General features: G+C 36.8%; 1 protein-coding gene, 1 long non-coding RNA gene and 1 other non-coding gene across 3 annotated transcripts; 1 reads left to right on the forward strand and 2 right to left on the reverse strand.

Moving 5' to 3' along the window:
• Positions 1-8,488: 8,488 nt before the first annotated feature.
• Positions 8,489-22,282, reverse strand: LOC125489020. Its single transcript, XR_007266672.1, has 2 exons — positions 22,083-22,282; positions 8,489-8,762 (listed from the first exon to the last, which is right to left on the reverse strand). It is a non-coding gene; the product is annotated as an uncharacterized LOC125489020 (long non-coding RNA).
• Positions 22,283-32,783: 10,501 nt separating this feature from the next.
• LOC105384912 (zinc finger protein Noc) lies at positions 32,784-34,912 on the reverse strand. Its single transcript, XM_011555205.3, has 2 exons — positions 34,473-34,912; positions 32,784-34,343 (listed from the first exon to the last, which is right to left on the reverse strand). Exons 1-2 carry the CDS (start codon positions 34,554-34,556, stop codon positions 33,087-33,089), a joined length of 1,341 nt encoding a protein of 446 aa, XP_011553507.2. The 5' UTR covers positions 34,557-34,912; the 3' UTR covers positions 32,784-33,086.
• Positions 34,913-43,046: 8,134 nt separating this feature from the next.
• Trnae-cuc lies at positions 43,047-43,118 on the forward strand. Its single transcript has one exon. It is a non-coding gene; the product is annotated as a tRNA-Glu (tRNA).
• Positions 43,119-72,089: the final 28,971 nt, after the last annotated feature.

Below are 72,089 nucleotides of genomic sequence, written 5' to 3' on the forward strand. Positions count from 1 at the left end.
AATTTGGCACTAATCCTCTACGGCTTCTCATATTTCAACAACACATTATTTTTGATTCATCAATCTTATGTTATATTTGCGGCCATATACTCTGTAAGTGTCAGTAGAAATTAATAATTATCTTAAGAAGAAATAAATACAGCTACATTGTAAAATAATATACAGCGCGTACATACTTAAGATTTTATGACATGATCTCTGTAAATTTAATAAGTAGACTTTTTTTATAAAACTTTACACATGCCTACGTCACTTTGAAAGTGTGTGTTTCCAAAAAGTTTTTCGGTCCATGTGCCATATGTGTGTATATCGCCATAACTTTTTTCTCACAGGGATTGCCATGGTCTTTCATCTTTATATGAAACCAAAAATTAGATGATATATTATAATTAATAATTGATTACGTCTCTGAATTAAGAAAAAAAATTAGCCTCCTTATTCACATCACTTTCTCGATCGTCTGATACCAAGTAAGTTGTCATGTCAATGATAATTCATACCTAATACGTTTCGCAAATTCACGACCATGTCTGATCATTATCTTATATTTACTCTTGCAGTATTTGATTGACACCGTCTGTTCAAATATTTAAGTTTACGTTGACAGCAAATTTATTAAAAAAATAGGAAGTTTTTTTCATAAAAAAATATTCCAAAGCATTAAGTTACATGTAAAATTATTTATGAATATTTGTTTCATTAATATAATATTATTTATTATGAATAATTATTAAAATATACCTACCTAAATTTTAGAGTGTATTGCATCTATAATCAATCTAATTAATCTTATTCTTACATCAAAGATGTCATTACAGTATATTTGTCGAGCACTTCGCTAATTTGAAATGCCACAGTCTTAATCGCCGTTGGCACTTTTATCCACATTGAGATAATGATCAATTTGTCCCGCGAGGTTGCGCAAGCGCTCGTCTATTGTTTTGTTGTAGCTCTTATACAGAGTGGAAATTTATCAGTGACGATATATCCCACTGCCCAGCTCCATGTAAAAGGCATATTGAGCAATTGAACTGTGGAGTCAACTCTACAATCGTGCACAAGAATGAGCTCTATACAGTAATTTTGGTTAAGCAGGTATTTTATTTTTCGTATAGAAATTTAAAAAGACTTTGGTCATACATTTAACATTCTTCAGTAGAAGGTACTTATATGTGTGTTGTATATAATATTATTTATATGTATACCAGGCAAAGGAAGTGTCACTGATAATTTTTCATAATGTAGAAAAGCAATCGTTACAGCCATGCCTTGTGTTGCAGAGGAGTATACGGAATTGATAGAAGACTTCGCTAATACAGGCCAGGAGTTGGCGGTATCATTTGTCTGGATAATTATGTCGATTCTGCAGGCGCAAATTCTAATTTTAATACTTTTCAAATCCATCAAATTCTTTGTTTACTATTTGACTCTGCAATGTTTTTCGTAAGAATATAATTACCGTCTAGCAAACTCAATAGTTTGACATCGCTTTTTCATTGCTCAGGAGTCTTACTTCTACTGGTAATGGCTAAAGCAATAAGAATTTTCGTAAATTTTCTTAATATTCAAGCTATTTTTTTATGGTTTGGATTAAAATATGTCTGCATACTTGGGCCTGTAGCTCTGTATGTCATCGTCCAAACGAAATAGGATGATAGAGAACGTTACTCTTATGTTTATTTTGCCATGTTGAGTGCTGACGACACCCTCGATTAATACATAGGTTAGATTTTCCCGGGTTTTTTCTACTAGTTAAAACATAATAAATATTTCTTCATGTAGTATAAAACGCATGCAGTTCCCTGCACTAGAACACAAGAGCAGATACATTAAATCAAACTCGAGAAGACGTCGCGTCCCGCCTCGGACATGTGCAAATGTGCACTTATAAATAAATGTAGCGGTTTGTTCCCGTATCAGCACTGATATTCGCTTACCACAAAAAAGTTTTTAACAGTTTTGTTGGTTGTTTGATCATGAATTTTGACAGACGCACAATGCAAGGCCGATACCCTATGACTTCTGATTTACCTACATGAGATCGTTATAATATATATTTTTTCCATTATCTTAAATTAATGATTTTCATCTCAATCTCAAGTAGGATCAATATAATAATTTTTCATTATTTGCTTCAGTAAGTCTCTTGTCTAGCTGTCATATCACTTTGGCCTTGTCACGGCCTGTACTTAATAAAACGTCCCATTTACTTTTATTAACTTAAATTTTCAACAGATACAGCTCTACATCTGTAACTTTAAAACCTAAACAAAAACTTTTCCAAAATTTCATGCTCTAACAGTTCCAAAAGCAATCCGGCAGATAAGAAAAGGTGGTCGCAACGGGAATCCACATCACGACTCCGCCGACAGCTACATGGCGGCACGTTTAGTTGCATGTCTCACTGTGTTAGATTTAAATGAATTTATCTGGCGTTTCGTTCGCTGGTAGCGCGCCGCGTAGAATTAATTGCGGCGACAGTAAATGATGGTGGGGTTTTCAAGCGAGCGGTTGTGAAATGATGATGGATTTCGAGGGTGCCGTTTGGGTTTGAGTGGAATGACGATCTAGGATTACTTAAACGTTGTGAAGGGATAGATATTTTTACAAAAAAAATAAAATAAACGAACGCACTTAATAAAGACACAACGTTTTTCACTATAATTATAACAATGATCAGAAAATTCAGACACAGAAAAGCTGCTGTCCAATGATGGAAGGCTGTCCATCTAAAAATGTTTCAACTTACACGGTAAAATAAGGGTAGGTAACGCAAACGCAGTGCATATTAAAATAGCGTATTTTTCAGGCCAGCTGTCTGTGAAATTCGGCAATGCTTCAGTGTTCGCCAGCAGTCAGTGTCGGCGGTAATCCATCGCAGCGCGGAGCGACGGCCGACGCATATTTCACAACGAGGGCTTTTAGTGCTGCGCCCGGTGGCTGGCAACAATGTCAGCTAAAGTTACTCTTTTATTAGAAGTGAATGCGGTAAAACGTAGGTGCTAAAGAGTAACTACAAATATTAAGACACTGACTTCGGGTAAGGCTTATGTAAATACGAGTTGAAAATAATTATTTTTTTGTGCGGATAAGGTGTACGCCCGAAACATTTTGAAACAACTGCCAGATTAGTTGCAGACTATTTTTATGACTACCACGGGAGTTACAGGAGTAGAGCAACATTTGATTCATTATTTCCTTTATAAGAAGGATGGTGAGTATCTGCGTTCCCCACAAGGGAAAATAATTTGTTGTGTGATAAAAACTATTCGTAAAAGCTCGTCCATCCCTAGTGCTCTACAATCCATACGCGTTAATGGACGGCGTCGAAAAGTTATGTCACTCTGTTCGGACGTGCCATGTCATGACGCACGCGTGTCATCCTGACAGCTGACAACTGACACAAGCTGACAGGCTCGACAGCGACTGACAAACCCGACGATTCACGCGAGCCAGTAATTAGCTGATTGCAAGCGCTGAGTCACGATTTGAGTTCCACTTTTATTGCGTCGGTGGTAAAGATGTGTTTTGAATGCGCTGTGTTGTGACGGATAAGTTGATTGGCAATTATTTTATTTGTATTTAAATGCTCTCTTTAAGCCAATGGTGGGAAGGATTAATATCGCGTAGAATGTGATGTTCAGTGCGGCTCGCAAAATGCAAGGTATTAATTTATGTGAACATTGAATTTCATTGGTAATGAGCCGGCATTTGTTTAACAAGGTTATTAATTCGGGTAATGTTTTCTGGTAAGGTAAGGCAGCATCAGTTTGAACAGTTTGTTAATCGATATGGTGTTTGCTAAAAAATATAAGTACCTGGTTATATTTGAATAGGACATATTTTTCCCTAGGAAAACATAGGTAATAATGTTTTGACTGAGGAAAAAAGGCCAGTTTCAAATTGGAATATATTATGTCCTTATATATGAAATTGGCGTTTTGTCATACTGGCCATTTTGATCTCAAGTGTTACCTTTATGGTTAGGAATTCCAAATTCAAATTCATACATCTATTTACTCATTCATTTGTGTTTCAAACCACCCAATTCATTTGTTTTTTCTTAGGTACTTTAAATTTCAACCCATTCCTAAGAAAGAGTTGACAGTCAGACGGACCACACAGTCATTCTATGAGGTTTCTGTTATTACCTTTTGAGTTACAAACCCATTAAATATTATTAAATCGTATATTTAGGAAGCTAGAACAGCTTTTCAAGTCACTATGAAATAGTAATTTATCTTCGTTGGCCGCCCTGTTACTAACACCTACAGTTCACAAATCTATCATCACATCTCCTTGACAATGGCCAAGAAACAAATGACATCGCAATTTAATACAAATGACTGGAATGCCATTTCATAATTTCAAACTAGAGCAGCGCATCCACTTTGTCACGCCATTCGACTATAAATCATAATCAATGGGTGATAAGGTACATATTACGTCTTTGTTCTTACGTCAATCAATGTAGACATTTACAGAGTATTGATGCCATGAATAAATTGTTTATGACAAATTGATCGTGACATAAATTATGTGCTTCGACGTCGTCATCAACAGTGTATTGAGTATGCAGATGGGACACTGATTTAAATATTTTGATGGTTTGGTAATTTGGTAAACTCCACCAACAAATATACTTTTTTGTGATAAGTTCATAGGTTCATACCAACACAGATTTATTTATGTGACTAACCTACACATATTTGTTATTCCCAAAAAAACACACACACTTATTCCAAAATTAGAGGGAGATAGAAACGATTAACCATTTCATCTTTACCAAAATGTATTTCCCCATTAGAATTTACATATGCAACTGAAAGGACCTAACAAGCTCATTGAAGTTGGCAACTAACCCTGAATCCTGATTCAATGACGTTGCAGCAGCATCTGGAGGGTCACTCTATATGACGAAAAACTAAGTTTCGGAGTGCGGCTGCGCGAGCCACGACTCTATCTCGTTTCATTAAACGTGCGGATTGCACGACAGCTCTGGTTCGTTTTCTGTCAGTATAGTATAGAGTAACCCTCCTGTCACGTCCAAGTCAACGTTGACATCCGCGGCTTGACAGCGCCACCATTATAGTGCGACAAACTTATCTGTTCCGGTGAGAGCGAACTAAATTGATCTATATCTCATTATTTACTAATAAATTATATTTTGATATAGAATAGATGGGTTTATTGAAACCACAAGAGTGAATTACCACTACTGGAAAAATTAAAATCTTATAAAATGAAGAAATATTACACATTTACGTGAGCTGTCACCGGATCAGATAAGTTTGTGGCACTGTACTTCCGTCTTCGACCGTGCTCCGCTGTCATCTTGACGCATAGATTGGGTTCAGTCGGGGATATGTCAAAACTAGTTGAGGGTTGAATTGACCGATCAGTTATTATAACTTGGAAATAGTTATTGTTATTTACTTTATTCTACTCGCGTTATATGAAATCTAATTTACCATATCTCATTACTTGTCAAAAGTACACATTTATATTTAGTACCTACATGGAATGAAATTGATGATAGTGCAGATAGTTTCATGGAGAAAGGTAGTTAATTGGGGTAAAAATGGTAAGATACACGTACGTAAAACTTTAAATATATTGTAATCATCAGTTATATTTTTTAACCCTGACCAATAAATCGATGAACCTGCTTGATTTTTTACTGAATGATGTAGCAAAAGCACTCTGGTCCCTCTACCTTACGAAAAACTAAGGGCCAAATTCACGGGTTGCACAGAAATCTAAGTTTTATTAAACTACGATTTCATTAATCACGATTGCCGATTTCGTCTAACTGCGTTTAGAGTAACCTGAAATTCATCGGTGCTATTTTAATCTCGTTTACGTCACCGGTGTTTCAGCTACAGACGAGCCAGCAACACTGAAATGCGTTTAGTTATTGCGTCGCGCCGTACATACTTTTTGCGTGTTTTGATTTCGAGCAATGGAGTAACAAAACGTTTTGACACATTATAAAACAAAAAAATAATATATGTCGTTGTCAAAGCGTTGTTATTTTCTCTGTGGTTTGTTTATGACGTTTGACAATGAAAGCTTTCTATAACTGCGTTTAGCAACGCTAACTGGCCAATTTATAGCAGTTACAGCTGTAACTGCGTTTTGGTCGGTGAAAATCGAAATGAGCGTATAAGCTCGTTTAGAGCATAAACTGCGTTTTCGATCCTTCTAACGACGTTTAATTACTTCGGTGAATTTGGCCCTTAGTCTCGGATGCAAACTGCGTTAAAATCGACTCTATCGTAATACAAACCGATTGCATGAAAGAATTTGGCCCTTAGTCTCGGATGCAAACTGCGTTAAAATCGACTCTATCGTAATACAAACCGATTGCATGAAAGCTCTCATTCGTTCACTTTTATGCCAAGCTAGAATAACCCTCTAGCAACAAGCATACGTCACAGACTTCCGGTGCAGACGTGACAATTAGTTCAGTTTCACAACGCGAGATGGCGCTGCCGTCGTGTGCTACTTGCACTTGTATCTACTGCTGCTGCTGGCTTGTTTGTTCTATGTTGTCCCGACGCGACGCTATTATATGAAGGCATGCTTGCTGGGATGAAATGTCTGTTATGTAAGATGTAAGGTTAGCATGGGATTTTGAGCCAATTGAAATAATATGTAGGTATAGCGCAGACTTTTTTATTAGAACGATGAGCTATGCTTTCCATTATTTCTTATTTGAGTATTGATTATACTTGTGACTCTCTCAAAGAGATGCTTTAGAAACGAACAAAATATATTTTCTTCTTTCAATTTACTACAACTTCAAATTTAATGATCATTATACATACGTTATAATAAGTGTACTTTTCTTAGAACCCAGAAAACTACCAACAATAAAACTCCATAACGCATTAACATTGCATTGCAGGTAATAACACAATTACCCGATGATATCTCTCTGACAAAGGAAATATAAATTTTATTAGTATTACTATTATTATAGCGATGAACATCTTTATAATTGCCCTTATCTTTACTTTTGCTATCTGAAAATTATCATTTTTATGCCTTTGCACATGCAATAACAATGTTTGGCCCACTTGCTTAGTAATGAAATGAAATTAAATGGTATTTCTTGTGTAATTCGCCCGTTTTATACATAGTACATTGTTTGGAGTTGAGATATAAATCATACAGAAAACATTAATAATTATTCAATGAACTAAGACATTTATCCACCCAAAAGATGTCTTAAACAGCCCTTTTAATAGAGGATAAGGAATTAGGAGTAAGGGATAAGGCTGCATATTTAGTATGTCATGCTATTTTTTTAAATTATGTTTATGTTGTGTGTTTTATCTATACCTACAGTTTTATTGTGTAAGGTGTGGCAAAAGTGGTATGCTAAGTCGAAAACTGGTGAATCAGAAGATCAACCAAAACCACGTTTGTTCTACGACGTTTGGAAATTAAAAAACAAAAGCTGCATAGAAACTTTGATGGCCATGTTAAAAATGTTAATTACCTATTTCGGTTCTGTTATATTTCTATCACCTCTCTTGAAGAACACAAAAAATATGTCAAGTACCTAAAGAAAAAAAAACTCGACGAAGTGTAGAGAGATGTAGGGTAACGTAACGTACCTTGGGACGCTTGTACCTCGGGACATTGATTGTATTTTAAAAACCGGCTAAATAAACACATTAAAATTCTACCCAAGGCATAGTATTTTACTCGCTTGGCAAAACTACCTACACACTGTACGCTTCTTCCTGCTTCATCTGTATCTGTACGCAATATGTCATACAGCCGGGCCTTAGAGTGATGAATGGACCCAAAACTCGTTAATCACAATGTCTGGAACGCATAACTTCAAATGCCTATAATTGGGCACGCTGAAAGTAGATAGCTATTGTAACATGTTTTTATTTGTATAACATAATAATATGTTTTTCTAAACATTCTTGAATTGGTTTTCGTTTATAGCCATTTTTATTTAATAGAGTAACACGTATGTATATTTGGAATTTGATCAGTTCTATCAAATTGATTGATATGTCGCATAATTATTTTCCAACAATTCAATGATACCACCCCACAGAGAAAAGCATCTGTTGTATAACATGCTTTATGGCATATAATATTAATACTGAACAAACTATACCTTGTTTCAGAAAACATGACTGTAGGTTTGTTAAATACGCTTTTGTAAGTCTCATCATTCATCGTCAAGGGGTACGGGGGCTGCGCTGTAGGATGTAATGTGATGCTGTTTAATTGAATTGAGATGCTGATTTTAGTAGTAATTTTATTGAGTTTCGTAGGCATTATCATTAAATAGACGAAAAATATTATTAAATAGAAGTTTTACTGCAGTAAATCAATATAAAGACAAATAGCATTATTATACCATTCAAGTTTAAAAAAACTAAGAAAGGTTTTTCATGTTAAGGTTAGATGTAAATCGTCAGGGTGCCATATCATGTTCAATTATACAAAAAACAACTCAACGCATATAACACTTTATTCCATCACAATAAAAACTACCACAGTCGATTTTATAAATTAGTACATGTTACCGCGCCACTTTCGTTCAACAGAAAACGTACTCTATTTCAGACAAGTATGGTCTGGAACGTTTTCTTGTGTACTTAGTAGGCTGCATGATGAATGGCTCGGTCGTTAATCACGGTGCGGTGAGGTCATCTTTCATCGTCAGACGTCCCCCTCCCCCCCTTCTCTAGGGGTGCCTAAACTAGAGTGACTGTTTCTGGTGAAATCTGGAAAGAAATTATGAATTTGTTGTCATTTTAAAATCCATAGCAACCTGGCAAGCAAAAGTATGTTTTTTTTTATATTTGATTAAACCTATAAGAATCACATTGGAATAGTATACCTACGTAAATGGATTGCAATATAAAGTTTTGTTTATTGCCATCATTAATTATTTAATTTTCATATTCTGCTTACGTAGTACCTATATCCGAAAATCCGAACTTAGTTGATTCACTGACTCCTATAAAAATAATATACTCCATGTTTGGAACTGTACTCGTCTTTATTTAAGATATGCATGGCTAATGTGTATAATAAATATATAATGCATTTACAACGTCTAACATTAAATTATACGATTATAAAAATATACTGTTAGGTGAGTCATAAAGTCGCGAATACATAAGTTTAATATATGCCATAAATTCTTACAACTTTCACTTATACTGATCGTAAATTAAACTCACATTTTATAGCCCATCTATCAAGTGAGCAAATAAATGAATTTCAAATAACTAAATAACAGCACGATTCGACGATAACACTAAATACAGTACAAATATTATGTCAGTGAGGAGTGACAAGAGTGTTTGCAGAGCACTAGGGTTGAATTTTGACAAATTTAAATAGAGGAACATAATTTTAATAATATTGCGTAGACATACATAATTATTAATATATATGGATTTTGCTTAGTTTATAAATATTTATGGAAGATTTCACTCTCTCGGCTCTGTTATGGTCAAAGTGATATGTAGGTACTTATTTATTTAAATTGAGCGTTAAAATTTGGTTACCGACTAGCTACTACTAACCACTCGCACCAAACATAGGGCGTGATGGTAATAAACCTTGTAGGAGTTTGAGAACCACAACAATTATCAGTACAACCTGACATATAAATAAGATTACCTCTTTTATTATAAAGAAGTACACTCACGACCTCACGAGTAATGAAAAAGTTTCAGTGACATAATGGAACAGTAATGGCAGGTGGAACTTTTTTATTGCTCCCGAGTGTACTTCTTTATACAATTTGATGTCCTGAAATATTCGACATTAAATACCATCCTCGTGGGTATACTCACTACAAGAACCCTCCTTTGTAGACACAAAGATCGTCAGGTGGCGGCGCGATTAACTCTCCAGTGTTTGTTGTGTGTCATCTTAAACCCACATGGTTTATTTGAAATGATAACTGTGTTTATTCAGTTAAAAGCCTACAGTTTACATTGGTGAAGAATAAAAATTTGTCACCAACAGTAATACATATAAAATATAGTTTTAGATGTTTTAAAATGCTGTATTTGTTATTAGTATTAAAAAGTGTTTCTACAACTTTACCTAACAGATTGACCGGGAACGGTGGTCAGTTTATTCATAAGGAGGCCTTTGTCCTGTAGTGGGATACTAAACAGATTACATTTAAAAAATGCCGAATTGAAAAACAAAGAAACATTAAAAAAAATATTCCCAACACTCATTATTTAAACATCACTTGACAAGCATGTTCTCGGTTGAGTTTCATTAATTTGGCCACCTCATACCTGACGCCACGCAGCTTGAGTCTGCCTATCTAATAAATAATTCCAATATTTGGCCAGCAGTCATCGATCACTTACCGATGATGGATGGTGCTTTATTACACCAAACATAACCAAAATGATATAAACGCCAAATGACGCATGGAAAAGTAACACTAATGCACAAAGCGATAATGCAGGTATTAGATAATTAGAATCTGAATAGAAGTAGAGTTTGTAGTGGCGGTTGCCCTCAATATCGCCGGGTTACTGTTTGGACAACTGCGAAGGGAGTTGTTGTGTTGTGTTTGCTAAATTTGACACTATCGATATGTCTCACTTAGCAAATTATTTGATAACTTTAGTTCATCAAACCGTAGCTATGGATGAATTAATTTAAGTATGTAATATTTTAATGTAGAACGCCATTCAAGTTTTGAAACCAAACCAGAAGTAACAATAAATATATATCAAAGCCAGATCCTTTAAATCCATTTATAACAAAAGCTATCTTTATTCAAATCCAGAAGCCATTTCTCAGTGACAGCGTAAATACAATCCGCCTCATAACCACTCCGCAGCGGGTTACATTTTACACTTCAATTTACTCGACATAAAAGATAAAGTCGGTGGCTTCTTGAAAAACAAATAAAAAACATACAACGGTGATATACGAGCGAAGATAATGCAGTGACAGAGTCAGCGAGCGAGGAAAGAGGTATGAATAAGTATGATTTTAAATGTTTTAGTTGGATTATTTAATAGAAAATTTAAAAAAAAAGCATCTATGACATACAGGGTAATTATCCGTAAGTTGAGAAACAGTGCTCTTTTGCAGGTATGTAGGTACCGTGATACCTGTAAAAATTAAGAAGCTGCCTGCCACTTCGAGATCTCAAAACACACAAATCGATAATTTTATAACAAGGCTTGGTCAACTATATCTCAAACTATGTATTTTATAGAGGTATATGGAGTCTACAACGTTCCTATGTCAATACCACCATAGCGGCAGTAGTGATGTTCAAATAACAAATATTATGCCAGAACGCTATCAACGGGTATATTTGTCACTATATTACAGTTTAAACATGCCTATTAAGGCACGGCGGATGGCTATAAGCATTTATTATTATTTTGATTACGTTTTATGACTGTTATTTCCTTTGGCGTTGTCGCAATAGAGATGGAGAGATTGTGGTCGTTGTATAGCAGTTGCATCTAAAGTGAAGGTATCTCTGGTAGAACTGGTTATTAAAATCATCTCTTATTTATAAACAGGACTGTGTTTAGAATAATTTGTCGTATTTTTAATGTATGTATGCGCATATCCTATGTGTTTTGATAATATTATATTTCAGTGAATATAATAATATATGTAAATACTAATACCATCATGCTTTTTTGAAAACACTCAATGAATACCCCGAAACACATAGGACCTAAATTCGTGCAATTCAAGAACTGAGAACGATATAAAAGTTTTTTTTTCAATTTATCTGATCACTATGATTCAATTCACCTCATTTAATACCTATTGGCTTATTTTTTTTGTAAATTAAATCCTGAGAAGTAGGTGTTGGATTTAGGTTGTATGCTTATTAGTACCTACATGAAATTTACCATGAACAGACTCCAGCAGACTGCTGTCCCATCGTTTCAAACTGTGTAACTTATTTTTTTGTTTCTTATTTTTTACATACCTCATCTAAAAAACTGGTGACATATGACGTCAAATAATGTTTTTTTTTCACGAAACACCCACGTCACTAGTCCCCATTAATTGACAAGCACCGTTGGCACCGAGCATGAAGCCACGTGACACCATTGTAGTTTGACACCGGATAATTTATGTGACAAGTTGTCACCGCGGCTCTTTGTTTGTTGGGTGGTTGAGAAATAGCTGCGATCTGTTTCGCCTCTATGGAACCCTGGTACTTTGGGGAAGATAGATGTGACATTTTGTTTAGAATTTCACGGGGCAATTTAGCTTTTTTGCTGCATGGTTTGGATGGCACGGCTGTTGCACTTAAATTTAGTTTTCCAGGTCTTTCTAAGGCACTTTGGGCCACGGTTACATCATGGTTAGCATCTAAGTAGTAACTAGTAGTTCAGGTGTAGGAAAAGTGAGTATGATGTCGATGAATCAGGCAAAAACTCAAAAATTTCAGGCGTCGCCGTTGACGCCATGACTGCCACTCGTTATTGGTAAATCGAAGGGGTCAGAGATCTAATTCCGGATACATAACTCATGAATATTAAGGGTTTATCACAAGGTGTCGATAAATAAACATTTAATAAAAATTCTACGAGGCTAATAATAATTTGTACGACACATTATATACAATGGACCATCAAAATCAACGTCCCTTTACTTATCTAGAAAAACACCATGACACGAGAAACTCACAAATCACAAACACCCTTGTGTGACTTAAAGCCAGCGTATCAATTTGCGATTGATTGCCTATTATCAATTTACACAGAAAAATAAACGTTTTCGTATAAAGGCAACACCTGCCGTTTTTTTCTGTAAAATGAACACATGTCAATTGTGTTTTGGGCCCGTTGTTTCCCCAGTTTGGTCCCACATGTAAATTTATGTATAAATGTTATTTTCATACGAGACAAAAAGGGTGATGTTTTGGATAAAAATAAAAGTTAAAACGAATATTTAAATATATTTTTTGTTTTAGCTTTTTAGAAACCTGACATTAAAGTAGGCACAAACTCGTGATAAACTCATAAAAAAAAAATGGCAATCTAATATTAAATCTGGTTATAGAATAGGGTGAAATCTTAAAGTCTATTCAGTCTCCCACCGTTTACAATATCTTCAACAAAGAGATCCAACGCTTCTTGCTAAGCGGCGATTTATCAAAATGCTCTTGGCCTTTTAAGACATGTAATATATTGGCACATTACAGCATAATAGCCAATCCAGTACCCCATTTATCATGTTTTAGAAAACTACCAAGTTATTCTCAGATCCATTCGACCTTATGTCCATGAGATAGAAATCTTGTTTGAACGGAGTCGGTGGGAAAGGTGTGAGATGTCTTTGCTATGAAAAATGGATCTCAATGAATTTTGTTACGAAATCCATTCGAGATAATGTCATTAGTTCTGCATGTAGGTATTATGTTAAGTGTGGTTTATGTTTCTTTTGTATTCCATATTGTAACGGATTTGCAAAAGGTTCACTACTTAATCTTAATGAAAACAATGATTGAATATAGGAATTATGTACCTATTATACGAGTATGGTGTGAAAAGTCAAATGACAGGGATAAACATATTTAAGAATAAATGTAATCAATACAAAATACAAAATGAATAAAAGCCTATCATATTTTTTCTATGAAGACACAGAAGCAACAAACCCAACCTGATTCCTACAAACCAACTCGACATGTGTAGGAAATAGGTGAATGCTTCACCACAGAACATTGGCTGGAAAACTTGAAAGAAAACGACGTGGGAAGGCCAACTCCGCCGATTAGTAAACCGTCCACTTCTTTCCTTGGCGGTGTAGCACGGACCATCTATCATGGTGGCAGTGAAAGATAGCCTGTAGACATTCAGTAGTTAGCACGTTCACCTTATCGCTGTATTGTCTGGACGTCTGTAAGGAAGGGCTAATCCATTTGTTTAGATCGTGAACAGAAAGTAGAAGAATAAGAATTAAATGTTTATTTTAGTACAATGAGTTTCAGTGTAAATGCGTTAATTGCACGCCTGAAATTTTGTACTTACTAAATCCAATTCAGAAGGTAAGGAATGGATAAGGGGCCGTCCATTAATCACGTGAGGCTCAAAGGGGGGGGGAGGGGGTACCGAAAACCTCACGATGGGGGAGGGGGGGGTCTCGTTAGACATCACGTGTATTAATTTTTTGTCAAAAACCGCTAGGTATTTCAGAACCGAAATTTTGAACGCCGCAAAAATTTTAATGATTTTTCGTATGACCTTGATTGACTCGCCAGCCGTTGCTAAGCAACGACTCCCCGCGCGCCGCAAAAGACCGCCCCGAGTCGTTGCAATTTTCTTTATACTTTTTCTAGTCAAAAATAGCCTTTACATAGACTTCCAAAAAATACACGTGATCCATGGGGGGGAGGGGGGGTTAGTCCCAAACCTCACCAAATATCACCAGGGGGGAGGGGGGGTCAAAAAATGAGAAAAAAGACCTCACGTGATTAATGGACGGCCCCTAATACCACTAGTAAAGATAACTGAGAAAACTTGCAGGTATTCAGATTTATTTAATCTTAACTCCTAAACGATTTATTACTCTCCTATATAAAAGTTAAAATGGGACATGTCACTTATCAAATATTATTCAAACCTATGATTCTAACATTCCTTTTACAATACAATACTCTTTATTTGCACCATAATAGATCAACATACAAAATAAAACTTAAAAATAAAAACAGTACAAAAAAGCGGCCTTATTGCTTATAGCAATCTCTACCAGAAAACCTTTTAAGGCCTCATAAAAAAGGTTCCTCCGGAAAACGAGCGAATTTAAATACGTTAGAAATTGCATCTCTAAATTGTATATAAAATTTTTCCGCGGCACTCTAAACACGTCGTACAAATAACAAGCAGCCCGGGACAGCCCATTAAAGTCCCCTGTCTCTGCGCCGCCAGCAGGCTTATTCACGACTGCAGTGATCGCCAACATGAAAAAAAAAATTACTAACTGCCAGTTTCTATATCTCTATCTATCCATAACTGGTAGTTACTTTCATACGATACTTTGGTTCTTCTACGGAACCAAAGTCAAAATCGTATGAAATACGATTCTCTCTCGATCTCTTCATTTCTGATTCGATCACGAAGAGATACGCCGAGCATATCCGAGCATAGTCCTATTTTGCATAAACAAAAAAAAACTTATAAAACATAATAAACTGATGAGAAACCCATTTTAAACCTAGATGGTGTTTTCTTTTGTGCATTACAGCAACAATATTAGTCATATTTAAATGAAATAGTATTGTATATATGTAAAGCCTAGGTTTCGCCGCTTCTTTTAAGCTTACATTCGTTCAGATATATAATTATCATACTTATACCTTTTAATTGAAATGAAGGGATAAAATCGTATTTTGGCTTTCCTGAACATTTTGTCTCATGGCTCTTAATATGTTTTAAAATGGCACAGCCGAATTGTTTCAATAGGTATCTATGTAAAATTCAGTTTTTTTAGTGCAATACGTTTCATTTAGTTAGTCTATGGTTTAGTGGATTCTGTTGCTAACTAAATTTCAATTTTGGACTTTGCATTGCTAGATGCTTACATTCCTCATATCATATTTAACATTCATGCTTATTCTTGAAATACTTACACCGATTGTTGGCGATCCCCGCCACGACTGTAATAAGGCTGCTCTTTAAACTCGTAAAAGGCGCCATAAGTTTGAGTTACGAGTGCTCGCGCCGAAACAGGCGTAATGAATATGGCCCACTGTATATTTAAATTTGGACAGACGTGGAAATGTGTCGTGTACTTTTATGAGACTCGTGGAGTGGGTTTTTTTTTACTTTTTCTTTAGAATGCCAAAAAATATGTTAGTGCGTGGGATTAGTAACAGCTACGTTTAAAATTTAATGAATTAAAAAAATATATAATGGAAAGATGTATTGGATAAAAACTATAGAACAACGTGGAATTTTACGTACTTAAATAATATTTTTTTGGTAATACCGAAAACTTTTTTATAAGTACTTATTGTAATGTGTTATTTTATTGTCATTCAAGATAAATCTATAATGATCACTGTCCTCGGATTTCGTAGAAACAAACAACATATTTATATTTGACGCAAAATTTAAAAGAACAAAACAATGAAACCGACATCCGTTTCAGCGTAATGCCCCATAAACCATATAAATCCCATTATTTATTTGCTCAAACCTCATAAATATCCTCAATTTTCACGATCACTACAGGACCCCAACTTCTATCGTTGGCAATAAAATTCAAAACATAAATTACATTTACAACCACCGCGTTAGTCACACCACGAGTTATTATCGCTATTAATAACCAGGAAAAAAAACTAAACGACATCTCAACAATATCCCTAAAAGAGAATGGCTAATTTACTATGTGCCATTTCGTGTCACAGGGGAGAGCAAATTGTGCTAGGGAGCTCCAGTATAAGCTTACAGCGGGGTAGATACCCTTTTTATGTTATCATAAAGGCGAATTATAGATTATTTAACTTATGCCAACTACGAACTTATATCTAGGTCATAAATCAATTACTTTTATCTATCGCAGCTAGACTGCTTTTGCTTTTGAGACACTTATTTTGTTTCGACTGTACCTAATTAAATTATGTATCCCAGCCGTGAACTAGACTAGATTTTACTTTATGTATTTTTGAGAAGTAATTATTTTCAATTCGCACGTTTATAACCTTTAAAAATTCTCAGATGAGTCAATAGAAAGGGTGGAGGAAATAACGAGCAAAGCTTGTAGGAAACATAATAATGTACGTGCAATATCTTACTGCTCGCAAAATATGGTGATGAAACGCTAATCGCTAAGTCCACAAGCGATGAGTCCCCGCTCGGTTCGTGGCCGCAACATTCGCCGCCGTATACGTCGTTACACCGCCATAACTCAAAATTACGATCTGCTTTACGACTCTTCATGGCAACGCTTTAGGGGATGCGCTGGGCTAATACTGTCAGGGTTCATCATAGGTTAGTGTTATCTATTGGTTTTACTGCCATATGGGCTCTTTGTTTTATCTATCAGCGGGAGGTGGTTTTGGAGATTTTCATGTCATAAATGTCATGATACAGAAGCGTTTTATGCTGCCTCAAATGAAAATAAGCCTTATACTAAGTTGTAAAATAATACCTATTCTCTATATAGGACGATGAATAAATATGTCCATCGTTCTATGTATGTGTACGGTATTTTATGTAGATATGGAGAATTATTCTTTTGACTCAGAAAATCGGTTATAATTCAAATGTTAAATCAGATTTTACGATTATAGTATAAAAAATAATCGAGATTAAATAACAAAAACTTCAAAATATATAGAGGTAGATTACTATGTAGGTATATTAGACAAATCAAACAAGCGCAAAATCTTATCAGCGCAAGATTAAAATCTAAATCTCTTGTAACATTCAAATAATAAATTAACCATTGAGAACAGCAAATCACCGTATCAGATCCCCCATGCAGGATACACTACAATAGATACACACGTCCCTATTTCTAAAAAAAATATTACAAAAAGCAACCGCGACACAGCTTATTTATTTATCAGCCCAATTCAACCTTAAAGCCTCTTTACACGCAAAATATTGAGCGATCGATATCAACTCATTTCGTCGACAAAGAAACGTGTCAAAAAAAACCGGTCCAAGTGTCATCCCCTTTGACAGATGACAGCTGCGGGGATCCGACAATACAGCGATTGCTAACTTTAACCGTCAACCGAAAGACACCCTTAGTTTGAAGAAATAAGATTGTTTGTACAACAAAAAGCGTATAGTGGTATTATGTAGTGGTACGATGCGACGTGCGTTAACAATACCACTCACTGGGGTATGTACCCTTTTATCAGTTACAGACTAGAGAAAATTCATATTGAGTACTAAGTTCATCGTATTAAGTTTAGTTCAAATATTTGTAGTCTATCTATGTAGTAGTCAGCGCTGTTCCAGAGTGAATCTGACGTATCATCTTGCAGACACATTCGCTAACTTACAATGAACTCTATATCGGAGCAGCAAGAATAGAAATCGATTGAATGAGGCCGTCGGATACATCAATAAAGGTGCACGACGGCGTATCAAATTAACAATAGAAGTGATTTACAATGAAAATAAATAGGTCTAAGCGCAGTAATAGCAAACATGGATTTCACGGCATAGTATTTGTAAGTCGAAGAGAATTTATCACGGGTGTCTATAGTAAATGAGATAATAAATTGCACTGACTGGCACCATGGACAGAACTGACAGTCGGTTTAAAATATGGCGCGCAGAAAATGCTAACTGAATGCCGACTAATGATTGGAAAAAAATATGATGTTATTTCAAGAAAAATATGTACTTATTGGCAAATACCAAATGTCATAGGATTCTCACTTAAAAAATAGATGATTCTCATGAAAGGTATCTTGCTTTGAGAATTTAGCTATTTTGGCAGTGTATTTTAATTTACTGTAAAATGAATAATTAAAAACATAGGGTTAATGTGTAATTTGATGTAAGAAAACTGTATTTCCGATTTATAAAATATTTTAATTTTCAGGACACGTACCTAAACGTAAACTAAGCAAAATTTATTTAAAAGTAACTTTAAAAAAAAATCAGCCTATATTTTTCAATAAAACAAATTTAGACCAGTCAGCCGCAAACTTCGCAGAACCCACAAAGTGCATCTAAACGCGTCCGACTTGTACGTCATATTTTATCCCGACCAACAATAAGTGTCAATTTTAAATAGAGCCCCAATTTATCACTTTCCCACTTCCATTATTAATAAATGAAGCACACCTCAGGAAGCTTTGTCACATGCTGTTACAGACGGACAAGTCCAGTGTGAGGTCTTTGCTTCCTGTGCTTTGAAAATGGCGGGATACGAGACAGTAAACACTTTATACATGACCATTCTTAAACAGCCTTAGTACAAGCCAAGTTCATACAACTAAAAGTTTAACACACCAGGATTGAAGGATCAAATTGTGGTAGCAATGAAGCTTGTTGCCTGGCTAGTAAAAAGCTTGGATGTGGATTTCTATTTGAACCGTGTTTGGCACGTAGTACGGTTCAAAATTTTATACCGTGGCGATGATTGTGCCAAGTAATAGTGTGGTTGCAGGTGATGTGTGCAAATAATATATTTTCTGTTCTGATATTGGGCTAACTGTACCCAGCTGGGTGGTCACTTGAAGTCCGAGTCGGCAAGAGTAAGGGATGTCGCATTTCGAAGGATGTCAATAACCATTTATGGGTGTTTCCATTCTTTATTATGCTGAGGTATTGTATAGGGAAAGGTGCGATTTATGGAGTGGTTTTTGTATGTTTGCCGTTTGTAATTGTGTAAGTAATATTTCTGATTTGTATGTAATATATCAAGGTTCTTAATATAACTTTTTTTTATTACAAATATGTATAATATACATTGTATATCCATCAATGTAAACCTATGCACTGTTACTCAAGGTAGCTTGATATTGTTCTTTTAACCGAAGCAGAATATAAAAAAAACTTGTCAAAACATCCTTACCTATCACAATATTTTGCATAAACCGTTCCTATCCGACCGCGGCTACGAGCGGCTACGAGGCCTACACCGTAGCACCGCGTCAGCTGAAATATGGCCCATGTATTATTCAAAGAAATTGCCGCATATTTCATCTAAGGGAAATAACCCCGAGATACGCGCCCGCGCTGTTCACGGATCGCGAATAAAAGTAACAGAACAGCTATGTGTATACTATGGTGTCTGTGTGTTATACCCTTGTCCATAAAAGTCTGGTGTTATATGGTTGTACGTGCGTAAGTATATAATAATATAAGCATGTGTAGTCATGTAGCGTCATAGAAAAAATATTGTTGCAATATAGATTGCGGTTTAGTCTCAAACAAAAATATTACATAAAAATCGATTTAGCAGTTAAACGAGTTAATTTACGACCATTTTCGAGGGTCTAAACGGTGTTTTGCCGGAGAAGAACTTGGTAATTTCTTGAATCTCTTGCATGGCTGGTGGCTGCATAAATCACTGGGGCTCGTAAATATCTCGCCACCCCGCGCCGTGGCAGCAAGTTTCACTTTACGAGATATGGCACCTATGAGGTTAAGGGAAGGAGATGTTCAGAATGTGAAGTGTTACTTTTTGTACTTACTTTATTTAATTTGTTACAAAGCAACCGTTGTATTATGCGTCAATGGAGTCTTCACATTTTGCTACTTTTGCGCTCACAATTTGCAGCGCGCCGACTATGTTAGTTGGCGGCTGACAAATACCTATTTAATCCGTTATTGCACAAATATATAAATAAGTGTACAAAGGGCGGACTTAATGCTAAAAGCATTTTCTTCCAGTCTACCCAGACAAAGTGCGGGAAAACCTACGTTAAAAGGGATGAAAAAAATAAGAATTGCAATGAAAATAATTAAAGTTTGCTGCAAATTGTAACCACCACCCCAGTAACTCAGTCGGCGGAAAAATGTTTGCCAACTGTAGACGCAGCCTACGTATAAATAAAGGTAAATAAATTGATAAAATCCAGCGTTAAACACGAGCTCAGATAACATAAACCAACGTGAGGTCAAGGTCAGTGCGGTTAAGCATTGTCTGACCATTTTGGTCGCCACCTCCAAGACACTTTATCTTCAACGGGGCTTTCCTGTTTGGGAATTTGTCATTTGATTGTCTCTACATTGAAAAACGATAGGAGATGGTTCCCGAAGAAGAAGGGGTATTATTACCTTAGATACAATACTGGTTGTAGCGAGTAACATATAATATCTAAGTATACCATAAGCAAATTCGATAGTTTTTAATATTTTCCTGATAAACTAGTAAAATTAAATGATAAATTTTAATGACACAAACAATTTTACGGTGTTGTGTTTTCATTTCAAGTGTAACCACAAAGCTTTTGTAACTTAACATGTATAAAAGTAGGTACAAAATTCTGGATGTATTACGACCAAGAGTGTATATTTTTAACCCCCGACAATATAGAGGGGTGTAACAAGGTTAACATGTGTATGTAAGTACTTATCTGTGTATCTGTCTGTGACTGCGTATATCATAAACGGCTGAACCGATTTTCGAATAATTATTTTTGGGGCATAATGCATATGTAATGTTACCCCGAGTGTTTTTAGCCATATTGTATGATAAGTTATGCGACTTATGTTTTGAATTTTGTTTTTTTTTACGTTTTTTACGTTAGATTATTGAATTTCTTGCCCCAGTGTTCGTGTCAGGAAGAGCCCGGGAGGCAGTGGCGGTGGCGACAGCTCATTAGCCGGCTGTCCCGCGATACTATCGGTGTCGGTTCACAGAACTATACACGGTAAGGCCTGTTGTTGCCCCTTACTACACTTATCTACAATATAGAAAATACGATCGCTAATTTTATGCTAATTACTAATCAGGAAATAATTGACGTCGCTTTCCGGCCATACGTACTATATTATATCTACAACTATTGTTGAGGTCAGTTTAAAATTAACTATTACTAGTGTTAATCAGTGAGTGAGATTGGTTAAGACGCAGCTTTCGCGCAAGCTCTGCATCCCGGTTTTAAACTACACTCACGTGCAAAGAAACAGTTCCACTTACAAAATGCAGATTGGCCCCATTTTTTTAAACATTAAATAGCAGAAAAAATATTGAGGTTTTTAGTTGGTAATATTCTGATGCGCCGCTTAATGTACTTAAATATTAAAGAAGGCGTAATTAACTTAGTTTTTTCTGTTTAGGAGTAATTTGATGATTTTCTCAATGGAACTTTTTCATTGCCTGCCAGTGTATGAAAATATTCATAAGATTAACAGTCTCTTGCGTATAGGAATAATTATGCGTTATAATAATGAAATATTTTTTAAATTAATTCGTTAAATCTGACTTAGGTACATACAAATCTTTTCCCTTTTTGGTATTATTTTCATGGTGTGTAGATATTATGTATTAACACCGTTAGCTTTAAAACATACAGACATAGAACCTACAGACACACACACTACAAAGGAAATCGTGACAGCAAAAGTACTAAGTACACAAAGCTGTGAACCTACCGTAACAAACTCCCTCTTGTCACAGTACCACCCGCCTCTGCTCCCGTAGTATTTATTAATTGCCTCAATAACTTATTTGCGGACAGGCAGCATATTTCACAAGGCTGACGGCGGCACTATGGCTTCTCGACTCTGATTTATTTTGAGGATTTACGCCCGTGCACTGCGAGCGATTTCCAGTTGTTGTTCGAAATGTTTGTTAGTCGTGAAGAGTTTTGAAATGTGACAGAATTTCACTGATATCCCGATGTTATGATATGATTATGTCAGAATTGATTAGATTGTACTTTTTTGAAGGAATTTTTTTTCAACATGAGTTGGCAATTGATCGGTAATATCTGCAGATGGTTGTATTACGGTTGGGCTAGCCGAGTTCCCGAGTGGAGACCACAAACAAGCTACCTTATAGCGTGGGACAATCCAGTCTTCCGTATAGACGATATTATAGCCGTTATGGTTGGAAGAGGATGAAATGAAGCATGAGGTATTTTGGCGCTCCTTCGGAAAAGCTGTGTTCAGCTTGTTAACATTCGGATGACTTTTGGCTGAAGATTTAAGGCTGTAGCAAGATGAATATCATTAGAGAATAGCCCCTCTGATTTGACCACGAGTATCTAGTCACAGCTAGTTACACGTCTTCACTAGCATATCTGCACCATTACAGCGATACGTATCACATGCCCCGGCACATAATGTATAATTACAGTCGTAGATAAAGACCATCACACACCTGGAAGGCACGACCTAACAAGCAGGTATTTTATCTCCTGTGCGACTCAAACAACATTACGACTGTTTAAGATTTATCGTTATTACACCACGTTTCCTCTGGGCAACGTTTTAATTACACAGATCGACGATAAACCATCCTGGGGGCGCACTTTTCTTCATTAGAAGATAGATGGCCGAAGTGTTAGCGGAAGATTTAGGAAGGCCGCGGGTAATGGTCTGTGCTGTACACTTGTAGGGATCCGGGGTATCTTTTACAGAAAGTTTCGAACGTCAGTCATTTCGTTAGACTAAAGTCTGTTTTTTAATCTCAGATACTAAATAAACGGTTTCTGAACCCGTCGATTGTCCCGCGATTAAGTGACGTATCGTTCTATTGGCGGGACAATCGAGTGTTGAAGAACCGTTTAGAGTCTGTTAATTTAGTATCTGAGATTAAAAAGCAGACCTTAGATATATTATTTATTTAAGTTTGAAGTCATTCAACTTTCCTTTGGAGTGTTCTATGACAAAAAGAGAACTACTGTTGGCAAACTGCTTACTGCTCTATAAGGATTGAAATGGAAACACAAACATTATTTTTTTATTTTCAACCTTCCGCATGTTTCCATAAATACCTTTATTATAAATCAATACACCATGAGGGTGAAATAAAACGTATCTAATACATAATTTACCGCAAGCATTATTGGGGATAAAAGAACATCGTCATCTCTACATAATTCATCAAAGAACAATATTGTGTTTTGACTCACCCTCTTTCTACATAAGATTTATTGCGACAACAATTTGTTGAGAAAATAAATGCATTCATATTTTTATTTTGGTAGGTAGGTACAACCGATTCAATTTTCTAAGTGACTTTAATAATTTTTATTCACAAAAGACAATTCAGGCCAACTTGTCTAAAAAAAATTTTGTACTAATCTTATGACTACTATTTATAAATATGAATTGAACCTCATTTGCAAAATCGTTAAAAAAATTACGATTCACATTTCCTCACAGTAATTTATTGCTCTGTACTTACGATCCGACCTAATTAGAAATCTCGATATCCTGACAACTCTATAAATAAATCTATTTGTTCCTATCATTGGTGCTGCATAATGTGTCGTTCCTGTCTAAACACCTAAAACATTCACTAAAGACATTTCAAATTTAATCTACTAACAGATACCAAATCGTTCTTCCACGATCATTCTCCAAACTTTATCGCATTAGAATCGAGTGACTAGGTGTATTGAAGCTCCGAAATCCCCCGACGATTCTGTGAGCTCTTACATCTAGAACGGCGGGTCGTCCGCAGGCCATTTGTCACGAGAGCCATTTGTACTTGTCGAATCACAGCCATTAGATGTGAGTGTGTGACCGCCAGGGGTTAAACCGTGCTCCGATCTGGAGATAGAGACGCCTTCAAGGCAACACAGACTGGGGAAATATCGACCAGTTTTCTGTGGAACTGCACAACTGGCAACAGGAACGGTGCGTCATTTATTAGACTGTGGTGTCTGGAGTGGCTCAGTCTAAACGTGGAGGGAACACAGCACTTGTCAATATCGACTTGTATGAGGAGAGCTGTCCTGTCAATTTATCTTACTTTGCGGCTATTGTTACAGGCGGCTGAGGTTACAGCTGATTTATAAGTAGCCTAGTTAATTATCTCAACCGTTGACATGTCGTTAATTTCACCTCGGTGCTCATTTATTACCGGACTGTCACTTAAGCCCATGCAACGTGTTCGCTATTAAACAATCCGAGATCGGATCTGTCCCTTTTTAATTCCAAGCTCATTTCTTTTATGTTTTAAAAGCGTCAATAAATACATTCGCATAAAACTAAAGTTTATCTCCGATCCCTTTGAAGTACGGTCCGAGAAAACAAACAGAGTAATAAAGAACGGCTTTATCTGAGCCACGAGTCGACACGCGAGCTAATTTACAACACTGCCGCAAGTTTTATCTTCATTAACCCATCGATTCACAATTAAGACGCGGAATAAATCTCCGGTAATGCGCGCTCGCCGCCCGCGCCGGTCGATTCCACTTCAAACAGATGTTATGTATAAATAAAGCCAAACGGAGGCAGCCACTCGATATATCCCTGTCCGCGGCAAACTTTACAGATCTATCAGCGTTGGGTACGCGACGCCAATGTCACATTGCATGCACGCAAATATGGACTCTATTCCCTTAACTTCTCCCAAAACTCTTCAACCATAAATATTTTTAAAACTCCTTCTTCTATTTCACTGTAGCTTAAAACCAACCAATACGTAAGAGTCGAATTCGCGCAGCAAGCAGCATACCTTGCGGCATTTGTCGCCGTCAGCGGCCGGCAAGCCTCATCTTATTTCCAGCGTAACGATTCGATGCTCACACACGATTATCTGGCGGTGGTATCCGCGGCATTACACTTGATATATCGGCGGAGACTCCTCCGTGCCAGCTGGAGGTTGATTTAACGCGACTATTCCTTCCGTGGCCCGGGAGCCGAGCGCAGATCTGACAGATGAACAGAGTGCTGGCTGATCACGGGAGAGATATCAACTTGGACTGCGCTGAGTTATGGATTGAGTTGGACAACGGTTAGGTTTACTTATTTAAGCGCTCAATAAATTGAGTAATAGCCAGTAGACGGCTATGAAAACGGGTGGAAAATTAAAATGGTTGAACTTCAGTCTTGGAGCTTTAACTACTGCCTTGTAATTCCTATAAGTACTTGTAAATAAGTGTACAAAGGGTGGGCTTAATGCTAAAATAATTTTCTAGGAATCAACCCACAGGCATGGGAAAATTATGTATGAAAATACCTATATTTATATATCTATGTTGAGGTCTTTTTGACTGACAAAACATATTTTATGTGGCACAAAAGAATGAAAAAATATTCCATCCTTTCCCTATAACCTCTACATAAATTACTTAAGTATACCATAAAAAGTATGTGTGTACCCATGAGAAATTCGCAATTCAGTCTGCCAACTCAAACTGGATAAGTTTCGCCAAATAATCAGTTGTAACTTATTGTTGCTGCCAGTATCGTTCAATACCAGTCATAGCCAGGGGTCCTATTCCCGTGACAGCGACTGTGACGGATGATCGCAACCGTGCACGTCAAGGGGGCTATCTAATGAATTGTTCCGAATAATCAAAGCACAGTTTTATAACGCGAAAGTTGAGTAACCGCTGCATTTGCGGGCGCGCCTGATTTATTCGCGTCGATAAGATAAAAGAATTGGAACATTTGTCTCAGCTCGGTGAATTGAATGATACGATTCGTCTTATTGTTGTGTTGAGCTTTTTCAGGTAAATTACTGGGATTAATCTTGTAATGTCATGAAATACACGTTGTATCAGATTAATAAGTTGTAAGTTTTCCGAAATAAATTGTATCGAATTACGAGCATAATTATTTTTCAATATGTGAGTGCATAAATAATGCTTCAAAGTCTACCTTAGGTACATCCAGCAATACTTAATCTTTTACCGTAAGGATGAACTTCATGTCTCCTGCAACCTTACACGAGTCAAACTAAATTCATCTCTATTGCTTCTTGATACGGTCCATACTGATGTGGTTTAAGTGGTCTGTTCTATCTCACACCTCATCTTAGCTTCTGTGCTTTTGACTGACAAGCTGCGCGCGATAAGACGCCGGTGACTTTGATGTATGTATGTATGCGAGTCTGCTTACACCACCTTCCATGCTAGTCTTGGTAGCTACAGGTACCATAGTAGGGGATTGCGAAATACATAGGATAGGTTTGTGTTTCGCAATATTTTTATGAATTTTCAGTCACTAACATTCACATTAACACGTCAAAATTTAATGGAAGTCGTAAAACAATTTGACAGACATACTAAAGAATGTTTTTCCCCAACTCCACACAAAAAGTCGTTACTGAACAGAAACGTCAAAACAACCAAATGACAGACGAGTCAAGGTTCCCAACGTAAAAATACATAAAATATCCCCGGTAATTACGTAAACAGACATATTGATGTGAGCCTGAAAGGTAATCATAAGCTAAAATTTATCATGGAGTGAATCACTCATGCGTTAAGACAGCTGACAGCGCGGCACATACATTATAATGATCGACAGCCCGACGTTTCTTGTCACAAAGGGATAATGTTGTTTCCACACTTCACTACCTTCCAACCTAAATCCAACCTTATACTTTCAGATCTAAGTACCTTTCGCCATGCTTTCCAAAAGTGTCCCTAACAGCGTTTCAACATTGAAACTAGTCGGATTATACCATGCACATAAAGTCTTAAAACAAATGAACGTAATCGAAACAAGTCCGTAGCGGTCTAATTTCAAAGTCGAAATCTAGCAGGCAATGGGATTGCAGGGCAGTGGTGGGAATGGTGGAAATTGAGCTTTCTCCTCTTTCTATCGAGGGTCGAGATTTGTGGTGGAGATGCGGTGGTAGATAAGCCATGTGGAGCGAGGCGCGGTGGCGCGGTAGCAGAGAGTCGCGTCGTTGGCATGTCATCGGGCAGCAATGAAGATTTATGAACGGACGGCGTCTCATTATGTATTTATATCAGAGTTGGGATAAGCTCGGTAATGTTTGCGAGTGAAAACTGGCTTTAGGCTGTCACGGGGCATTGTGCCTCTCGTATTTGAAGGCTGTTTATGAAATATAATTTTGTTTGACGGCTACTCCGGTCTGTAATGCTTTTATAATGTGGGGTTTGTCAGCTGTATGCTTCCGGTTGTCTGATTAATGGATCAACTGGTTTGGCAATTGATTAATAATATTACTATTTACAACGAAAATTAAATGTTCAACTTTTTAATTAAGGTATTTATCATCGTGTCAGTTTAATACACCTTGTTTGGCTACGGGCTCTCTAAAATTGATATTTCAATGTCTACGAAATGCACCTTTGAATTTTTTATAATACACATTTTATTTTATTAAGATGACTTTATAAACAAATTTTGTAGTAAATTTTAAATTTTAATTTCCCAAAAAAATTGCATAATGTTTCTTATATAATTATTAAATTGAGTTTAGCGACCATCTTAATTTGGTTGCGTATTCAAAGCTAAATTAATGTATTGAATTCTGACAGAACTACACGTCTCTTAGAAAAATATTTGGATAATAAATATTGAGTTTTGTTCCTTTATTTACCTAAGTAGGTAAAACTGAACATTCTCAGTAGTTTCCTTAATGAGTTCGTTATAAAAGTCTAAACAACCTTCCATGTTTCCATGAATCATGTTGCTCCAGATTTGCATTAACAAAGAGGTTATAGTTCTCTGTAACCTAAACAAACAGCCAATTTGATTCAGCCAGCCACTCGCACCACGCACCACCCCACCACATAAATCATAGTTGCTCGCCGTCATAAAGCGAATAAAATACGGACACATAAAGAATAAATGTTCGTATAAACGCTTTTACGTCTGTCAACGTGAAATATTGTATCCTGTATATGTTCACCAACTTTACTCTGCTGCTTTTGCAAGTTGAAATAGTCTTTGTAACGTTGTGGTAAGGAATAGGAGGATAAGTTGGTGATTGCTTCACTTTGGAAACGAGTAGTTTAGACTGCCACTTCTGTTACGCGATTATTTATCTTTGTGAAACATCCTGTGAGATATGGTTGGTCATGGGATGTAGTCTTGATATCAATTCTACACCTCGAATGGTGCACATAAAGTTCTAACATGTTCGCAAGAAAACCTCAATTTACCTTTCACTTACATGTGGTTTAAGTATAAATAAGCGCCATTGCGGTGTACAGTAATTTTGTTGCATCAATACTCTTATGCTTTATAAAATTTAAAATCTGCATTTAACCAACCATGTTATTAATCTTTTCTTTGCTTTCTCTCATAGATTAATTACTAAAAGTGCTTAGACATTTTCACAAATCTGCATAAAAAATTGAAATTAAACTGAACTTATCCAAATAGTTACATATGTAAATGAATACACTGAAAAGGCTCTGACATTTTCACAACAAAACATGCGTAAAATTAATGCCAACAACCGGGTTGTTAATTAGTTTCGTACTGGGACTTCACAAATATGTCGGAGGTTGACAGGTAATTATGGAATAATTGTCGCGATATTGCCCTCGTCATGTAGTCCTAGTCACCAGTCAATTCTGTCACACAGTGCCAATACATTTCGAGGTCTATTATGTTATTGTGATTACTACAATATGGCTTCACTACACTGACTGCAGGTGCGAGTTTCAATGTGTTCTTTGTTGTGTTATAATAATTGTTTCAACAATAGTATAACGACGATACATTATTGTGAATGTTTCGTTTAGTAGCAGGGTGATGCTTTATATTCAAAAGACAGAAATAACAATCAACGAAACACTGTGAAACAAAGAGTCATGCGACGTCGTTTATCATGATTACACTACCACATCGTTGCTATAAACTGCCGACATTATAATTGCCTTGTTTCACTGTCTTTTTCCTTTCATGTTTTAACTATACTTTTATGCTAAACACTATTTTATAATTAAAGTAACTATGCTTAATTAAATAATTCAAAAACGAGGCTTTGTTATCAAGAAACAATGATATGACAATATGTCGGTGTGGTTTTTTAGAGAGTACATGCAACATCAAAAAACACGTTAAATAATTAAAGAAGCAACCTTTTCAAGTAATTATATGAAAAATCTAAGTAATATTTGACACATTGAAAGTTAAATTAAATTAACTTTAACTTTATCCTTAGAAATAAACATAGACTCAGCGAGATAGAGCTACCAGGGCTACAGGGCTTTGTAGCAGTAAGCGCATCCATCACGCTCTTCCGACTCCGAGTGATAGATGAGTGGTAGTCAGGTGGTGGTGTGGGGTGGTAGATGTGCCGTTTACTTCATTCAGCTCTAACTGTTTGTTTGAATCTCCTGCAACGTTGTCTGGGAGAAATCGTTTTAACGGATAAGACAATAAGACTGCCGTTGCTTAGTGAGCTGTTGTTTGTCTGCAAATAAAATATATTAATAAAATATATATCGCTTTAAGCGATAAGACCGCCATTTTTGTACATACATATGTACATGTACTAACACATGTTAGTATTTAAGTTATGTAAGGTTATTGTATGTGTGTGTACAAATAAAGAATATTCTATCTATCTATATTGTATAGTTACAAATTATTATATAACTTCTACTTGAAGAGTGAAGACCATACAGCTGGCGAACTGCACTGCATTAAAAACAAACTCCGACTAAATTTAAAACTGTTCTATAGTTAGGTACCTAAATATAGAATCATTTTAAAAAACATTTCCAACACCTACTAGTACATGATATACCTAAAAGATAATCATCTAAAAGCTTTTTTTAAATTTTCACAATATTTCCTCTTCTAACCCTCAAATACACACGTCATTTCCTAGCGGCCCTCACAAAGGCGCGGGCTCATTACCGCAACGCGCCGCCCTGTCACGGCCATAAAGAATGAACTCACAGATTCTACTCCGGGCGATCCATCATATGAATACCGTAGAGTACTCAAAATACAATGGGGAAAATAAGCTGGTGGCGTTAAGAATTCACTGTATTACAGAGAGGTAGAGTACCCTATTATAAGTAGATTGTAGTTGATAAGGAACGTTTCGATGATTAATTGAGCTAGATTTATGATATACCATAGTGAATTAAGGATGAGATTATCCCTTGTCTTGTTAGCTACATAGGAGCGTCTTAAAGAAGCTTTTAGACACACAATACTAACACGAATCTCAGCTACATAATTTATTTTACCTACAACACTATGAAACATAAACAACATCACGACAATAGACAACATATAACTTATAGTCTAATATTTCTCTGAATCAAATGGAGCTAATAAAACTTGAAAAATACGCTACCGTCATTGTCAATAATAAACATAACAATAAAGTAACATAATAACGCATCTTAGCCCACAGAATATTTATCACCAGATCTGTATCATTCATTCATTCGTTCAGTCAGTCACGCATTGTCTGGGTTCCGGTGACATTTAATGTCAATAGGGTCCAATAGACCTTACGCTTCATTTCAGGGTTACATTAAACGCTTACGTAAATGTAAATGGCATTAATATGCCTATATTATTACGCTCTAAATGTGTAACTACTGTCAATTGAATTGTGGGATAAATTTTCAATTTTTAAATAAATAACATTACCAAGTACAGGAATTATTAACATAACAATAAGGTCTGTATTGACAACAATACCTACTACTCTGGGGTAAGGTAAGGTAACCCTAATTTGATGTGTGGGTCTATAATACCCCGTATGCATAATTCATCCGCTGATAATATGTTAATTTACTCCACCTTATGTTTATGCTAATCGTAATTGGTTATTTCGTTGTACGGATTATGTGGTTCTATCGTATCAATCTCAGGAAAGCATCTGTCAAATTTAATCTTAACGTGAGATATTCTTAGTGAGCTAGCAATGTTATCAAGTAGGGTCGTGGCATGAATTATATTTATATTGTTACTCCAGTAAATGTTACACAACTAAGGTAACCCCATTACTTTTTAAATGATATCATATCATTAATCAGCCAGTTAGTGTAAACTGGACTGCGACGGGCATAAATTAGCCCATTTTATATACAATCGTTAAATAATTGACGTTTACAGTCGTCGTTATGGGGTTAATTAAACGTCCCGAGTTTAAAGTGATGCCAAATTAATCCAATATTTTATGGAGTCATAATATTTTTATAGCTTATTTCTGCTACATTGAGAACGAGAATGATCGTTAATATGCATAAAAACTTATTTTGAATGCAAGGCTGAACAAATTAGTTCCACGGTATGCCGGTAGATGTCATTAGCAGTGTAGTTTTTAACTAAAAGTTTAATTTCTCTACTAATATACCATTAAGATAGTTTCATTCATAAATTAAGAACATTTTTTAGTCTTTAAATAAAAGCAAGATATAAACGATTCTTGAATGGGAGAATACACTTGATAGTGTTTTTGATATACCTAACTAGTTTTAGACATGAAAATTCAATCCAATTTTTATCATATCCTACACGCTTAATAGCCGGATCGAAATCTTTGAAACTATTATTATTACTGATAGATATAAAAATACAGTTCAGATTTAATGAAGTAGGTACTTAGTCTTCTAATAAGTATTCTAAACAAATATATACATTATGATCGCCACAAAGGTTGAAGATAAAATTGTAGACTACGAGAAAAATATATTTAAAAAAGTTATTAACTTTTAATCCCTTCAATGGTTGTATATAAAAGAAAAATAAATAAAAAATAAGAAAAAAACCTGTAATACCTATCTACGTAGCATGTCAATTCTCACTTTATCGCACGCTACTCTACCGGCTGCCTTTCAGCCTTTTCGTGCGACCAATTATGCTTTTGACAGTTGAATTTCCAACATGACATGGGGCTAATCAAAATAGCATTTATTAAAAAAACTTGACATTAACAAAGCTGACAGCTCACGGCTTTGTTGTTAATGACGTTGAACATTCGACGCTCACTTCTTTACTATTTTTTATTAAAACTTTTTAGTGAATTATTCAACTAAAATATGTTTCTCCTTAGTGGTTTTTCTTTTGCTCTTTGCTTGGCTGACTTTTAATCTTAATTTCAAAACTAACTTCCACTGTTCAAATGATGCCTTGTAAGTAATTCATTCTTGGTATATTTTTTGCTGCTAGACATAGTTATTAAGTATTTCTATTTGATTGATGTAATGTTTATCACGCTCCTACAGTTCTCGTGGCGTTGATTGACGGGCTTAATGTGTGTTTGAGGTATATTAATCAATCATGGAGGAACATTAATAAAAAAATAGAAAGCATTTGTTTTGATATGCAGACGTTGATGGTTATACCTACATATTTTCAGCATTAATCAATTTTAGAGATTCAATTTAATAGGCTTCTGTGTAGGTTTACGATTTAGGGATTTCATTCAAAGAAAAATACTTTTTCAATTGGTATGTAGACATTATATTCGAAATAATTCATTTATAATATTAAACATAGATATTATTATATACACATAACATTTGGCTGTACAAGTCGTCACATAGCTCAATAGCTCTAATCCTTGCAGCGACATCCGTCGGCAAGTTGACTTACATAAATAACTATCAGTATAAATTGCACTAAACACTAAATTTGTCATGGCGCATATCGCCTTTAGCGTAGAACGTGAATAGTCTATTGATATCACAGAAGAAAATTGGACAATACAACTATTAAGATTTAAATCAGTCCATCACTAGTTTACTGGTGGACAGCGGCGGCGCCGAGTCTTTGGCCATACATCGCGTATGGAGAGTAGAACGGTCCCAGAGCAGGGTTGAATGCACCGTAGGGGGATGCACCGAGACCCGCAGGGAGGCCGGACTTGGAGTATGGATGGTAGCGACTCGCCGAGAGCGGGCTGAGCGGCGCCGTCGGGTACGCACCGCGCAGGCCAGCCGTCGTGAACAGAGGACTCAGCGGGTTCATCATTGAAGGCTGGGACGAAGACACCGATGACGGAGTAGATCCATCAGTTGTGTGACTTCTGAGGTGTTGCAAAAGCTCCTCAGAATTTCCGAATCGCTTTCCACAGTAAGATTCACCAACAATCCAATTGCAAACATAAGGGCGACTAAGCTGAGCGTACGGCATGCCGCCGGCGCCTTGTTGTGAGAGGGCCATTGCCATCGCCAGGTTGTACTTTTGGTGGTCACACTGAGTGCATCCAGCAGGGCACGATCCATTGTTCATTAGCAGGTGGTGGTTATTAACGGAGAATTGACACCCTGTGCAGTAGGGATCCTTGCATACGGGAATCATAGTTTCTCCACCAGCAGGTGTTTTAACTCGTGCGTATCCGAGGTAAGGGTTTGGAGAGGCCCCCGGGAAGGCAGCAGCAGCAGCTAACATGGCAGCGTGATGCGCACTGAATGGAGCCCCTGCATAGGGTGGTCTGAATGCGGGATTGGCATGTTGTTCCATACCGGGAGGGTAGCAAAGTCCACTCAGTGGGTTAAATCCGGGCAATCCAGGAATGTTTTTGAAGGCACCAAGATGATCTTTTCCATGGCCAAGCACTTCCAAACCGGATCTAATAATCGGACTTGTACCGGAAGAACTAGCTGAGGATTTGTGATCATTTGAAGGGCTGTTCTTTCCAGTTTCTGCCGTGTTCGGGGGTGTAGATTTTCGGCCGGGTGTGCTTTTTCCTGATTTCTTTTCATCGGAGCTGTCAGTGCTCGCTTTGGAGGATGGCCTGGCGTCTTCTGGTTTCTTAGTCACTACATTTGTTTCGTACGGTTTGAATGCGAGATGTTTAATTTCCGGAGTGGTACGTGGTTTGTCTTTAGTCATCCCGTTATTTGGAGAACTACGGCTAACTACATCACTGTTCACACTGTTCACTGTTTTCTTCTTGTCCAGCGGTGGCAGCAGAGGCTTAGCCGGAGAGGAGTCTGCCCCAATTTGGCTGCAAGTTTGTGCCAAAAGCGCAAGCGGACTTTTCTTCGAATCCAACTGTAACAAAGAAAGTAATGGTTAATATAATACTCAAAATACAAATGGTAGATAAATAATAATATTCTTAATGTTTTTTTAATTAAAAAAATAAAATAATTATTTTTTAAATAAATTATAAAAACTTACAGAGGATGGAAGCGGTGACAAATAATCAGGCTGCAAGTATTGGTTAGGATTCGCCATCATTACTCCGTCTTCAAGAACCACCATTTGGAGAAAACTTTGAACGATCACTTAACTTCACTGTTTAAATATTGCTTCTAACAACAAAGTACTCTGACACCGGTGCGCGAGACAACTTGAAAGCGTGCGTCCGTGGTGGCGGCTGAGAGAACTGTGAGCGACCGGACCCCACCAAATCTTGATGTGAAACCGTCCCCTCACCCCGCACCCTGCGCGAGGGAGATAGCACTGTGCAGGTGCTGAGTTAGAGCAGGCGCGCTATATCTCTCCGCTGCAGCGCATGATAAAAAATAAAGCGGAAACGACACATAGCTGCATTGCGGGAGGGGAAAAAGGAAAGGCGGTATGCTCGGCAGCCGGCTGCGGATTGAGACGTGCGATGGTGTTGGTGGCTCGCCACCCATGACGGCCGCCGCTTTGAGAAGCCGCCGCGAGCCTGGCTCCGAGTCTACCTGCTCGCTCGGCGCTGCCCGCGCTTGCTCCAAGCCGCTCGCCGACACTTTTTGTTCCTCGCCACTTTTATTACGCCCCCGACTACAGCGTAACAGCTTCTTTCTTTTGCTCGCGTCACTCCACGTACTTTACTGCTGACACATTTAAAACTACTTACTTGTTTACGGCGCTCGCTTTGTTCTGCGATGGGCGAAGCAGAGGTTCAAAGGGAAAATTGATCTGTTCCATGAGGAATGCACTTCTATGAAGTCGTGTTTGATGTGTCAACAACACTGACTTATTTTATCGTTGCTTTTGTAGTTCTAGGCCTCGTAAACGTTCTCATTGACAGCTAAACTGTTAAACATTTCCTCATTACAAATAAACCGTGGAATTATTTATACGGTCAATATTTCTCTTGATCGGATCGGGGCGCTGTTAAGTCCATAACGGTAACATTAATCTGACACTAAAACCTGTCAAACACGGCCTCGGTCAGACAGGCCCTCTGTTGCGATCAAATTAAATATGTCAATTTGGGGACCCATATCAACAGCTGCGTGTGACGGCGGGGCCCCTTAGGCCTTTAGAAATATTACTTATTGTGTCCAAACAAAGATACTAAGCATAACGTATGGCCGGACGACAGAGGTCGTAAACAACCCGCTGGCTGTAATATATTTGACAGAGTGCGGACACGCGAGGCAAAAAACATGTTTATTGCGAGATGGGGTCCCTCGCGCCCCGGGCGGCGCGCAGGGTATAAATTAGGAGCGCTAGTGCTCCAGTGTTTGTTTGGTTGCGATCTAGGCGCCTACGGGTTTATTGTTCCTGTCTACGTGGACTTTGTGGACTGGACGGGGCGGAGAGCCTAATGAAACGGCTCTATTGTGTACTCTTGTTTCATTTGGTTTGTAAAGTTGGTGCACTGCTACGAATAGACAATAAATATTTAAGAGCTTGTAGGTACCAATGTTATAAACGTAACTGAATATAGTAAGAAAATTTTACACATCATGTTCAAGGTGATATCTATACCTGTAAATATAATATATATAATAGTTATACATAATACCTACTTTCAAGTATGCATGACACATTTTAACCACGAAGCCTAATACGTCCCAATTTTTCGGTCGAGCGGGCTCTTCGTGTTCAGAAACTCTATTCCTTACCCAATTAACGACAAATTCAAAAACGTTCACGTGTAAACAACCACAATTACTAACAGAAAAGGAAAAAAGAACGCCTCAAATGAAACTGCTTTGGCCGGGAATCGAACTTGATAGGGAGCCATTGTGTGCAGCGGATGCGGCGGCAACATCAAAGGGAGCGGTCTTATGAAGACAAAAAACCCCGAAAGGTACCAAATTGCTGTTTACAAGTTGAAAAAACTTGACAAGACCCATATTGAATAGTTGATGTTTTGAGTGTTTGAGTGCTTGCTTTGATGTGTGTTTGTTTAGAATAATGTGTTTCTTATATTCATTTTGGGCCCACCTCAGTACAGTGGACGATGTGTATTATTGACTGATGCGATCTTTAAAATGTATTTTTGGATCAATGGATTATCAAGGATTTGTGGTTTCCGTTGCAATGACCCAGCTCAATTAATAATAATAATTAATATAACGTACGAAAACAAGATTACTTATCTTGAGGAGAGTGACTCAAACGTGGACCCATTGAGAAATTTATAAGAAATTATTAGGTGCTTTATTACACTTTATTGTAGTTATAAAACTGACTGTACTCTAAGACCTATATTCGGCTATAGATTAGCTGATATTTTGACACAGTAATAAATAAAAGGTGAGGCAAAATAAATTCTCCTGTAGCAGTATACTTGTATCACTATTTATGGGCCCAATAAAGGCTGGTCTTTCTTCAGTGCCGCCTGTCATAAATTATTTGAAGACATTCCCCCAGTAAAGAAACAGTCGGCGAACGGCGAAACATAAAAGTTAGTCAGACAATAGTCCGAAACTATTATAATTAGGGAACATTGGCAAACAGTATTCCTACCAGCAATTGTTATATGGGAAGCGGCGCTAATGTTTTATGGAATTTGAATAATTGAAGGTTCCAGAATGCTCTGCTTAGTAATGGATGATTCAATGGATATCTACGCCGATATTTTTATATTACTTAACGTATTTTTCAGAACTTCTAAACATAAATTGTAACATTTATTTAAATAATTTTAGTAAAAACAAGGAATATTAATCAATTAAATTAAGATTGACAGTTTTTTTTTTAAATCTAGTGGTATCTATTTGGTCCCATCACGGTCCAACTAGGTTATCCAAATGCTCTGCCTTCTACGCCGTTGTTTAAAATGTCTAAATTATATTTCGTTACTGATAATTTTTACTGCTTATTTAAAAAGTGTCAAATATGACTCAAAAGGCTTTGAAGAGACCGCCTCTCATAAATTTTATGCACAGGATTTCCCCGGCACCAGCTGTACTGTCGGTGAAATAGTAAAGTTGTCAAAACAACGGCTACAGACAATGATAATTAGTCAATATTGTAAAACTGGGTTTCTCAAACAATTACTTCAAAGATTCTGGCGCTTACTCGCCCTGTGGGGCGCGTTGTAAAATATCCTAAAATATAAAATGGAGTTTGACTGACGTTTAAAATTTTTGAAAAGATAAATCTGGAATTTACGCCTTGCATATTTAGGTAGTTTGCGTTTACCGAGCTGGTGTATATTCCTGTGTTGTGTGTGCCCAATCACTGACACACTGATCGTGGTTATCTTTGGGGTCCACCTCCTGCTTATTCATGGTCCTCATCAGGTTGACTGTCAAGAAGCCGCTGAATACCAGCAGAGCTACCGAGGATCTGGTCTCACGTCCGTCCATGTCATCGACTCAGGGAGCCAGTGACACAATTACACCCTAAATTATGACCTGAAATATAATATGCTGCATTCAAACAAAATGTAAATGTGACGTTAAAGCGATGATAAACAAACACACTAGCACAGATAACCATCTTCTGTTCACAGAATTAAATAATGCGTTTTATTCAACAAAAACGCAGTAGCCAGTCACGCATAAATAAACTATGAAACGTGTGAACACACACGTCGAACAAAAAATATATAAATAACTATAAAGAAAGCCTATTCATGCACCGAGATGACAAGCCAGCTGATAAAGTAGAAAGACTTTATAAGCATGTTTTCGGAATTGTGGATCTATATGGAATATTGATTGTAATTCTAATAAGACACAAACAAAAGTAGTTTCGTTTAACTAGTGGATAATGTGATATGTTTTTTTGGGGATATAACAATTAAGTACTTACATCCTAACTACAATTTTACATCATTACTCAACTCATAGATGTATTCAACTGCTTGTTTCTTGCTTCATATTATTGCGTGTCATTTTTGATATATCATCTATCAAAAAATATGTTTAACGATGATTAGAATATGCCATGCTCATTGCTCATGCCATGGTCATCGTGAAAAGAATTATCAATAGTAGTTCAGGAAACAAAACTCAAAAAATAATTAACGTGTATTTAAAGTTTTTGTACATGGTACCGACACTACATGCAGAGAATGCATATAAATATTCTCTGGGTATCCATAAAGATAGTGATAAACAAAATGTTAACCCTCTGTCGCGCCACCATCAGGGTTCAGTTTCCACTATAGTTAAACCGTTAGAAATAACGTTTTAAAACGTAAAAGAAAAATTTATAATGTATAATATTATTGTTTTACCAACTAAGTATATGAATTTTTGTCAGAACTATTCTATTTAAGACTGAAAGGTTTGAATTCTTACACGCTTATCATTAACTACGGAATAAGTCCCAAAATATAAAATGTGCTCTTTACAATTTTTTGCTAGCTGTGGGGCAATTTGAGACGATATTCAGGATAATTTATATGTTGGGCACGGATAGTGAGTGTTTACCAAATTGTTAAAGACAGATAGAGGCAAGATATTTACATTAGGGGGTGCTTTATGGATTGTTTTTAGGTTGTTTTTTGTCAAACTACATAAAATGTTTATTTGACATGTGCGACCACCGTAGGGTTAAATGGAATCGTGAATTTCATCCCCACGGGTGTTGGGTTTTATTGCTTGTCCAACATTTGGGACACGTTCGGTGGTTTTAAAATATACGCAGTGTTGACTCTTGTAGGTAGTTAAGTTTTAAGTAAAGCATTCGTTATTTTCAACTAAACTGAACTGAAATTAGCGGTGAAAATTTTCTTTACAATTTATCATTTGAAAATTTGCCTTGAAGGAAAGGAAGGAAGAACCTTGCCAACATAAAAACTGTAAAAACACTGAAATTTCATTGCCATGGCATGCATGTCATGAAAAAACCTTCCTTGTTTGTATGCCCCACTAAATGCTTTAGTTTACCACGAGATAATATATTATTATGGGTGTAAAATTTGCAAATACCAAAAGTCGTTTGTTGACTCTAGTTATATCTCTATTTGATGAGTTTAAATTCTTCAAACAAACTAATGGCACGTATGTATGTAGACATTGGTACAATATTAGTATTATTAGCATTGCGAGAAGGTAGTATTCTAGAAACGTCCTTAGCCAAAATTGCACTATTAAAATAATAAAATTCTGTGACCTGTCCATGTTTATACGAAATTTAAAATGTTTTGAGTACTTTAAAATGGTGTAGGTACCTACTTACAAACACGATATTCATCATAATCTCAAAGTTTGCTTGTATTTATTTCATATTAGGTATCTCAAGGAAAGTCTTTATTTAGTAAAACAAAAAGTAAGGTTATGCACACTTGAAGTAGGTATTAGCATCTCTTGTTGTTTTACTTCCTGCGGAAGTATTTTTTTTGATAAGAATTTAACAATGTTTTCCTTTTGTGATTTGTAAGTTTATAATACACACTGAACGATATTGAACGTAATATCATAGAAGTATGCCACTTGAGATTTTCTTTGGATTTCGAGCATTTACATTGAGCAACACATCCCATCCAAACTGGAAATAAAATATCGTAATATAATATGTACCTACCTACTAAGGTACTTACCTATTTATTTAATCATAATCCTCGTCTTTGTCATTACGGTGTGTGTCAAGGAGGTGTCAAAAAAAACAAATATCACATTTAAAATAACCTCATTTTCCTTCGTGCTGGTTCAAAGTGAAATTACGAGAGGATGGCGCGTCGTGGCGTGTGTATGAAAAATTCATTCGAGAAGAAAACAAGAGGGCGGGACGGGTGATAATTTGAATAAATATCAAGCTTCGTTCCGTACGCGATGTGACAAAGGAGCAGCCAGCCATGCGTGTGCTTCTGTTGTGATAGCGTAATTTGGCAGTTCAACTTGGCAACGATGACGTGACACAAAACGACATGCACTCACACGAATATATTAATATTTCAAGAAACAAAAGAACATAAGCTTCTTTAAAATTCAATTCAATTCCCAAGACCTTACCTTGCTCGAGAACCGCTGGAGTAAGTCGTAAATTTAGATTATGCATTGTACTCATTTTAAAAGGTTTAAAAAGTATAGAATATCATGATTACTATTCCATTCACATGTCTCTTTTCACGGAACGATGCCGCGGCATGTAACTTGTTTTATGGCGCACACATCCCCTGTTCTGAGAAGGTCTAGTGCGAACAAAGGGGTGCTAAGTGAACTCGCAAACACAAAATAATAACAAAATCCCTGTGTATTTTGACAACATAATACTCCACGGCCACAATGGACGTCACGTCACGACCAATCGGTTTCGCTTCCTCGTCGGTTTTGAGAAGGGTTCTAATTCTAAACAAGTTTCGCAAATAATTTATTAAAAAGTTTTTTCTGTGACAATGTGGCGGCCGGCCCACTGTGCGCTACCGTTTGACGGCTCAGCGATCCGGCGATGAAAGATTTTGTGCAGATTATAATTGACAAGATCTTTGTTGGCTTGTGACAAAAGGATTTAGTATAAATCATTCCATTGTGCTCGGTGGGTAGATTAGCAGGAGTGGTTCGAAGGCCCTACGCAGTACGCACTTTGTGAGTTAATAAATGCTTTTTTGGAACGGGTAAGTAATTGAATTCTGCAAGCGAGTGTTACATTGTTGCTTCGGCGAAATCTAGTTTAGAATTAAGTTTTTCAACGCTTTGCGCAGATTAGAATGGCTCAGAGCCGAGGCCTCTGATTATGTATCTTGAGGTATTATTAAAGCCTTCTGAGAAACATCGGATACGAATTAAGTAGCTATTTAAAATTTCCTTGAATTATTAATGCCTTCAAATTAGCCATATTATCTTGAGATCAACTGTTTTATAAAGGAGAGTGCAGGATTCTTTATAGCATAGTAAGAGTACGCAATCTGCTTCATCAAAATATTGTTTTTTATATTCGACTCTACATTTCAGCACTAAGGAAGTTAGTATTAGTCCAAAGAACAAAACTTGTTGTTGAAGATGTCAGATTGGTGCAACAGCGGCTCACGTTTCTAATTCCCTCTGTAGCGCAATCAGCCTGCGCGACAATTGAATGACGCTGCGGGGTCTTGTTACACAAATACAAGAAACTCGTGAATTGTGGTGTAGCGACGCAACCGTTCAATCCAGTACCTACAAAGGACCAAACAAAAGTTATATTTAAAATAAATTTTTACTTGTACACTAGGTAAGCTATGTACCAACAAATTTTATCTTCTCTATAATAATTTGCATATAAATATATTTTGACATTATTTATTTACCTTCGTATTGTTTTATTCTTCTTCTTCTTCACTCCTGCTACTCCTCCGAGGAGTCTTTGGCTTACAACTGGCGCTTTCATCCTACTTTGTCGGCATCCACCAAGTTGAGCCCTGTTCACGACTTCCCTTTCTCTTGGGCCTGACTGACTATGGACCGCTTCCAATGGAACATCCCTGGGGTTTCCATTCTAGGGCCTCTTTTGGGATAACAGGTACCTACTCACAACGCCATTTTCGCTATTGTTTTATGCTGCATCAAAAATATATGAAACAGTATTAATGTGACAGTGTACCTACCACGAACTTGTTTTCCAATGATTTTGGGATTCAAAATGTATTTATATAATTTGACACTATATCCCATTCCACGGGGAAAGACATCTGACGGAACCCTTATTATATTCGAATAGGGGTAGGTAGTTTAGTTTGTATCACATGTCTTTCCCCGTGGAATGAAACATAATTACTTGATAAATGTTATTTTTTATGACTTCGCGATAACCCCCCAGTACCTAAATCTCGCTGTCACTCATCGCTAGCACCGCGGCCGACGCGCTGGCACATCCAGCGCTGCTGTAAATATTGCTATGTCAAGATGCTTTATACGAGCCTATTTATCAGCGCAACACAACACGAACACAATCAACGCGTAACACCGCTCCGCTGTTGCACGTGGCATTTGTCAGTTACAGCTCGTGTTTCACGGTTAAAGATGTGTTTCAACGGAGGATTGTAAGTATTGGCGTACAAATTCATACAGGATTGATTTCGGAATTGTTCTCTCTAGACTATACAGCATGTGCCAACGCCCCTGTGTTTCTACTTCTACCGATCAATTATTTTTATGGTAATTACGCTCACATCAAAACCTGTCGCATCAAAAAACTCTATTGTCTCTCTTCGACAAAGGCTTATTCATTGCGACCACCTTTTAAGGAGAAACAAAGGTCCGCAGCAGGGATAAACATCGGGAGACGTCGTCTATCAGACGTCGGCAACCAACGACGGACGTCTGTCGATTGACGTTGATCGACAGCCAACGCCGACAAGCTTGTCGGCCAAGAATGTCGGCATTGTCGGCGAACGGAGACATGCTAATGACACTGCTTTCCATATAATAAGTCGCATATTTACATAAGTGGATGGAACTGTTTTGAATTTTATATCAAAAAAATCGGATTCCTTTTTAGTTGCATCAAATAACGTATAATTGGACCTGGATTCCTTCGGCCATCTAATGAGCGTTTAATAATAGCACACAGTGATAGAAATAGCATGCACGCTAACAATTTGGGTTAACATCTGCTTGAAATCGCAATTTAATTGCAGTTTACCGACGCTAACGTATCTCCGATATGGTCTAGTGGCTAGGATACCTGGCTCTCACCCAGGAGGCTCGGGTTCGATTCCCGGTATCGGAATATTTTTTATTTTTATTTTTACAGAGTATGAATTATTTAATATTTTGGGAAGTAAATATAAATGCTCTTTTATATAATATGAAATGCAGTAAGTACAGGTATGTATTAAGACACAATGGAAAAAAAAACATGAACTAAGAAGGTAGGTATCTAGTAGTACCTACTACCTACCTGCTTAATCTTAAATTAAAATAGTAACTGCAAGATTAAGGACATGGGTACCTACAGGTTATCGAGGGTATTTGTTTGTACCATCCTGTATATTGGAAATCTTCTCTATATTATTTTGAATCAGCAATTGCGACTGCCGTCATGCAATTTTGATCCCAATCGCATATTCCATGAATGTTACATTTCTGCGTTGTAAAGTACCCACTGCTGCATCTGCAGTAGGATTTAAATTTGAAATGCGATTTGCATGAGGGCCGACTCCGGTGACTGTCGTCGATTGACATATATCGCTTAGGATCAGGTTGCAGGCTCTTACAAATGATGTCTGGCCTGACAGATACATATAAAATTCATGATACGGGCAGACTGTATAATTCCGCAATGAAAATTGTTAAAATCCGTATAAAACCCTCAATTTTTTGCGTGTCTGAGTCGCTTTTTTGGACGCGGACGTAAACTTTGTTTTGATTTTAGATCCAGATATAAAACAGAATATCGATTGATTTGTATCAATGTGATCAAGCGCTATTTCAGGTTATTCTATTATTTTAATAATTTTCTTCTTTGGTAAACATAATTTATTTTTATAGTATCAAAAATCATCTAGGGGATGTTTTATGTTATGTACATTTTCTTAGAGTCCTTCCCACGGGTTTGTCCTCAGCCTACCTCTGTCTTCACAAACACGTATTATGTAAGCACCTTAACAATGTATGTTGTTCATAATTATGACGAAGCTACAACACAATCTCAATTGTCAGCGTTAGCATCGTTCAAGCAAACCTTTATCCGCAGTGTCAATTCTATCAGCTCCAGATCCGGTTTCCATCTTCACAACAAAGGTTTCGGCTAAAGGATGCAGAGTCGCCCCTTCCTTATATTACCACATTTCTGCCTCTTGGTTGTTTACACAGCGGTCAAATTTCATCTCTAGCGGGCCCTTTGTCGACTGTTTTGTATTATTTTCATTATGCCCAGACAGAAGGGAATCTGTGTTATTGTTATTCCATCGTTGAGGTGTGGCAGCCGTTTTTTGTTTGCTCTTCGCCGTAATTTATTTGATGCTTTTTTGTTTCGGATCTACGTAACGTATAATCCGCTCACTGTCAAGAAGTGCCGCTGATGAGGAATAAAAATAAGAGTCATGGCTACTGGAGTCGAAAGAGTTGCTATTTAATAACATAGTTTTAATACTTCACAACGATGGATACAAATTGAACTAATATTAAAACATGAAAGAAATTCTTAAGTAATACCTACCTAATTTAAAAAAATATATAATTATAGAATATTAGGATGTTTAAATTTTACAAAAAAATAAATAATAAAAAAAAAAACATTTTAATAATGTCAGTTTAGTATATTATTTCGTAATACCCATCCCCTACAGATGTTCAAAAACTATTGTTCTACTAGATCTACTCCACGTCATTCTTTGGTCCGTGATATCTGACTCGGCAGCTACCGGTTTTTATTCTCTGATTGACGTCTGTCGGCTTCTTCTCTACCATTTGAATGCAGTCTCCATCACCATCCTTAAACGAATCGACATAAAGTTCACTTTCAATTACTTTAACGACATTCATATGTTGGTATTTAAATGCAGCGGCGCCGGGTCCAAACGAACGGATCTCGAATATCATCTTATCCATTACTAGTCGTATTCCATTCAGTTTCAATAATAATCAAGCCTTTATTGCTGTGTTAGTGTCTAAGCAAGCAATTTTGACAGTCATCTTGTTGATGGAGAGCTTTTTTGAAAGGCACTAAATAAAGAAAACATTTTACTTTTACGGCAGAACTCGTTTTTACCAGTAATGGTTTTATGATTAATCTGTTTAAAATGCTTGTTTTCATTAGGTATTTTTTACCTAACTGATTTTTATTATACATAATTTTATTAAATACAAAATAAATACAAATCCACAAAATTAGAAGAGTATTTTTGATAAACAAAGGGAATTACCCCAGAACCCACTTTACGGTTAAGACTGCTTGAATTTATTACAGAGCAGAATTATTCAAAGACAAAGAGGTGTGTTTTAAAGGCGAAGACAAATTGTTATAGTGCCACAAACTTATCTGTTCCGGTGAGAGCGAACTAAATTGGTCCATATAATCTATGTCAATATGAAATTCATTAGTACAGTAAGTAATGAGGTATGGACCAATTTAGTTCGCTCTCACCGGAACAGATAAGTTTGTGGCACTATAGAAGGCATTGTGAAGCCAAATAAGCTGGAGAACAAATGAACGAGACGGATGAGCGAGTGAACGAAATGAATGGTACAAGTAAATGAAGGTGATCAGTCATACTTGATCGATGGTAATGAATCGCACTTTCATGAACTTCTGCGGTGTGACGTGATTTATTGACGCGCCGCTGTAATCAGTGGACGTTGAAGTTGGATTGTGTGATACACTTGGCAAAATATGTGTTATTGTAATTGAAGATAGGGGAACTTTAAGAAACAAACTAGGTACTTATTAACATTTATGTCTAACTATGTAATACCTAATCAGCTTTTTGCGACTTATTAAAATGCCATTGACTTACTTACTCCACCAACATTAAACTAAACAGTAACAATTTTCTAAATCCCAATACTAAGGTAGATTCTCAAACTTTCTTTACTTAAAAGCGTCTATCCGTTTTCCCAATTTTTTTGCAACCCCAACCAGCTCGCGAACAAAGCCATGACGAATGGTGTTAAGGCTCCATACATCTTCTCGTCGGCTGCGAAGGCTCTAATGGCGGGTAATTAGTGCCGTTTATTGCAGCCACCGAGCCTCTTTGTCGAGTTACACCAACAGATATAACAATGGAGATGAAACGGCTGAGGATGAAGCTGAGATTGTGCGCCATTAGATGTTGATTGTTTTAAGCTGAGGAAAGCAGGTGAGGGAGTTAAAGACAAATTGTGTGAGGAACTCATTACTCATTTCATTCATTCAAAGGTTCGATTGTTTGTGGATAAATTTAATGTAGGTTGCGGTTGCGAATAGGTTTTGTACACACGGCAACGTTAAATGGTTGGCAGGGCACACTAACGTAGGTAGTGTATGTGTGTGTCGGCGACGTCGACGTAATTATTTAGTTCTGGGCAACCCACACACGGATATTGTAAGCATGTAGTTGTGCCAGTGACAATGATTCATTGTTTTTATGATATGAAGCAAAATTTTGCAAGACATTGTAATAGATTGAATGGCTCAGTTGCTATGATACAAGACTTACAATAATCGGTTTGGTGGTTCAAATCCCACTGCACTTACAATATACCTTTTTTGTTTTTTTTTTATAGATTTAATTTATTTTTTAAGATGGTTAATAATAGTATTGTAGTATATTATACGAATAAAAGCAACACAGAAAGTAAATGAAACAAGTTATTAAGTGTTAAAATTACCAAATTTATTCTTGCCGTAACATAAACATTAAAGATGTTACGTTTTTGTTGTTTTTCGTTTTAAAACATAGTTGTAGTTTATATTAATAAGGAAAATTTTCAATTAGCAGTTTTAAATCATAATAAACATCAGAAAAGGATGGACTGGCTGGTTTACTAAAGTAAATAGGCAAGTCATTAGTTATATGAATCAACATGTTAATTAGCTAGAAATAAGATAACTTATTCCAACCTCAGTAACAATAACATCATTAACACATTGGCTTACCCATAATTGTAAATAATAATAAGCATTTAACAAAAAAACTAAAATCTTATACAAATGGAAAAATAAAAATTAGTGAGCTAACCCCAATAACTATAATTTTCGCCACTTTTTCGCCATAATATCTTATGTCCATCCTTGTCTGACTTAAAGGACTTTTCATCACTAAATATCACCACATTGTTGCACCAATCAAAGTTTAAAATAGTCAGTCGCAAAACGCACTCTGTTTCGACGATGCTGATCGGTTAGAGCAATATTCTTCGTCGGCCTCCGACACCGCAACCCAGCAGCACGCAAGTGAACCCGTACGGTTAGTAGGGATAGATTATGTGTTGTGGCCGTAGAACGGGTGCTGCAGAACGGATCAACGCTATGTGCAGCTACGATTTCTCGATGGCGTAGTGATGTATCCGTATAGACGACTATTGTCTACATGTCTCGAATCTGCGTATCGGAGAACCCATAATTGAACAGTTCTCCTCTGCAAACATAAAAAAAAACAAATACTTGGCTTATACAAATACAAATATTCTAACAGTAAATAAAATATTTGCAATTCTATGTTACTTACCGTTAAACGTCTTGCGATTTCACTAATTGTAATGTTTTGTTCATATAAATACGATTATCTCCGCCTTTTTGAACATGGTTAAGTAACTTTCCATAGTGACTGCGAAGAGTAATTAATTAAATTTGCAAATCACAAAGTGAATCACTTTGCAGACGCAGAGGTGAATTGTCACTAAAACTAAAAACAAATTTCGTTTATTCATATTGTATGAGGGTAGAATGGTTTTAATTCTCAAATGAAGAACGAATCATATATTTTTGGCGAAGAGAAATAGCCGACAGCTATGCAGCTTGTAGTCATTGGTCAGTTTCAAATATATTAATTTTATACTCAACAGCATTTAAATTTACGCAAAATTTGAATTAAGTTAAATAAAAATAACCATCCGTGGACTCGAACTCACGACCTATATTTCATTAGTCTAACATTCTACCAATGAGCTACGAAGTGTATGGACACAGGCAGTGAAATTTTGCTTCACATCAATTTTATAACTATTTCACTAACACTACCGGTTGATATTCTTATGTCACAGCTGGTATACGGGCGTTTGCCTACGCGCAAACTCGTTTGTGCTGTTGTGTGTGTGTGTGTGTGGTTTGTTACTGGTGTGTAAACCGATTTCTGCGTTTATGCACACATAGACAACGTTAGTGTGCACACATACACTACATTAGTGTGCCCTGCCAACCATTTGAAGTTGCCGTGTGTACATAGTTTATTAATTTTTCTTTCTTTTGCGATACACTATAGCTCTGGCCTAGAGACGAAGACAGTCATCTTTATGAAAAGCCGATTCATACATTATTAGTGATGCCTCCGTTTCGACACAGTTCTGGCGTAGTCTTATTCAAATGTTAACGAGTATAAAATCAAATCATTGATGTAGGTACCTATCTGTTGTAATTAATTTGTAACATTTTGACACTACTGACATCGTCGAAAGTTTCTATGCGTAGTTAGCAATAGTGTAACCGATTATAATAAAGAGGCACAATTCCAACCCTCACCAAAATTATTATTTTTAGTACTTATTTATTTAAATCCACGCCAAAACCGAGATACCGTAACAAAAACGTTAACGTTCCAAGATATATTTACAAGCCTCAAAATAAACTGTTACACTAGATATTTATTTTGTTTGCTAAAATGGTAACTTTGGGCGCCAAAAGATATTTTTCTAACATACCTAAGAACATATACACTAAAAACAACTGTTCCAAATTAGTTTAGTATGTATGACCAAATTATCGTTAGTTAATTGATTAATATTTCTCATTGATAAATTGTAGGTACTAATATGTTTTAAGGATACCATTCTTTACACTGACAAGACAAAGGATAGGTTTACTGCAATAAAACGAACGTTAATGCTATTAATCTTGCTAAAAGATAGTGAAGATATTATTCGCAGAAATTACGACTGTAGCCTTAGGCGTTAATATAAGGGCCTTTTGTAAAACAGTAGTGTTATTACTAGCATGTTAGACCTATATCTATACATAATTATAATTATATATATAATAATTATAATAGCTTTTTTGTAATAATTACATAAGTATGACGCCACTGAATCACTGTTAAGACCTTCATAAGAGGTGCGGTATTTTTTATGAAAATCGGCTAAGCAATGCAAAAGTTATGCTACTTTTAGTGTTTTTCGGGGGTTTTTAACGTTGATTAGGTTAACTAATTATTATCTACATACTTTAGTATTAAGTATTTTATTTTTTAAGATTCCTATGCAGGCAAAATAGGCATACCTACTACTACGTATTTAATTATAAATATCCTTTCGGAAGTCTTATTCAATTAATCATTAGAACCAAAGATATCCGATGAAGTAATCAAAACGGCAAACCAGGCGGCCCCTATGAAGCGGGCACACACCGAGTGATATTAATCTCTAAGCATCCACGTCTATCAAATTACGCTTTTCACGAAACTAAAAAAAGCTCTGTTAAAATCTGCCGCCACCGCGGCGGGCGGGCGCACCCATGCGTCATAATTTTGACAGGATCTGACAGATCGCTTGACAGGTCGCCGGCCCGATGACACTGGCCGGATTACACGCCGTGATGGATTAATTCCTGAGCCGAGTATCAAATGGAATTATTCGGTTTAATAGACCGCGAGTTAATTCTATCGGAACAGTTTATAATGAGGTGCGTGAGTTCCATGCTTATCGCACGACTTTGTTCTCAATGTGTAGGTAGCTGCTAGTTATTTTACAGATTAAAGTTTTATTTATATTTTAACACAAATAATATTATAATATGAAATATAAGTTTTGTATAAAATGTTCCTGTGATTTTTACCGTTCTGAATAGTTTTGAATTTCAAATCATTGACTAAAAGAATTTAAAAACCACCGACGGATTCTTTTGATCGGAAAAGAGTATCCAAATACCATCCATTATTCATCGACTCCACTTTCTTGCGACTCGATCTCGATGCAGTTGGAACTTGGAACCACTTCATAGCCATTTACGCTCTTTATAAAGCTTGATTTACAGATCTTTAACAACTCTAATGGTAACGATAATTGTTTAATGTTTATAAATGTAAGGTGAAAATGTCTTGTGACAGTTGTAGGTTTTTATACTTCTCTGGCTTTTAAAATGAACCTATACGTTCACACCTTGACGCATATGAAAGTGAAATAAGAAGACTGTCTCGTAAATTTTCTCACTTAAATATCCGTGAAATAACATGAAAGCAATAAAAATGCAATAATCCTGTCGCTGTATTTTAGGAGCACTAGAAGTATCCCACCTCCTCCGGGAACTTAGTAATTATGCCGGACCATTCGATTAAAGTGTGGCGAATCTTGCTGTAACACTAAAGGAAACGGTGACCGTGGCAGGGTGCTAACTGCTCGTATGCGTGCACACGATATCCACCTCTAAGCTTTGCATGTTAGAGGTTAAATCCGGCAATTTCGGTGACATGCTGAGGAGATTTTCGAAGTGAGTGCCGGCGCGACGCTTGAATGCACATTTTGCACGTTGATTGGCATTTAGCCGCGTGAAAAGCAACACCTCCCCGACCTCGCCTTGTCGTTTGATTGATTGTATAATTAATTTCATTTCAAGTGCAGACTGTCGTCCAATACCGGCTGTATAACCTGTCAATTAATAAGACATTTCTTTGATAAGGGTAAAGCGGTACCGGTTAAACTAAAAACGTCTACTCGAATCATAAAAGGCAGTCCACTTGCAACTTATGATTGCTTGCCGTTATGTTATTATGTTACGAGTAATGTTAATGAATCGAGTGAGACATTGTAACAACTTTTCAGAAGTGCTTAAGTATAAGTTTGGCAAGAATAAATGAAACGGATTAACATGAAAACTTTTTAACGGTGACATAATTTTGTTTAAAAATATAAGTACATATTTTAATTTTAAATATTCTTTACTATAAATTTACTGAATATCTACCTATAAATAGAAGAACTAATAATATAGTTTTGTTAGCACTTATACTATGGAAGAACCTTAAATAGTTTAAATTATGAATTAGGTAGTACGGTAAGGAAAAATACTAAAGTCTAGGTACATAAAATCGAAAATAAAAGAATCCCCTAATCATTTAGTCATATGTCATATATCACAAAAATAGCGTCACACTAGCTACGTCGATTAACCTTTTAAATTACCTCATTTACACCACACTGCAAAGCCTTCAGAAACCTAGACTATTCAAAAATATAAATTGGCTGGTGGATTATATGACATAATTCCGACGTTGTCGCCGCGCGGCCGCAATCTGTCACGCGGCGTGTCACGCGGCCTGTCACGCCGCTTGTCACACCGAACTGTCAAACTGACGGCTGCTAGCCGCCGCCATTACGCTGGCATTCTTTGTAAATACATTACGTGGGATGTAATTGGGCCTTGTGAGCGATGTTGGATTGCTTGCGGCCTGTTTTCTTGTTTCATCCGTTTCATATTTTCTGTAGAAAGGGTTGCGTAATAAGGGTCTTGAAAGACTTTAAAAAACGTGATCACGTTTTAGTTTAATTTTACAAGTTAATGATATTGACAGAGGTATTTTTGTTTATATCAATCAAGTACTCATAAAAAATTGATGTACTTATTTATCTAATATTCATCGTACAAAACAACAGTAACAAACAAAACAAATATATAATTCTAGCACTCATTACATTAGCCGTTCCAAAATCCGTCCGAATACAACAGATATTTTTGACTAGCGCATATCAAAACCACGACACACCCAGTCCATGTCACTGACAGAAATGAACTTCACACATTTTCCGAAACACCCAGACGCGCAAGCTTTTGCCTGTCACACGGCGCGCCGCATCACGCCTGTCAGAGCACGGGACGCGAGCTGTCATGCTGCCTTCATTCCACTGCGTAGCGCAACCAACCCTTCTATGCATACACTCTGAATCTTAACACAACCCACCAAAAACGCTATTTGAACAAAAAACAACTCTGCGAAATTGGTCATTCCGTTTGTTGCGTGATCCACAAATTAGGGGATGAGTGTTAATTTATTTATTAACGTTGAATGCTAATTTGTATAATAAGAGCTCTGTTTAATTATTGCGTTGAAATAATGAAATGGAGTCGGCAATTACGGGTGAGTTAGTGCATGTTTTCAAGTTCCGGTTCTATTTAAAATATTTTAATTTGTTCTAGTATAATTTGTTACAGTTCAGGCGCGTGAACACAAGAAAAAAGAAAGTATCATTTCATAATCTTGTAGATAATGGATAACAAACATACTGTCTTATTCATCATGCAATCGTAATACTAGATCATTTATATTGTTACCATTGCTTTTATAATCCATCGTGAGGAATGTTTGAATTTTTTCGGATTTTACAGGTACCTACTTTAAATTTTTGACCAATAGCATTGCATCTCCATAGCATCCTCGGAATGCTTACGCTATAAATATAAGGTATATACCAATAATCACCATTTGGAAACTTCCAAGGAATGCAAGAACATTTAGTCATCAGCCATCAGTTTACTTTATCATCGTCACAGACCGAATAGGTACCTTAGACAGGGCAAACAGCTGGTAATGATTTTATTGGATGTTGAAGAACATAGTGGAACAGTAGGTATGTACACATAAATAAAGGTAATGATTGTTTCGAATTTGACCTAATTCAAAGAATCTATTCTCTATACTTCTAAGGTTCATAATCAGTTAAGCCTACGTCAACATTCACCATGTGCAAGCGCAGATATTGGGAACAGCAACTTTCAATAAACCTTTCTAGAGTAGATTTATTACGAAGGAAACTACCTCCGAAGCCTAGGTAGGTACCTCACAAAGACAAGTCGTAAAGCAATATGAGGAATCGCGATTAATCCTTCAACCACATACATACGTTGTACATTGTACAGACGGCCACAAGAAAATATGGTAGAGGTAATTCAAAAATTGTAAAGCCTATATAGGGAGACTGGGTTCCGCTCATCTCGCATAATCTTTATTGACCAAAACTCATTTCGCATAACTCGTAAGGTCTAAACTTTTTTGGCCGAACCATCACTTTGCCAAGACTTATGTGGCATAAGGCTCGTTTCGTCTAAAACTCTTTAGGCACAATCTTTAAACACCTAAGTTTCGTTTGCTCAAATTTATGTTCGTCTATACCTATGTATAATCTTGTTTCTCGTAATGTTATCTTAATAAATAATATATTAAGTATGTAGTAAATGTACAAATTGTGGTATTTTTCTCCTACATCCCGAAAATCACGATATTGTATGATCAAAAAATCGAAAGTTAACGACCAATATAATTATTACAAACCCCATGAGATCGAAACCAAAAAATAGGTGCGACGACGAGCAAAGCGAGGAGGAGCGTGTAAGGTGCACATGTTCATCAAAACCAAAGCGGAGCGTTTTCCAAACAGCGGAAACAATACAAGGCACCAGTTTGCGCTATGTAGGGAAACGCTCCGTCAAAGTTAAAGCCAAACGAATATTACTACTTTGTATAAACCTAATAAACCTATGCCATAGCATTATTAGGCTATTCAAGATTTGGCCATACCATTATTAGGCTAAACAATGTTATGCGAAATAGCTTTTTACTAAACGAGATTTATGCCATACGATTTTCGGCGTAACGAGACTTTGACCAAACGTTACTATGCAATACGAGATTAGGCAAATAAATCTTATGCCAAAAAAGGTAGAACCGATTCTGTATCAATTTATATAAATAATTCAATTGTACCTGCATTCAACTACGTACGAAATCAGTGAATAGCGGAATCGAGATTAAATAAAAAAGGAGATCGTGGAACAACTTGAATAAAAATATGAATAATATTACTTATATCGTTTATCCCTTTTGGCGAAAATGTTCAAGAACAACTCTTTAAATCATAAACATCCTGCGTCAGAGAATACAAGTGCCAGCAATTTTATGCCGCAACCAGAATTTTCCTAACTCCATACGTTGTCTAGCGGTACAGCCACTCACCCCCTTCCCTAACCAATAGGGGAGAGGGGGGTGACAAGGTACTCGGAAGTAATAAATCAGGTGCTAACGTCGAGTCGGCACGCCATCACTCACGCCGGCTGGCAAGCGGTCACGGGAAGAGATATGACGGCAAAGAATGGGCTTGACGATACTCATAACAGCGAGGATGTGTGGAGAGCGCCGGGGTGTGGTAGTCATTTGTTTTGTTAATACGCTGACGCCTTTATTTTGATACAACATCGAGGAGAAATGGGGGCCATTGTAAACATAGTTTCGTGGTGATGTTATAGTCAAAACATAGGCTTTGGATACTTCAATCTCTACTTATTTTCTTTGGTATTCGACGTAACAAGAGACAACATATTTTACGAAATTACATAATATATAGTGATTATATAATTAGCTTTACCTTGGCCAATTTCCTCTACCACCGAAGACACAATATTTTGAAACGGCATTAAGTTACATCAATCAACAGTTACGAACTTTAAACGCTCCCCCCAATTTCCATTGCCATTAACGTTTCAATCCGCTGGCTAATTACCAAGAAACGCATATACATTAAACAAAATGTTTTCATTAAAAAAGGAGAGTATTTAAAGTGTAAATTAGAGCGTGTCAGGAGTGGAAGTAATAAATCAGACGCTGACGGCGGAGACGCCATCGCTCATGTGGTCTGACGGGTGCCACGGAACGAACGCGGTACGCGCCACGGTAATGATAAAACACTCATATTCATCTGAAAGATTGGATGTTTGTTTAGATATCTGCAAAGCCGGTATCTACATTGGCAGTCTAAATACTCTGTGAGCAATGAAAAAGTTCCAGTGAGAAAAGCACCCCTAAACTAAAAAAAACTGTCTTAATGTTGCTGCTCCGTCTGCAATATTGAAGTACATTAACAGCTAATATTACCGACTAAAAGCGTAAATATTTTTATCAAATTCTAAATTAAATGTTTCAAAACATTGGGGTAATTTGGTTTCGACATTTGATTAGTGGAACTTTTTCTTTGCTCGTGAGTGTAGGTATAGTTATAGATACCTAGAATAAAATTGCAAGAAGTCTTGTCTTTCATTATCGGTCCGAGATCAACACAACACTCATTCCTCTACATTCCTCATTTGAGTTAGGTACTTTTCTGAGGTCGTCTTATTATTAACATCTTAGCAACCTTTTACCGATAACGATAAATATTTTCAATTTTCATGAGGACATGTGATGTTTATTTTGTGAATCGATAAATTATTGAAATGTAAACTAGTATGAATTGAATAAAAGTATTAACCTATTTACCTATACATAAATGGAACTGCATTAAAAACTAAGTTTTAACCCTTGAGCTGCCACAATCAGACAAGCTGTCAATAAAGCCGGTTCCAGTTATAAAGCCGCTACGAGTGTGTAAACGTCGCAGCAAACGCAATCTACCTCGGCATATATCATTCTGTTTTATGAATTGTAAATTTAAGGTTATATAGTCTTTAGTGGGCTATATTTCAAGTTGTATTAATGTTCCACCGCCAGCCTCGCTAGGGTTGTCTCAGACTCGCGTGAATATGAATTTATGGGTTTGTTTGTTGTATACCTACCTATTACCTATACCTAGACTAGTAGGACCTACTGGACCTAGGTATTATACTTATTACAAAGGCTTATGATCTGTTCAACGGTGACCAGAACAATGTAATAAAGTATAACTTTAACTCATTTGTATAAAAAATAAAAACTATTTTCTTGATTTCAAAATAAATTTCTGAGAGATAGGTAGGTAATACTTTCAAACGAAGAGATATCAATCACGACCTGATTAATTTGAAAGATAATAAGAAGATAATATATAATTCTTTAGACGGACCTAATGATGTATTTACTACTTAAATAATTATCTACTTATCTAATCATGCTCAGAAATCAGGTGATAATCACTTTAATTTATTATTTAAGACCTAATTAAAGACATTGCATGATTAATGTCTTGAGAAATAAGAAGGTATAAAATACTAAATTATCATACCTCTAATAAACGATATGTAGGTACCTATATACAAACTAGGAAATAAAAATTTCCAATAAATTGCCTATTACCAATAAATCACATTAACTTATGTGCAATTAGCTTCATTAGTTAGCTATAGCTAACTATAATTATACTCTTTTATACCTTGTAAAACAAACAAACCACGCATACAGTCACACAAGCACACATCATTGACAGTGTGTAAGTTTAACAAGGTACAAACTAAACTATTGCAACATGTTTATCCCAGTGAACACAATGTTAACACTTCTTTTCTATTATGCATGCATTGCATGCTAATAATTTTATTGCAAGTTGATGTGGACGTGATTATTACGAGATTAGTGCAGGCCTACTTCATAAATTAGGTTGGTGTACTTATATAAAATTCATATATCACACTTAGGTACTAACAATCAATCAGACTTTGTAGAACCGATATTATTCTGTTAGTATAGATAGAGTTTATTGTAACCGTAACAATAGCAATAACAAAACATAAATAACGTGAAAGCATATCACATTCGATTGACTGGCTGACACAAATGACGTATCAACATTCATTCATTAATCCAACACAACATGACTCCGTTCAGAGTTCAACATGACTTCATAAAATTCACTGCGATGATTGATTCTAAGCCTAACGCAGGACAGATATCATTAATATTGTTTACATTATGATTGATAGCCACATTTTCAACCAACAAAGTCATATATCATCATAATATCATCTACTAAAAGTCATGGTTTTATTTACATTAACTAATAAACTCTTACTTTCCCTAATAATGGCAAAAATTTAAGATGTTCTTAAATAATCTCACGGTAAATGCCTGATAAACTTCCTGAAATCATGAGCTTTAACTACTCTTAGCCACCTTATTTCAATACGTTGCCATTGCTTACATTTATAGCTACAGCGTGTATAGTTAAAATAGATATTAAATTATGCACACAACGGGAGCCTTTTTTCATAAGATATAATATCGTATTTAAAACGCTCGAATGAAATATAGGTACTAGCAGCCCTACAGAAAGCGGCAATAAACAACTTTTGTGTGGAAGGCAGCTCTCGAGTCGATTCATAAATTTCGCGGCGCGCCGTTTAGTTTTATGTACGATATTATCTATCTGCCGCACGCACACAGGCCCTGAGCCTCGTTCCCACACACGCATACTCGACGCCTTGAAGCCAAAATTCCTGAAAAGAACAATAGCTTCTAATGTCAGGTCTAATGAATATCTAAAGTGTTCGGCGGAAACAGTAAACAATCCATTAAAGGCCGTGGATGTCTTCGACGATATTGCAAACAGGGTCTTAACTGCTGTCGAGGCATTAACATAATTACACACATTCGTTGAAGTAATATATGTAAAGTAGTTTAATGAAACGTCCGCGATAGCAAGCTCGACGACTCATGAAATGACTATCATTAAGACCGACACGATACGGCCGATAATCATTGAGTACGTGTAAAAAGATATAGCGTAGTATACTTGCGATGCGAATTGCGCCGGTAATAAATCAACTACATAATCGCTGGGCGCAGACGCGGTAATGAGATTACTTGAAAAAATTACACATAACGTCGCTGAGTTATTCGTATTCCGTCGCGGTGGGAATGTCAAAATGAGACATTGTTTGCTATGAGTTGAATAAATTATTGTGACTCTCGTGGTGTGATAAAAGCAGAAGTGTCTTGGAAATGTTTATCTGACACTGTAATTACGTTTTTTTGGTTTGCATGTTATGTATTATGAATAATGTGAATATTAGCCTTACTTAACGTTTAAACAACTTAAATTTATTAATATACTTACTAGAATGTAAGTTTTTAGACATAATTATCAATCTCACGATGAAAGAATGTATAATAGAACATTATTTTGAATGTTAGCTTGTAGAAGTAAAGGAGTTAAGAGTTGAGTTATTATTGTTTGAGAAGACAAAGGACAATAAATCTGAAAAAGTGAGTAAAGATGTAACATTCGATAATAAGGAATCGAACACAGAACATAAAGCTGAGGCCACAAGAACGATCGGGAACGATATTTCACCGTACACAATAAAGAGAGCTATTGATCTTGCAGAAAGCGAATCGCCTCGTAGTGGAGAACAAAACACGCTACCGCTGAATGTCGTATAAATCTTTATTATTGCCGCAACAAGCTTATACCCAGTCGTTTCAGGTACTCAAACCGGATCTGCCTCGGTATAAACTCACGACTTCGAAGCATTTTTTCGCTCAATGAAATATGCTGCACAGCCCCCGGCCCCAAGGAAGGAAGCCCATAAATAAATAATAATACAACCATTTATATTACCAAAGGGTTTCACCCGACGCGTCTATTACCATCTGAATTGTTTAAATATGAAAATGTATCAAAATAACAGGCCATTCCTCCGTGGCCAAGACTTCTGTTCCGCCATTATCATAAAGATTCACTTAATAGACTGTTCCGAAATTATTATAGTGCTCCGGCGCTGTTTTATGACCAAGAAAGATTACCATGTTGACTTTTTGTACGAATATTTTAATTTAAGAGTTGGCTGGGAATTCCGAGACGTAAATTACGGCATTGCACGCGAGCAGTCGTAAACGGTATTGGGATGTATCTAATTGCTTCAGCGGTAACACCTTTTATGTCAGATATAAAAACCTTATCGAGACGATAAATAAAATAATTAAAGATCGCTATTCGTGATTCAACCAATCTGTAGAATTAAAAAGGCTTTTAGTATCCAACTTCATAACGGAACGTGTAATCATATTCGCAGATTAAAATCAAATTTAATTACCATCATCCGGCTATACGACGTTCTAAAGTCGAAACGCGTTGTTGTAGCATTAAAAGACTGCATATAAAGGGGTAATAAAGTACCCCTAATAAACCCCGAAACGTACTGCGCGGCAATAACCGTACGTAGACTAAACAAATGATTTTCTTGATAATAAAAACTTCACAATAAAAGCGTACATACGAAATGTCGGTCATTAAGTGTATTTACGCAACGAAACGGATATGGGGGCAGTAAAAATGTGGGCCCAGCTTATTGAGACGTTGGCAACAGTCAAAGACTGAGTTAATCTATGGCTTACACGCCTCAACGGACTAATTCGGGCTCGAACACCAGCCTCGCTAAGAAGATTAAACTCGTCTTGAGACGCTGACAAATTAAATTTCAAGAAATATTACTTAACAGCGACGTCTTATCAAGATCTCATAAAGAACACGTTCATTGTGTTTCAAATTTATGAGCTTCTTGAATAAAAAAATAATCAACGAGGTTTGCAATAAAAAACAGCGAGGCGTAAACGATTTACATTCCCACTACAGAGCATAAAGTTAAATATAATACCTATTATGAGTATGGATATTATGATATTATGAGTTGACTTTACTACTATCAAAGCATACATGTTACTCAACTAAAAGTTTATTCTAAAATAGGTATTATTTCAAACACTTTATTTATACACTTAGGTAGGTACATGGGTATAATACACTCTCGGGCAATGAAAAAGTTCCAGTGAGAAAAGCATCAAGTTACTACTAAACGGAAAAGGCTAGCTTCATGACGCCGTCTGCTATATTGAAGTACATTTATAAGCTGTCCAGAATATTACCAACTAAAAACGTAAACATTTTATTTAAATTTCAGCTTCAATCTCATATAATTATTACCTACTAGCTGTTCCCGCGCGCTTCGCTTCGCCATAAAAAGTTTTCCCGTAGGAATTCCGGGATAAAAAGTAGCCTATGTTCTTTCCCAGGGTCTAGACCGTATGTATACCAAATTTCATTCAAATCCGTTCAGTAGTTTTGCCGTGAAAGAGTAACAGACAGACAGACAGACAGACAGACACAGTTACTTTCGCATTTATAATATTAATATAAGTTAGGATTCTTGTTCTTCTTAACTATCTTAATCAATGGTGAAATCGGACCTTCATGTATTGCATACTCCTTGTATTTAATGTTCTTTATGTATTTAAACCGGTAGCGAGTAGAAGCCAATTAAATAAGTTATAAGGCGGAGTAATAATAACTATGGATTATCATTGTCAGATGCATTTATAGATATTACAATTGGAGTCGTATATGTTGACGGTGCTTCGCTTGATGCTGTATCATATGCATGATTTATTTGCTTACCTGATAAAACAGCAAGTGTAGAGAGTTACAGATTTTTTTATTCCAATAAACAAAACTTTCAGTACCTCGATCCAATGACACAGATTTGAGATTCTGGGATTTGTATGAGATAAGTGCTCCTGTGAAATACCTAATTATTCAATTTGTTATCTTAACATCATCTATCTATACGTATGTCATATTTCTATTCAATGATGTATCCTTTATGGCTTAGAGATTAATGTGTTGCTCCACTAGAAAAAACTCATTTCATGAAGCGATGATTTGGCACAAAATTTGCTTATCATGGCGTGTTCGACTAATGCTGTTGGCACACAAATGATTCAGATTAGTCAATTTCAGTGTAGATAAAACGTGCAATTTAAACAACATGGAAATTCATTTACTTTCACAAAGTCTAGATCACGATTATCGCAGCTACTTACTTTACCACAGTCTTATCAGGCTATCCAAGTATCCAACAACAACAAATTTCCCCAATTTATCTTGCGAACCAAGAACTTAAAAGAAACTACGAGCGAGCGTGTCAGGTCTAAACAATCGCAAGTCGTCGGGAGGTAGGAGGGAGCTAGGGTCATCAATCACTCGCCGTGACTCTTTCAACCTGCCGCGGCGGCGCGCAGGGCTGGCACCTAGGCCCCATAAATTATGTTCCCTTTCATCTGCTCGATCGTAGACCTTGTTAGCGGTTATTAATTAATTAACAAACTAAATCAGGGATTTGGTTGTTTGACTTGTTTGTTGAGTGTGTTATATCTCTTGAATTTTATTTTGATATGTCGATATTGTATCGAGACGTTCAAAGCAAGATTTTTCCTCTATTATAGGAAGTGTTTCTTAGATTAATTACATTGATCAAGGAGTGATAAAGACTTTTTATCTTTAGACAAATTAATTATATAATAAGTAAGTACGCAAAGACTTTTAAAATTTTACTGTTGACTTACCAACTATTCTTCTTAATTTATAAATTGATACAAAAATTCTTCCACGGGTGGCAGTATAACTTAACAATTATACTAAATATTTTTAACAACATATTATGTTGTTCTCCCGACATACCATTTTCTATTTATTCTAAAACATTTCTAAAGTCTCAATACACCAAACGCAACGTAAACCTCTAGCCCTATTTTCTCCAACACAATGATAGATTAACCTCCACGTCAGAAAGAGTAATGAAGCAGAGAATGCGTTTGACAGAGTAGAACAAGCTATTGAATATTTTAAAAGCGAGGTTCGTAAACACGCGCTCTAAAAGGGATTTTGTGAGAGTGTCGCTTGACGGTGCAGATAAAAATGTCTTTATGGAGTGAAAAAACCGTGTAGAGCGACCATTTTTGGCTAAATTTGAAACGGTTTCGTGATATTTTAACTTGCAATATTTTTACATTAATTGTTACCTAATACCTGTAATAAATGACCAATTGAAGCAAAACAAGACCCCTTGTTTGTGGGTTCCATGTTCCATGTGCTCCCAACAGGAACAACCGGGTTGACACACAAACAATGCGCGTTGTTTCGCGCGGGAAATTAAACATTTGATTTAGGAAGCACATCCGCCACCAACATCCCGTGGGAACCAACAAAAATGCCCTCGTACGACCCGCATTTAAATATTTAACATGTATTTTACATCACAAAACTTAAACACCAAAGAATTAAGTAAGTCATGAATTTTGCAAGACCTGTCGTGGCCGCGCTAAGCTTCAACATTTTATTTTTCAACTTAATCACCTCATGAATGCGAGAGAATTTACGAAAAGCGTGGGCTGAAGTGACTCATAAAATTTGTGCTTCGAGTAATTTTAAAACTATAAACATTTAATTATCAAGATTGTAACCGATTGACTCGAAATTCCAAATATGTCTCCCTCTCCATAAAATGTCGTAGCGATCGTATCAATTTCAAAGACCTATAAAATATTTTTATTTATATTTACTTACCAGTTACCACAACTCTTTGTATGTTGTCAGATTATAATGAATATATTAACAGTAGCTAGGACTGAGGATTTCTTTCAAGGGGTAATTATTTATAAGTGATCTTTGTATTTTGATAAACAGCATTGATAACAAAAACCCCGACAACGTTCACGCATTCCCCATCCTCATCCATTACTGTTTCATCTTCAAAGGCACGTTTTGCTGAGACACCGTCTACGGCCTCGTCATAATTGTAATCTTCAACCCTATTACTGGGATGTAAAGTTCAATAAAGGATACAGCATCGTCAGCTTTGTGGGAGCGCTAACTCTTTCATCTATCATAATCGTTCATGCTGAAAACAATCAAGATTGAATAGGGTGTCGTTGAAAAGTGGTCCTAAATACTGGTGCTGCTAAGGATACATTTGGCTTGTATCGTGGAGGGCTTTGTCGGTTTGTAGCTACTGTGATCGCACGTAGGCGGCGGCGGCGGCGTAACGAAGAGACCTTCGGATCGAGGAAAATGACAAATGACATCTGCCTACCGCCTGTCAAATAACGGACAGATAATAAATGACCCTGATTGTTTATCATCAAATATCGCATATATCATTATCGTGGACTCACAGCTTTAAGAGTGAGGTTCGTGGGGACATGATTAATATTGTTTGCTTAATTTTGAGACTATGATGTAAAGTTTGGCAAGTCTTGCGGTGGCATTGAGGGGCGATTATCGCCGTCGTTGTGTCGTGACATTTGATTTGGTACGACATTGACATTTCCCTCTTTGTTTTAATCGTTGCAATAATAACTTTTGAAAACCTTTATTTTTCTGTATATTGCTTAATTAAACTGGTATATTAAATAAAACCGTTCATTTGAGAATAGATAAATATCTCACAAATTTATATGTTAAACACAGTGACAGATTATCATAAACACTCTAATTTAATGACTTGTATTAATTAATTTATTTATTTATTTATTTATTTATTTAACACACACACTTAATACTATTATGACAGTTATTCACCAATGCAATAGTTTAGTGTCACAAAATTATAACATTCTTACTTATTATATGAAGTACTTATATAATAGGTAGTTAAATACATAACAACATAAAAACAACATTTCAAACATGCTTATAACAAATAATATAAAGAGCCGCCTTGGTAAATTCACTCAGGGAGCAGTAAAATATGTCGATATACGACTGTAGCAATTAACAATGTCGTAAGTGAAAAACTGCTACTTTTCAGTAGAGCCGTTTTAACTTTTAAATATGACTAAAATAGTTCTAAAATTTACATTACTCTATCTATCTTAACCAAATTCGGCATGGTGACTTAGTTTTAAATGTGCTACAAGGTAGTAAGATAAAAAGTTAGTATTTTTGATAGGAAAGGTGAAAAAAGGCACATGTGACATTATTAACCGTCAAATCCCAGATTAACTTTGTCGGAAGAGTTACATCCAACAATGTTACGGAATATTCATTATTATGTCCGGAATACTCACATTCTTTCACTTCTTTACTCAATACTGTTTAACCCAGCGTACCCCGATTATCTCAAAGAGCGATTTCACTTTCGACATGAATCCCACAGCCGGGGATTACGTTCTTCAGAGAACCTACGGCTGAATATTCCACCTCATACCACAAAATTCTTTAGTGACTCTTTCACTATACAAGCAATCACCCTATGGAACGATCTCCCACTTAGTATACGGAAAGCACCGTCATTGGCCTCATTCAAAAGGATGTTAAAAGACCATTTCCTCGGCTCTTGATTGAAGATCACTATATCCTCTTTAATATGCTTATTATTATATATAGGTAACATGGTATGTAGTTTATTATATATTAATATATATTTTAATATATTATATATTATGATGCTAGGTATATAAATTATGTATGTAAATATATTGTAGGTAGTATGTTTTGGTATATTCTTTATTCCTGCTACACTTTACCCTTTACATCTAAATATCCTTCCACCCAAAGGTTGTCTGGAAGAAATCGCTTTTAGCGATAAGACCGCCATTTGTACATATGTGTTAGATTAAGTTTTGTATTGTTGTCCATATCTTTGTGTGCAAATAAAGAATATCTTATCTTATCTTATCTTATGTTAACTGGACTAAGTATTATAAATTTTGTTGGTAGTGGGAGATTCAACAATGTTCACTGAACTTAGTACTCAAAATTTTGTCGGAAGTGGGAAATCCTGCTATTTTAAGTGGACTTTATATTCTTTACGATGTCGGATTTATGCTTTTCTGAATAAATTTTTCCATGAAAATTGTAGTTTTCCATTTTTTTGTTTCTATTTTCTAAGATAAATTTTAGTTATCAATTATAATAATGCAACGATAATCTGCTTATAGTTCTAGACAAAAAAACTGAATGTCGCAGTTTCTTAAGGCATGCTAAGAACGGGAGATTCGGGAAACTTCGTCACATATTCTCCTCGGCCATTCCTCAGAGGGGGGAAGACAAAAGTCTTCAGCCAGTGAGTCCTGCCAGTGAGGACGTATGTTGCAGAGACCTGGACACTGACGGTAGGACTGGTCCACCGATTTCAAATCGCTCAGCGTGCTATGGAGAGAGCTATGCTTGAGGTTTCTTTGATAGATTGTATCAGAAATCAGGTTATCCGTCAGATGACTACGGTTACCGACATAGCTGTCAAATTATGCAAGCTGAAGTGGCAGTGGGCTGGTCATATCTGCCGAAGAATCGATAACAGTTGGGGTAGACGAGTTCTCGAGTGGAGACCACGAACAGACAGAGGCAGGGTGGGACGCCCTCCTGCCCGCTGGACCGTAGGCGGGTAGCCGGTTGGAGGAGGAAGTCCGAGAACCGAGTGTTGTGGCGCTCATTGGGAGAGGCTGCAACTGAGATTTACCAACTCAATCAAAATCGTGGATGTGTGGGCATGGTATTTGAAGAAAGGGAATGGGATTTGTGGATTACGATCTTATCACTACGTATAATGTCACAGATAGGTCCTGGCTTAACAGAGTTCTGTGCCTTCTTAGATTTAGGAAATGCCTAAGGTTTAGGAATGATTTCCCGAAGGGAATGAAAGGCGAAAGTAATGATTTTTGAAAGAGATGAAACAGTGACTGAGTGTAAGATCACTATAGAGAATTAAAGATTACAGCAAGAGAATGAGTTTGTATTGTTTGGGTATCCTGTTAACGAGAGATGTAAGGGGGTTATTGAAAGTGAAAGTGGGAAATCAGATAAATTTATTGGAGCCTGGAACTCTGTAATGAGGAGTCAGAAAGTGTCTCAAAAAGCTCGTTTGGATGTTCATGAGAGTGTTGTTACCTACGCTGATGTCTATTCTATTCTATTCTCAGTGGGGGTGTAAGTACCTGCACCTGGCTCTCTCGAGTGGAACCTTTGTGCATGTCCCCGAGGTCTAAACTGCCTTCCTAAGCTTGGACCATTTCTCACCACGCTGGTCCACTGCGGGTTGGTGGGTTCACATATCTAGATGTGCTAGATCTAGATATGCAGGTTTCCTCACGATGTTTTCCTTCACCGTAAGAGCGATGGTATACATTGTACTTAAGTTAAAAGAACTCATTGGTACATGTCAGCGCCGGGATTCGAACCCGCATCTCTGTCGTGAGAAGCGGGCGCTTACCCGACTGAGCTACCACCGCTCGCGAACTACGCTGATGTCATTTATTATTGTTATCACTAAAGATCTAGCATACTCGTATCCTTGCAGCTGTACAGTAAGAGGCCGAGAAACCTGCAGGTTACAGTGCACGTAACTGCACTAGTTCATCTTCAAATCCATTAGGAATTTTACTGACGGTTGTTATCCGAAAAACAACAAATAAATAATAAAATATCGGTACCTATAAACATACAGAATGTCAAAGCAATGCTCCTGAAATCATGAACCACGTGCTCCTTCAGTCCAACAAAAAAAGTCTAAGGGACATACCTACGCAAATTATCATTTTTTCAGTTTACCATACAGAATTACCTACTCAGGAATATTACGAGTATGTATGGGATTTCTAAAGATGTGAGTGTTAAATTAAAGTAAACTATTTTTGCAGATACCAGAGCTTTTAACTGTTTTTGAAAAATCTGCCCTTAATAAATTTACAGTAAGAAGCCTTCCTTACTAGGCCATGGTCACATCAGCAACTAGGTATCCAAGCAGTAGGTATATTGAAATGTATGGTATTAGCGACGATGCCACACCGTCGCCAAGTGAGTTAGGTACCATAAATTTCAATACTTACAGCTTGGACACGTTGCTGGTAACGCGGTCAATGAGGTTCTAGTGAGGTTGGGCTCTAACTTTTATAGAGAGCCGGTCGAGATTTTTCAACGTTAACAGAAAATAATGGTACATTGTACCACATCCAACTCAATAGTTTAACATTATGTACAAATAACAAGGTTGGTTCTTCCATATCCGACAATCACAAGGGAAAGAAAAACAAATAATAAAGTCGGTAATACCATATACAACAGTAGTACTTGAAACGCTAGCAAGTAACAATGTGGGATGTGGTACATCCGACTCAAAATTAAAATAATGCACAGTTAATACTGTTGGATGTGCCGTTTGCTACAATGTTACCTGTTCAGTACTGTTTATACAACTTCCATACGAAAATTTAATAAAATATTAATTGTTAAAAAAAATACATTGTATTAAGCAAGCATGTTAATGTGAGATGCTATAAAAATATATATTTGTTTAATTGTATCTGTTTTAATGGAACATGTTTGTACACAAATCTTCAATTTCTGTCATACATTGTCTTGAGATCTTTACCCGTTCCTTGATACACTAAGTCTACCATTATTTAGAGCAAGACATTATAGTTTCATTATTTTTATAAATTAATTGATCTTAAAGACCACATAATAAAATTGTATCACGCAACTTGGGCTCTTCCCGCTAACAAGGCGGGAAGTGGTAGATACGACCGGCCGCCCCGCTCGCCCGCCCCGGGAACAGTGTCGCAACATACTTACCAACAGTGTTAAGCGGTCGCCATGAACAGATCCGACTTTTTTCCACAAGAAAAATCAGGAAATATTCATAATTAAGAGCTGAAACTTTCCTAACACCTTCCTTATTGATATTATGACCTTCTAGTGCAATAAACTGAAAAATGGCCAAAAGTCAGATACGACATTGTTAATTGCTACAGTCGTTACAATCTATGGCATTGAGCAACCGTATGGCCCGGGTCAGGGGAGCCTGCCGGAGGAGGTTCGTCCTGCCATTCGGAACAAAAGTTCGGTTCAGACGTTGCCTCAAATAATCTCTCGGAACCGTTAGGTTCAGTTGCTGCAAAATGACCGAGTTTGACTCCCTACCTCGCAGCAACTTGAAAAGGTATGAGACTATTGTCAGATCTCGCCTAACCTCCAACCTATTATAATCCACCATGCCCAGGACAAAGAGCGTTGGGTACAGCGCTGGATACCCGGGATAAACACCATATAGTTTCATATAATAGAATCTTAGAAACTTATTCTGGATCTTCTCAAGCATCTGTGTATACTTCGCTTCGTAGGGTGACCAGACTACAGCATTGAACTCCAATTTACTGCGCACCAGCGAGTTGAAAATGGTTTTTATTGCCGCAAAACTCTTGAACCCACTAGCCGTTCGTAGTGCAAATCCTAATATTTTGTACGCCTTTTTACATATATCCCCAACATGTTCGCGGAAGGAGAGATCAGACGTCATTTTCACCCCGAGGTCACGCACCGATGTTACTCGCGACAGAGGACTGCCTCCCAGAGTATACCGATGGTGAGCTGGGTTGGTACTGCGACTAAAGCTAATAATATTACATTTTGCAACATTGAAATCGAGCTTATTCACTTTACTCCATTCCAGAACTCCATCAATATCCATCTGAAAACGTTTTCGGTCCTCGTCGCAAGTAACCGGCGCAAACAGTTTCAGGTCATCAGCAAAAAGTAAACAACCAGACGACTTCACCACCTTCGGCAGATCGTTGATTGTTATAATGAACTGTAATGGCCCCAAATTACTGCCCTGACTTACCCCAGAATATGTACAATAGGGTTCCGAGACGTTTCTTCCACATTGAACATATTGTTTCCGGTCTCCTAAGTAGCTGGCGAAGAATTCAAGGGTTTTGGGCGTACACCCTATATTCGCCAATTTACGCAGCAAAACGTCGTTATCCACTAAGTCAAATGCCTTACGAAAGTCGAAGTAGGCTGCATCTACTTGTATACTTTGATCAACCCACGGCGTTATAGTAGTTATAAAGTTCAACAGATTGGATGCAGTGCTACGACCCGAACGGAATCCGTGCTGTTCATCAGATACATGACATTGAATTTCGCAGTATATGGATTTGAACAACACCGACTCAAAAACCTTCGCAAAGGTAGACAGCACCGCAACCGGGCGGTAGTAGCTAACATCCGTGTCACCACCTTAAACAGTGACCACTCAAACAGCGGCTGTTTATAAACGTTTCCCTTAGGTATAACTCATAATATGACATCATATTTGTATGCTATATGTTTATTGTATGATACCTCATCAGTAAAGTCTTCATCTACTAAAATAATTGTGATCTTTGTTCCTTCAATTATACAGTTGTGTTTCTCTGTGTAGAGCATGAAATCCCGACACCTATAGGGTCTGTACGACTGTACTACCATGTCATATGCTGCCAGTGAGGATAACGTTGGTAATATGGTTACAATAATGGGTTCCCGGTGTCAGTCTCAACACTGCTGCTTTGCGCTTATAAGGTGTACAGAATACGAAGGCATTTCAGTTTCAATACTTACTAATTTATCATGAACTTCGTTGAGTTCGTTGGTACTTATTACTTCCATGATCATTAATGAGCACTGTGACATTTGAGGAAAAAGTTTATGATATTCATCCAATATACATACATTGAATTTTGATTGACTACTTGTGGGTGAATGTTTCCACACTAAAAAGTAGAGCCGCATTTGGTAGAAATCAGAGCGGTGGTAGCTCAGTCGGGTGAGCGCCCGCTTCTCAATCAAGAGATGCGGGTTCGAATCCCGGCGCTGACATGTACCAATGAGTTCTTTTCTGAATTTAAGTACAATGTATACCATCGCTCTTACGGTGAAGGAAAAAACATCGTGAGGAAACCTGCATATCTAGATTTAGCACATCAATCTAGATATGTGAACCCACCAACCCGCATTGGACCAGCGTGGTGGGAAATGGTCCAAGCTTAGGAAGGCAGTTTAGACCTTGGGGATATGCACAAAGGTTCCATTCGAGAGAGCCAGGTGCAGGTACTTACACCCCCACAGAGAATAGAATAGAATTGGTAGAAATCGGTAATAACCCATTTTTCAGCGAATTCATTAGGCGACTTCACGTTACTTATTTTACATTGACTAATCATACTAGATTTTTATGTCATAAATTGATATAAATAGCTAATTTACGCCTTACTTACGTATGACTTCTTAAGCCTCCACCCAGCCCAGGTCCAGCCCCTGCCTGAATGTGACAAACTCAGATACTATTGACTAACTATGTGATTAATTTCATGTCGAATTTGATTACGTACGACTCTCCCCTATTGTTGCGTTGGATTATGGTTAATAACCAATCCTTAGTAATATGATTGATTGTAGAGTGAAAATCTGTATTAAACTTAAGTTAATATACTTACTTGGTAAGACAAACTAAATACTTATCCAGTAGGTAGGTACATATAAGTTTCTGCAACCGTAAATTACCTACATAAAATTCAACAAAAACGCACCTATGCCAAGAACCTCATCGTTCAAATTTACTAGATGCGAGACTCTGAGAAATGTCAAACGTATGACATAATTATGCGCTTCGCGCGCCCCTAGCGTTCGCTCTTGTAACTGAAAATATTACGTTCACTATGTGTCGTAAACGTTATTGGACGTCACATCTAGAAAATCACGATGAAGATCCTGGTATAGCTACTGATCACTATAACTACGAAATGATGCTTCTCATGAACTACTTTGATCTATTTCAGACCATATTAATAAATCATTTGACCAACAGCAATGATTCATTCAGCGGCGAAGTTATGAGCCATTTTATTTACCGAAACGGCTCTATTTCCTAGAAAAATTGTGTAAGAAATAAACAGGACGCTGGAAATAAACACACAGTGAGCGGTTGTGAGGATCGCCCATCGACAAATTTATGCAGTTGTAAAAGCTGATTTATTTGCGCCGACTACGACGTGTGAAGTCGGGACATAGATTAGCTACATTACATTACAAGCTATTAAGAATAATTGGGGATTTAAAAGACAGGGTTTTTAAAAGGGATGGTGTTGTAGCACGAAACTTCATGACAAGTTTTCTAAAGAAAATTGTGCTACGGATTTGGGAAGATACTTAAATATTTTTCTTCTCCTCTACACAATTTGGTATGTAGAAGTATCAGTATTTTGTTAAATTAATAGAATTCAAGTTTTGACCAAAACACACGCCCACGAGCCATACTTACGGAAAATATCAAACGGCAGTAAATTTAATAACACAATATTATAATATACCCGTAGTAATAACCTCACAAGCCGTGACCTAATCAAAAGTTCCCAACGTTATAATATAACTTACTACCACCGAGTGACTTGTGACTGCTTACGGCGATATCTGAAGGGTTCGTTTAGGTTCTTATTCCACTGTGCAATGCTAGCCATTAAAGTACATAATATTTCTTCATACTAAAAGCAGAATCTAAAAAAATACGGTGTGACTAGCTTTAAAACCTTCGTTCAGTTTAAAATGTATGAAAGCTGTAAACTTAACTGACAGTTTTCTCTCGCTTTCTTATAGATGGGTAATAGATACATAAACCTTTTATTCATTTATTTCTTAAAACAATCACCTTCTTAGTCTTTTTCGCGATTTTCGTATTTATTTTCAACAAATGCGTTAATAATTATTCTTAACTCAGTTAGATTGATCACAGATCAAATTCTTCCAACATATACCTGTACCAGATATCCTGCTAGCTTACTAGCTTTACTCAGTGGACATAGGTCCTCAGCTATGTCAATCAAGAGCCGGCAATGAGGTGCCCGCGGGCCGCAATTAGCAACACCTGTCGCCGCCGTGTGCGAAACAAAATGGCTCCCACACTGTGCGAACACACTACGTGTTTTCCACAGAATTACCTGTACCTCCTGCAGGTTGACTGGTAGAAAATGCTTTTAGCATTAAGTCCACCTGATTGTACATAATTACTTGTGTATATTGTGCTATATAAACATTTATTATTATCATACTTGAGAGGGTCAACTAATGCAATTGTAAGGCACTATAGGGTGCCTTCCTCTATCATCCATTTAAAGGATAACATCGACTGACCAATCATCCTGTATAAATAATAGGAGTATGAAATTAAAAAAAAAAAAAAAACACGCACTCTCGCCTTGTACTATTGTACTCCCTTGCGGGGTAGGCAGAGGTGCATTGCTGCACCCACTTTTCGCCAGAGTGTATGTTAGTCCCAATGTAGGTAATAGGGGGCGGGCCTTCCTTACGGGCACATCCAAGACCCGAGAACAAATATCTGTGTTTAAACAAATATCTGCCCCAGCCGGGAATCGAACCCGGGACCATCGGCTCAGTAGTCAGGGTCACTAACCACTACGCCATTCGGTCGTATGAAATTAGGTAGGCTTGACAATTCATACTTTTGATGATGCGAATTTTGTATGAATTTTATCAACTTTCAAGTATATTAAGTGCTAATGAACTATAGCTCGTTTTCAATTACAATAGGTAGGCATATAAAAGAATAAATTAAAAAGCTCAAACCTGCCCAATAAAAAATCACCTAGTGTAGTACAGTAGTCAACTTTTCACATTTAAATAATGTCGGTCGTGTTGAAGTTAAATATTCCTGTCTGTTTCCGTA

This window comes from Plutella xylostella, chromosome 9, assembly GCF_932276165.1.
Source record: "Plutella xylostella chromosome 9, ilPluXylo3.1, whole genome shotgun sequence".
In the NCBI taxonomy this organism is placed as follows: domain Eukaryota; kingdom Metazoa; phylum Arthropoda; class Insecta; order Lepidoptera; family Plutellidae; genus Plutella; species Plutella xylostella.

Coding starts and splice junctions, on each gene's coding strand:
- LOC105384912 (XM_011555205.3), bottom strand. CDS start 34,556: ATGGTGGTTCTTGAAGACGGAGTAATGATGGCGAATCCTAACCAATAC. Junction 34,344..34,472: donor TGTCACCGCTTCCATCCTCT/GTAAGTTTTTAT, acceptor TCTTTGTTACAG/TTGGATTCGAAGAAAAGTCC.